General features: G+C 45.6%; 5 protein-coding genes across 5 annotated transcripts in view; 2 read left to right on the plus strand and 3 right to left on the minus strand.

The window, feature by feature from the left end:
• nrsn1l (neurensin 1-like) overlaps window positions 1–3,210 on the plus strand; it is a 6,519-nt gene extending 3,309 nt beyond the window's left edge. Inside the window, exons 2-3 of the mRNA XM_028964300.1 lie at window positions 600–807; window positions 1,518–3,210. Coding sequence (XP_028820133.1) covers window positions 610–807; window positions 1,518–1,961 — 642 coding nt within the window. The 5' untranslated portion in view covers window positions 600–609 and the 3' untranslated portion in view covers window positions 1,962–3,210. The remainder of the gene's footprint in view (window positions 1–599; window positions 808–1,517) is intronic.
• Window positions 3,211–9,910: 6,700 nt separating this feature from the next.
• Window positions 9,911–39,546, minus strand: lpcat1 (lysophosphatidylcholine acyltransferase 1). Its single transcript, XM_028964193.1, has 14 exons — window positions 39,281–39,546; window positions 27,646–27,785; window positions 26,890–27,104; window positions 23,320–23,432; window positions 21,430–21,490; window positions 17,029–17,087; window positions 15,909–15,943; window positions 15,764–15,818; window positions 15,233–15,315; window positions 14,598–14,723; window positions 12,583–12,736; window positions 12,309–12,407; window positions 12,095–12,233; window positions 9,911–11,490 (listed from the first exon to the last, which is right to left on the minus strand). Exons 1-14 carry the CDS (start codon window positions 39,395–39,397, stop codon window positions 11,303–11,305), a joined length of 1,584 nt encoding a protein of 527 aa, XP_028820026.1. The 5' UTR covers window positions 39,398–39,546; the 3' UTR covers window positions 9,911–11,302.
• Window positions 39,547–43,285: 3,739 nt separating this feature from the next.
• mrpl36 (mitochondrial ribosomal protein L36) lies at window positions 43,286–46,433 on the minus strand. The gene is made up of 3 exons (XM_028964629.1): window positions 46,419–46,433; window positions 46,303–46,366; window positions 43,286–43,721 (listed from the first exon to the last, which is right to left on the minus strand). Exons 1-3 carry the CDS (start codon window positions 46,431–46,433, stop codon window positions 43,369–43,371), a joined length of 432 nt encoding a protein of 143 aa, XP_028820462.1. The 3' UTR covers window positions 43,286–43,368.
• On the plus strand, window positions 46,382–47,595 carry ndufs6 (NADH:ubiquinone oxidoreductase subunit S6). Its single transcript, XM_028964264.1, has 4 exons — window positions 46,382–46,572; window positions 46,828–46,881; window positions 47,131–47,253; window positions 47,396–47,595. Exons 1-4 carry the CDS (start codon window positions 46,432–46,434, stop codon window positions 47,462–47,464), a joined length of 387 nt encoding a protein of 128 aa, XP_028820097.1. The 5' UTR covers window positions 46,382–46,431; the 3' UTR covers window positions 47,465–47,595.
• A 7,067-nt stretch (window positions 47,596–54,662) lies between these two features.
• Window positions 54,663–56,617, minus strand: irx4b (iroquois homeobox 4b). The gene is made up of 5 exons (XM_028964502.1): window positions 56,457–56,617; window positions 55,982–56,242; window positions 55,637–55,743; window positions 55,222–55,541; window positions 54,663–55,129 (listed from the first exon to the last, which is right to left on the minus strand). The coding sequence occupies exons 1-5, from the start codon at window positions 56,487–56,489 to the stop codon at window positions 54,747–54,749; spliced, it is 1,104 nt and encodes a 367-aa protein (XP_028820335.1). The 5' UTR covers window positions 56,490–56,617; the 3' UTR covers window positions 54,663–54,746.
• Between the last annotated feature and the right edge of the window lie 14,544 nt (window positions 56,618–71,161).

Here is a 71,161-nt window from a genome sequence, read left to right on the forward strand (position 1 = left end):
CTAAAAGTCTGATCATTTATTCGTGATTCAGTCAGAATAATCCATAACTATTTTAGTCTAGTTTTAGCCAATGAGAACTGATGACATTTGTATTTTAGTCTCATTTTTTAGTAATGCAATTCTCTCCAACCCAGTCCATATGGTACAAGCATGGAGAAGAACAGACAAAAGCCACATTTTCATAATTAAAACAAGGTTATCTAATTATTATATTATAGACTCAAGAATACTCTAAATCCGTTCCAGACACACAAGACGCTCTGATTTTTTCCTTGTTTTTCGACACACATTCTGTTTTGCGGAAGTCATCTGTGCAACCGCATACAAGATACTGCATACAATTAATAACACAATTAAAGATAGGAAATAACGTCTCGTTTTCAACAAAAGTAAAGAGACATTTTTGCCTAGTTTTTATTTTGCAAACATTATTTAATCTCGTTTTTATTCTGCAACACTTTTACATGATATATTTCATTACAGTTATTGTCACATGACCAGCATTTATGTTGCATCTCGTCTTCCTCACGTCAGAAACGTTTGCTGAGGAAGATATTTCGTCATGAATTTTTTTTTTAAATCTGTGTGACCCTCCACAGGGCTGAAGGGATGGCCACTTGCTCAGAGATCTGTGGATCGGAGAACGCCGAGCGTGCCCAGAATGCCATGGAGTCTGGTTGCCATGGTTTCGGCGTACGCTCCTACCTGCACCACTTCTACGAGGAGTGCACCGCGTCAGTGTGGGAGCGCCACGAGGATTTTCAGACCCAGAGATCGCCTCATAGGTTGAGCTCGGGCCTTTGGAAGGTGTGTCTAGAAGGAATTTAATGCATTTTGTACCAGGATGAACGTAGTCCTACAATTCTCACTAATAAATAATCCCGATCCGCCAAGGTGCCCCTGAGCAAAGCCCCGTCCCCACACACTGCTCCCCGGGCGCCTGTCATGGCCGCCCACTGCTCACCAAGGGTGATGGGTTAAATGCAGAGGACACATTTCACCGTGTGCTGTGCTGCAGTGCATCACAATGACAATCACTTCACTTTGACACTTTGACTAAGAGGCATTTACATTTACAGCATTTATCAGACGCCCTTATCCAGAGCGACTTACAATCAGTAGTTACAGGGACAGTCCTCCCCTGGAGCAACTTAAGGTTAAGTGTCTTGCTCAGGGACACAATGGCAGTAAGTGGGATTTGAACCCGGGTCTTCTGGTTCACAGTCTTACCCACTAGGCTACTACCACCCATGCAGCTCTCCCTCATTTAGCTCAATTTGATCGACTTTACTTCATATTGTAATGATTGCAAAGTCCAAAATATGTCAATGAGAAAATACTAATGCTAATGTTCTCTACAAGAAGGTAAATAGATTTTTGCAGGTCATTTATTTGCTTTATTTAATTGAATTGCATGGTTACTAGGCTATTATAACAGACCTGTCTGAAAATAATTCTGAATTTAATACAATTCTTCGTGTATTGTTGTATTTCTTGTTCCTTGCTCGTCCTCCCAGGTCTCTCTTGCGTTCGGAACCCTTGTCATGGCCACGGGGTTGGTGGTGTTTGTAGCGGGCTTTTCCATCCCATCCCGTATCGAGGCCTTTGGCGAGGGAGAGCTGCTGTTCGTGGACCGCCAGGCGGTGCGCTTCAACCAGGGGCTCCACCTCAGCGTCCAGGTCGGGGCGGGGATGCTGTGCCTGGGGGGACTCCTGGTCGCCGGGGGCCTTCTCATGTCCGCGTTCTCCAAGACCCCTGACAAAGGTGACGAGCAGCACCCTCAGCCTCGAAAGAGAAGAAAAGAAAGGAAGAGAAGCCAGGCGGGGGTGAAGGTCCCCAGCGAGCCGGTCACCAAACCCCCAAGCCCCGTCAGCGGCGAGGCCGGGGTCCCCGTCACCCTCTCTAAAGTGGAGAATGTCCAGCCTGCTGCAGAAGACACCCCCTCTTCTCCGTGCCACTAAACCTTTCTCGTGCTTTTAAAGTGAATCGTCTATTAAAAAGTTGTGCTGTTGAGGATGGGCGGAAACTTTCGGACTTCATTCAGAGCCTTGTTCTGATGACCTCTGTTGGTTAATTACTTGATTTAATTTTCATCTAACGTGCATTCGCGTCACAATGCATTCGTGGAGACGTTTTAACAGCAGAGAACAAACCGAGGTCCACGTAACGCGCATGAGAGGAGTCTTTTATTCTACTTTCTAACAAGAAAGCACGCTTCTCACACTTCTTAGTTACCTGGCAACCGGCCTTCGTGTCACGCACACCTTATTCTACCGTCACCAGAACAAGCGTCTCTTCATGCACGCTCTCATTCCCATTGCCATCTGCATCAGGACGTGTTTTACTATTGAACTAGTTGTAGGCAAATAACGTAGAGCCAGTCAAATGAATAATGTACAATTGATTCGATTTACCAAACGGACACAAATAAATCAAATATATATCAATTCCACTCAACGCATGCTTACCTTTGAGGTATTCTAATGTCAGCATATCATATATGTAGCGAGTGCTGAGCTCAGATATGATGGCTCAGTAATGAAATCTCTTGGGTGTTATTGACATTCACCCTTCAATATTTGTTTTTATAGTTTAATTTCATATATACAGTATATAAAAGAACTGGAGAAACGCAACATTTCACCTGTCATTTCACCATTAAAGTAATGGACATGGACAAAAAAAAATGTTTTTTAAAAATCGTTCCGAATGTTAATTAACGTGAAATGTAAAGTGATTTTAGCTAACAAGACCATTTGTGTTGCAAAGATTTTCTTCTGCCATGTTTTCCAAACCTCTTCATTTTGATCGGATTTTCATCTTCCTGGTTATGTGACTGTGTGAATTGGAGTTGCCGTGGCAACTACTGTTACCAAAAGTGGGTTTCCACCAGATTTAACAAACGCATTACATTTTGCCAGTTTTTGGAAGATACGGTTGTGAGATGTGTCTTACGAAATCCAGTGTGGCATCTGTGTCACTATAAGAAAAATGGTTCCCTTCATTTTGTCTGTGTCCAGGTTTTTATGGGCTGAACTGCGAAATGTTATTACCCTACAACCAGTTCAGTAGTGTTCTGTAACCAGGAGGCCTTGGTAGCTGTCGCCGCGGCGCCACGGTGCCTTTCTGTGTCTTGTCGTTCGGTCATTCAGAGGAAGGCTTGAAATGGGACCATTCTTCTGGTGTGTAGTAAATTTACATGAGCATCCCCGCGCTGGTCTGTGGTGATTTATTTGTCCACCTGGCGTCCGGCGTCCTTGTCGTGTTTAGCGGATGATAAAAGCGGGTCGCGGGACGTAAGTAGTCTCGGCGAGGAGCTCCGCCCCTCCCCCCAGGAGGCCTGTTACCAAACGCCCCCACGGCCGAGATGTGGCTTCCAGGTCTCCTGACCTTTTGTTCCCCTTTCCAGTGAAATGTCTCTTGTCGGAACCGCCTACATTGAGGGAATGAGGGGAAAAACGGAACCCGGTTACTTTCCAACACACGTTATTCCACTGCAAGACATTTAACGTGAATGTAAATTCCAGATGTAAAACTGTGGCGATGTGCTGCACCACATTAACATTTATTGATTTTATTACATACATATTATTAACATTTATTGGCCCCGACTCCTGGAGCTTCACTGAAACAATGGCAAGGGCGGGGCTCGTCCCAGGAGCTCCTGACAAATAATTCCCAGTCCGAAACCCGGAAGAGAAGGCCAATTGTCAGCCGGTAGGTGTCTCTAATAAAGTGGCCTGCGCGAGTGCATTCCCTCAAAAACATAAAACACACGAACACACACATGAAGATAAAGAGAACGATCACACCGCCTCCTGTGAGACCGGGTAAATGAGTTGAGACCGATGCGCTGCACCGACCTTTCTGCTGAATACAAGTCGGCCATTGCTGTGGGAATAGAGCGGAGACTAATTTTGCTCTCGCTCTCTCTCTCTCTCTCTCTTTTATAGGCCCTACCTCTATATTACATGACATCACCCATTAAATTCTGCACTGTGCAAATTCCCATTATACAGCAACGTTCCACCCGCTGTTTAAAATTTCTGCGTCACGTGATGCATGTTGATGCGTCCTACACACACTGACTCCAATACCATGGCAAACAGTGGGATTTACAGAAATAAAACGGGCCGTATCTGTCTGCGTCTTGGAGAAGTGGTGCAGCACTGCCATGTAGTTATTTCTGACACCCATGATGTTCGTATAAAGGAAGTTAAAGACTTGGCGAGAATTGGGGGCTCTACTTACTGGGAAGTTACATTTAAATCGTAAAAAATAAACTATATTTTTTACGTAACATCACAAGTGATCAAGTGACGCCATTTGGTTGCTAAATTCAAGCCAACTGAAATGCATTGTGACTATCCGGTCAGATTGCAGAAAATAACGTGCATGCGCTGAATGTGATTATTGAACTGAGTGTAATGCGCATGTGACCCGCTCACGGCGCCTTGTAACACGCTTTATTAGACTGTCATTAACAAAATGCAATCACACCCCGCTGGCTGATTAAACTCAAATATCGAACCTAATATCAAGGCTGGGATACTGGACTCTGGCCTTCATGAGGGATTTATGTGTTGTAAAAGAAAATGTTCAAATAACAGCCTGCTTGCCCATATTGTATTTAAAGATATATTTATTGAGAGTAAGGCATCTGTCACGATGGCTGGACATGGCGAGGAAGATGGACGCATACGCAAGGGGAACAGACACAAACGGGGCAGCTTTATAACACTCATACACAGCTGAACATGATTAGGAAACATTAACACAGGACCAACGCGAAACTCCGGTCCGAACTCCGGACCCGGAGTTACCCCTGCCGGAGCGGATCATGACAGCATTTCCTACTTTATGGATCCAAGATTCCAAGTATTCGGTGAGGTTACACCGTAGCCCTCAGGAATATTCGCAAGATCATCATTAATATGAGAACACTCATATTAATTTTCACCCTAATTTAGTTTAGTTAGTAAAATAACAAGGCCTCCCGCTTGTCGCGCAGCGTTGCGTTCAGCGTGGGTGTGAGAAGCGTGCCCACATTTGCATGGGATCAGAATGCTTGTAAATTTAAAGGATGCTATACGTTGCAGCAGTCTGTATATCGGATCTCAACCAACGGCACAAATCCAAACTGCACGCGTCTGATCTAATCAGAATAACCTCGGCATAATGATTGTGAGTAAAATACAAAACCTGCGTTCATCTGCGTAATTGCACGCTTTGCTTTGATGTTAAGTACAGCCACGAAACGAGACCGTAATATGGCAGAATTACATGCCGCTTTCCGCCATTAACAAACTCGAGCACAGCCGCAATCTTCTCCCTTTGCGACGTCTTAACCAAGAGCATCTGCTTTCAGCACGTATTAGATTTAATAGCTGTTACAGATGATGAAAACAGACCAACAGAAATAAATGCTGTGATGGTGCATGTTGAAAAGATGCTGATGGGCTTCAGAGGTTCGCATTAGAGCATTTCGTTTGGCGCCTCAAGTACCGGCGTGTTCGCAGAAGAAAAAAAGCCATTTTTTACTTGTTTTGGTGCATTGGTGAGCAGTGGCCTCCATCATTCATAACTGGAAGAAGTTCAAAACCATCAGGACTCTTCCCAGAGCTGGCTGGCCATGACTGCAGCAATGTAAGAAGACATCTTGGACTCTTGAACTCAGACTGGGGTGACGGCCCTAAACACACCTCCAAGATATGAAAGTGTGTGTGTGTGTGTGTGTGTGTGTGTGTGTGTGAAATGGAACATTTCTGCAGAGATCTTAAAATGATCTTAAAAACCATCTCACGTGATGGAGCAGAGAGGAACGGGTGAAACTGGCGAAACTGGTCAAGATTGGTGTGCCAAGCTTGTGGCATCTTATTCAAAAAGACTCGAGGCTGTAATTGCCGCCAAACTGCTGCATCAACAAATTATTGAGCAAAAGCTGTAAATAGTTATGTACACATGATTTCTCAGTTTTTTATATTTAATAAATTTCCTAAAACCTCAAAAAAAACATTTTTTCACGTTGTCATAATGGGCCGTTGTGTGTAGAATCCTGAGGGTAAAAATGCATTTAATCCATTTTGGAATAAGGCTGTAACTTAACAAAATGTGGAAAAAATGATGTATATGAGGATCTTTTTAATATTGGTTTTATTTGCATTTATTTGACTTCATTTACTTCAAGTTTAGATGAGATGCTTTAATGTGTTAAACGCTGCTAGATGCAGGAGTCCAATAATCCTGCTGAGATTCAGCTACACTGCTTCAGTTTTGTGCGACACGGAGTCTTTAATTGGACAGGAAATATCACGTTCAATGGCGTCCATCTGCATTGGAAGAATATGGGGGGGGGGAAGCAATAATCCAAATGTGATCTTCATTTGGATAATCTTTTGAACTTTAATGGAGGCCCAGCCAGTGGGCATATTGCCATTACTACATACTTATTAAACAAAAAAAAAAAAAGAAAGCATCATTTCGGGGGGCCTGTGACAGATGAATTTGAAAAGAAAATGTCTCAGCGCCACAAATAATATTAGTTCTGCCTTGTGACGCCAGCCCTTATCTCTTCCACGCTTTATTGGGTTTGCGCTGCTGGCAGGTGCCGGGAGATTTGATAGGACAGTTTGGATATACCGAACGTCACATATACACCGAGCACATATATATGCAAAGTCCCTCACTTAGGGCCCGAGGCGTCGGAAACGAGACAAGTTCATATCAGCGGCTTAATGAAATTTGCCTCGGCGTTCAAACGCATGGAACGGGGTAATTATGCACCGGGCAGGACGGCGCGGAGGGATGAAAGATGCCAAAACCCGCCTCTTATTTTCTCATTTCTGCATTAATGATCTGCCCGGCCCGACGATCAGAATTTGGAATGATTCGTGCCAGAACTGATCTACCGTCGGCAAAATAGGTTTCTTGACATCAGACCACATTTGACAGAACCCCTCCACACGCAGGGAACCTTAGAAATACAGTCCAAGAGTGAAACATTCTGGGATACACATGCAAACATTTACCGTAAAACGGGGACGCCATGGTATGTTGTATAAATGAATATTACTTTAAATTAATATTAAGAATGAAACTCGATGCCGCGTAGCAGTGCTTGTCTCTAAAATAAGTGTGGTGGAAATGCAGGGTTCTATACCAATGGGATATTTACGGCATTTTGGGTAATGGGATGTTTACGGATATAATTTAACCGCCCCGACATTTCGTTGGTGTTTCATTTTGGTGTTTGTCAGAGTTCAAAAATCAGTTCACGCTTGAAGCGTTAGATTGATGTTCATGATGTTCAACTCTTTTTCATAAACTCATGTTGATTTGCGGCAACGATGTTGGACTATAGCTATATTTACATTTACATTTACAGAATTTACCAGACGCCCTTATCCAGAGCGACTTACAATCAGTAGTTACAGGGACAGTCCCCCCCTGGAGACACTCAGGGTTAAGCGTCTTGCTCAGGGACACAATGGTAGCGGGACTTGAACCTGGGTCTTCTGGTTCATAGGCGAGTGTGTTACCCCTAGGATACTACCACCCGCTCTATACCTTCTATTGGATCTATATGTAACCACGGGAAGCCATGAAATAAAGATTCCTCAGAATTGTGACTAATAGTAAACGTGTTTCCACGACCCCGTCCAGCCAGACATGAAAAAAAAGCTTTTCCACGAAAGTGCCTGTAAAGCCAGGTTTTTTAATACAGGCAGTAAGCTGTTTATTTCACGGTGACGGCTCTCCATCGCCTGATGAGTTTCTGCCTGTGTGGATCACCATGAGCTCCAGCACCCTGGGGGGGACAAGAGAGAGCATTTCACGCCCTCCATATCTTAATTGCCCTGAAGAAATAATGATGATGATAATAATAATAATAATAATACCTTTTATCATTATTATTTTAAAAGTCAACAACTTCCTGGTGCAAATTCCTTTATTTAGACATGCGTGTAAGCCCTGATGATGATGATGATGATGAAGGGGAGGAGATCATGTGACTCGTTCGGAAATGTCCTTAAGGCCTGAGAATGCGCACTGGGAGTGTAAACAGGTGGCCGCGCTTTAACAGCCACGCGCAGCAGCACTTAACGCAGCAAACGGGGGTGATGTCACCACTCATTAACAGCACACACACGTGCACACACACACACACACACACACACACAGGTGGCAACATGTTCCACTTTCAAGATGTCCAGAAATCAATTCCTGCTCTATTTTTATGTGCGGGAGGGAGCAAGATGGGGGGTGATGTCATGCATTTCCTGCCAGCTTGCGGGGGGCGGCACAACTGCAAGCTGCTACTGCCCCCCACTGGCGAGAGAGGAACTTATTACATAAGGCTCGGTCCTAAAGAGATGACATCATGTGTTTACATGGAAAGGAAGGGCTCAAGGTGAAGCAATGGCATGTAGTGGCGATGAAGGAAGAGCGCAGTGTGGTTACATCACAGCTTAAACTCACAGTTAACAGCGGGGATGTGAGAAGGAGGTCGTGGCACGTCGGTCAGTTCGCAGAAGGAAGGTCTGCATGACTGCATGATGAAATAAGAAAGCCCTGTTCAGAAGACAAAAAAACACACACACACAGGCCACTCGGTTCTTTGTCAAGAACACGACGTTCCTCCGAGTTCATCTAGAGGAGAACCTCTCCTGGGCTCTCAACACCCGCAGCATCTTTACTTCCTGCGGCACCACCCATCCAGTGGTGGCCTAGCGGTTAAGGAAGCGGCCCCGTAATCAGAAGGTTGCCGGTTCGAATCCCGGTCCACCAAGGTGCCACTGAGCAAAGCACCGTCCCCACACGCCTGTCATGGCTGCCCACTGCTCACTCCGGGTGGTGGGCTAAATGCAGAGGACAAATTTCACTATTTCCACCGTGTGCTGTGCTGTTGTGCATCACATGTGACAATCATGGGAACTGCACCGAATCGGACCGCATGACCCTACAGTGGATAGTGAGGACAGCTGAGAACATCAACGGAATCTCTCTTCCCTCCATGGCAGAAATTGACCACACCCTCCTGGAAAGGAAGAAGGTACCAAAGCATCCGGGCCCTCACTGCCGGACTCTGCAACAGCTTCATCCCACGGGCCATCAGACACCACAAACACACACTCTACCTCTGTATCTCTGTTACATTTCTGTTATTGCAGTATTATTTTCCTTTTTTAGAGAAGATGATTCTTTGCACATAACTTTGCACATTTTTTTACTGAGCACCTTCATTAATAATTTTGTTTTTGTTAGACTTATACATTATTCTTGCACTGCCTGTGATGTACTTGATTTTTGTTATGTCATGTGTTAACGTGAATGTCCCCTCAACTTCTATTGGCCGCTCTCCTCCTCGTCCCGCCTCTCTCGTCCTCATTAGCATTTAAAGCTACAGACACTGAAATCTCATTGTGGGACTGGATCAAAGTGGCTTTAATTTTGGAAAGAGTTACAGTATTAGGGGACCAACAAGACCGATATATAAGCAAAACAAAAATAAAATTTAAAGAAAAATACTACATTTTACTTTATAATTAAAGTCATTATTACTATATATTACAACTAGTATGAACTCAGAAATTTGTCAGGTATGACAATTTAGATTTTCTAAAGATTGGTTTCTGACATTAAATTGGTCCACTTTTGAATTAAATTAAATTAAAAAGAAAATAAGGGTCAATATAAGGGTCAATTTGTGGCTTGACATATCCATCCTTTTTTAATTTAAACAAAATATCAAAGACAATTCTTACAGTACTTTATGGAGGCCCAAAATCAAGGATTCCGAATGAATAATCTGAAATCCTCAAAAATGATATTAAAAAAAGTTCCAAAATGTTTCCATAAAAAAATTCAAAAATAATTTTTGGTTGAAATGACAAACTTGTCCAGAAAGAAATAAACCCAAGATGATATATTTTTATTTTCGTCAAGACATTTCATCAGTTTCATCCCCCAAAGATAAATATTGAAATTATACCAAAACTCCTCCAATCACACAAACACAGGATTCCTCAATTAATCTGAAAATTCACCTGAATGTGACACTTCATGTCAGGAATCACCACCGGTGTTGGTTAAATATTGATTCAGGAAAAAAAAAATTTATTAAGACATTTCTTTATTAGCAATTATAGGCCAGGGTCTGGTAGATTTTGGTGGATCCCGAGATTAATTCAGCCAGGGGGATTCATTAATGACATTTTGACATGGACAACAGCTGACCCAGGTGCAGGTTCAGACAAAATCCAAAAGGTGGAGGTAAAGAGCAAAGATGGAAAAAGATGGAAGATGTTTGTGCTTTTTTATGATGATTATGATTATTTTAAAAATAAAAGGCTGAAAGAATATGAAAGTGAGCAAATAATCCAAAAACATTCCACGCTGGCTTAGAATTTAATTGGTTCATTCCTATTATCATTCCTACTACCAGTCAAAAGTCTGGACACTCCCACTAATTTCTGACCCACTCAATCTGACTATATTTACACTGCAGAACAAAACGGAACCGCAAAACTATCAAAAAACACATGTGAGCCTATGTGGAAAACAAGAAAATTTTTCATGCTCCTCAGAGCAGTGAACTTCAATTCAAACTTTTGGCTGCAATAAGGAGGGTTTTCCGACAGTCCTGTGATGAGTACCCACTGGCTGCTATTCAGTCTGATCCGTTATAGTCTCCAAAGCCTACATGCAGCAGATGTGTCTGAACTCGACGATGGAACTTTGGTCTCCCTTATGTCTTCCATTCAACAGCATTTCCAGCATGGTCCACTGCTTCCTCCGCTGAAGTTGATGCTCTACACAACCCCACAGTAACACTCCCCTGAATCTAAAGCGAGCGCAAGGAATGGCTGGTTTTATCCCAGGTGTTCCGCCAGGATTCAGAAAAATAGCCCTATTATTGAGAGCACCTCAATGAAACGTCAAATTAAGGTGCACTTGAACTGTGAGAACGTGAGAGCTTGAGTTGGAAATCCCACTAAATCCCAAGTTACAATATCACCTCAGACCCCAAGGAAAGTTTTTTCTTTTCCCTGTTGTAATAAAATCTGGATTTCTTACAGAATACAGAGGGATATATGAAAAGTAAAATCTTTTTTTTTTTTTCAAATGTGCATGGCTGAAATTCGGTCCTTTCATGGATAAGAATAAAGGAGAAAACAGCATTTTAAAAAAAAAAAAGGTAATAAATAAAACAAGTTCTCAATGGCTTAGGGAAGGGTCGAATATAGAATGTCCATTGGCAGTCCATGTCTTCTGTACTTCGTACCAGCGATGTGTGTGGAGGTCAGTTCAGCTTCTTGCTCTCTGCGGTGCCGTGGCAGTGCTGCTCGTGGGGGCTGAAGTCGCTGCAGAAGCCGTTGCTGGAGGCTGGAGGCGCTGGGATCTCTGTGCAGCTGGGAGAGCTCATCCCGGAACGGAACAGGCACTGGTCCACTAAGTCTGGACTCTGCTCTACTAATGTTCTGAACTGGTCTGCCACAGAGGAAGAAATCGCAAAAAGTCATAAGTTACCATCTATACAGCAATATATCGTGACATTTTACATGGTGGTACTGTATCGATTAAATATCAATATTCTGTATCCAAATTTAGTCCAAATTCAGTTCAGTTGTTTTGGCTGAATTATTAATGTAATGTGTTCCACACAGATCGTACACAGTTAAAACAGTATCTGTACTGGCCATTGTACTGGTTCAATTGCACTTATTACACCTCGCACTGCACCTCGTATACTCCGAGCCTCCAGCACTGCTCGCCTGGTCCCTCCATCTCTGAAGGTAAAAGGAACACATTCGTCTAGACTCAGCTCAGTCACTGAGCGCCTTCACACGGCAGCTCAAGACCTTCCTCTTTAGAGAATATTTAGATGAACTTGTAACCTTCTTCTTGTCTGACTTCTGTATAGAAACTAGAACAGAGTGAATAAAAAGGTTGTATTCATAGTTGGGGGTCCTAGTGAACCAGAACTGACCACTTCATCCATGGTGACATGGAAGCACGTTGTAAGTCGCTCTGGATAAGGGCGTCTGCCAAATGTCTTAAATGTAAATGGTAGTTCATGAATAATCTGACGTACCAAACGTGATCTTTCCTTTATTTGTGACATCAACGACTCTGAAAACCTCTGCGACATCCAGGTCAGCCACTCCTAAAGTGCTTCTCAAAATAGCTGCCAGATCTTCCTCTGTAATTGATTCGTCTTCTTCCTCAAACATCTGTATAAAACATAGAAAATTATGATTTTATATATATTATATATTTGAATGAATGTGTGTACAGAACTCACTCACCGTGAAGGCCAATTTTATGGTTTTCAGGCTTTTGAAGGGTCTGTGGACCACTGATAGGGCGATGACGTACTCTCTGAGGTCCACTGTACCGGTGCTGTGCTATAAGGAGAACATATTCGTAATCACTCACTATTAAAAAACCAATCCCTTCATTGTTGTCATTATCCTCACCAACATCACCATCGGCATTTCAGTGGAAAGCTCCCCTAGCTCCTTATGAATGCCATAAAGTGTATTTTACATCCGAAACACTTATCACCAGCGATATACTCACATCATCAAAAAGGGCAAATATGTCCTGCAGCTGCTCTGAAACAGGGAGGTTTAAGTGCTGGGCGAAGTCTTCCAGTCCCAGACGGTCCCCCCAGAGTTTTTGGGCCCTGCTGGCCAGATCCTGCAGAACTTCTTCTGTGACCCCTGTTTTCAGCCTGGAACAGAGTGACAGAAGAACTACAGAACCCATAATGCACTGTGCTCTGGCATTCAGTGGTCATTTGTGGTTCAGGGTGAAATCATAATATAAATTGTGCTACTGTATTCATTATAAAATCAGTTCTAATACTATAAAAATTATGAAGTGCAACAAAAACCGTCTGACCCTCTCTCTGGTTTCTTACTTTTTTTCCCATGTTCCCATAAATAGAAATAATAATAATAAATATTTGTCAAACACTTAAACTCAAATCACTTAGAAGAGACCTCCTTGACAGTCATGTAGACCCAAATTTCCTCAAAAGCTAGACTATTTGCAAGTCTAGGGTGATAGTAGCCTAGTGGGTAACACGTTCGCCTTTGAACCAGAAGACCCAGGTTCAAACCCCACTTACTACCATCATGTCCCTGAGCAAGACACTTAACCCTGAGTGTCTCTGGGGTGGGACTGTCCCTGTAACTACTGATTGTAAGATGCTCAGGTAAATGCTGTAAATGTAAATGTAAATTGCAAGTTATCGCAAACGCTTGATTGAAGTTGTTGCTAATAAGGGTGGCACCGGGTCCTTATAAGAATTTTCTCCATTAATTATAAAATTCTTTACTTAACCGCATTTTGTGTTTATTTGTAATAAATAATATTTATTAATATTATTTGATGATCTGAAACATTAAATGTGAGTACATGGAAAAAAAGTAAGAAATAAGAGAGGGGCAAACGTCACTGTATTGTCAAACTGCGGTGTTTTGAAGTATAAAATTGTGGATTTTGTTATGTAAGTCTCATTTAGTTAAGCATTTTGGTCTGACACTCAGGTACCTGGCGTCGGTGCTACCGAAGACCGGAGGGCCAGCATTTCTCTCTACAGCCACTAGGGGGCGAAGGTGGTCTGCCTACTGTGACCCAGTACAGCCACATCCACATCCGAGATCCATTCCTCAACTTTTCAATGCAGTCCAAACCAAACAAAGTTTTTTTTTTTTTTTTTTACGATGCTATTCAAATTAAGAGCTGCGCCTGTAGAAGTCATGAGGCGGAGGGAGCAGGGTTTGATTTTCCATTACTCAGCACAGAGCCGGGCCGGGCCCGCTCACATCTATTGAATATTTCATTCTCGTTTATGGGCTGGCTCAGCGGCAGATTAGAAGAGAATCAATAAAGGAACACAGAGGTTTGGGCTTGGTGGCAGGACGACTCCCTTAGGTCACTCGTGCTGCTGCCAGACTCTTTCCCGAGTCCATCTCGGGCTGCTTAAAAGGTGCTATTTACATTAGAGAAGCTGTTAGCATCCAATACGTCTTAATGACATTCCTGATGCAAATTTCATGATGCAATAATTGTGGCAATATAACCGTGTCTGTGACTAGGCTATGAAATACAGATTATTTAAGATTATGGTTTTCTATGGTCTGAATTTTTAAAAAAATCTGACTCATGATTATGATATATTAATAATTACTGTACATGTGTAATAACTATAGAATAATAAATGAGTCAAATCTGCTTTTAGTACAATACATTCTACATTCTTCAAAAAGTGTTAATTTAGCAGTCATTTCGGTCCAAGACCCTTCAGTGGTTACAGGTACACTCCCCCCGGGGACACAATTGAACCTGTGACTTCTGTGGCCATCTGGTCCCCAGGATAATGAGCTACTTCAGGGCACTTCCTGACAATCTACCTCGGAGAACATGTCAGTCTAAGATCTGTCACATTAATGGACATGAACACACAAGCCTTACATTTTCATACAGCCTATGAAATTCAGCATAAATCGGCGCTGTCAAGGTGAAGCTCCACGGCGTGATGTGGAGAGCAGTATCAGACCGGCAGGGACCCCGCTGGCTCAACTCACCCCAGCAGGCGTAGCAGCCTGGAGAACTCCAGCAGGCAGGAGTTTCCGGGGGGACGCAGTGGGCCCTGGACCATGGAGAGCTGGCAGTCCTCGAACGAGTAGTCGGTGATCGGCACGTTGAGGGCTCTGTCGAGGAAGACAAACTATTCATTAAAACATTTTTACATTTAACCCTCCAATTAGGGTCTAGGTCAATTTAACCCATTTCCATTATTTGGGTTCGTGAACATGTTTTTTGAGTTTTTTTTATTATTATGAACAAAAGCGGTCTAAGATCATATTATGGACATTTACATTTACAGCATTTATCAGACGCCCTTATCCACAGCGACTTACAATAAAAATTGGGACAGTCCCCCCCAGGAGACACTGACATTTGGGTGGTAGTAGCCTAGTGGGTAACACACTCGCCTATGAACCAGAAGGTTCAAATCCTGCTTACTACCATTGTGTCCCTGAGCAGGACACTTAACCCTGAGTTTCTCCAGGGGGGGGACTGTCCCTGTAACTACTGACTGTAAGTCGCTCTGGATAAGGGCGTCTGGTAAATGCTGTAAATGTAAATTTGACCCCCGTAACAACCCATTTTCATGTAATATGAGGGTTAGAATATGGTACTGAGACGTGAAGCTTACTTGGCCATCACCCGCCTCACATTGTTGGCGAACAGGGCCGGGTTCCTCCTCTCCTGCTCTGAAGGTGTGTAGGTTGGGAGGTACTGCGGAGAAACCAGACGCGGAGTGTTTACAGCGACGGCATTTCCAGCCGGAATCTGCCTGCCTTGGTAGTCCGGCTTTTCTGGGATTACAGAGCGAGATGAGTTGATGATGAAATAAAAAGTGTCTGGGGAAGCGGAACGGGGGTCTGGAAAGAGAAAATGTGTCCCAGGATTTTTGAATGAGGGCAGGGACACAAGATGACAAACCAAACAATTGCCTCGCTCACTCCATCTCAGCCATGTTGGTAATGAGACCCGCAGGACCGACAGTGTCCATAAAACAGATCGATGTGACCGAGGTGGACCTGCAGAGTCGGTAGCCGCCAGGAGCTTGTTAAAATAGGTTTTTCCAGCTTGTTGGAGAGAACCTGAACATTCGTTGCACTGAACCTGCACCACACTGCATGTACCTGGCGTTCTTTAAAAAAAAAAAAAAAAAACCTCTCACCTCAATCTCCATGCTGTTGTGCAACTGACACAGCGTGAGCCACAAGATTTTAAATCTGCATGGGAGAAACAATAAAAGGGGGTTCAGTGGCAGAGCGGCCAGCCACACGCACAAACGCAGGTGCAAACACAGAGCCGGCACTCACGCTCCGGGGCCCTGCCACGTCCACGTGATCGTGTCCTGCCAGGAGAGAAGGAACGCGGTGAGTGGACAGAGTGGACAGTGCAACATGGTGGGAAAATGACATGTGTTGTCTGTTATAATATTTGCTGAAATAATGTCACCAGAGACAAATTAAACAGCTGCAGTGCATTTTATGCAGTTTTGTGTAAAGGTTTGATTTTTCTATATATTTTATAAATTTTAGTATTTCTACCCTCATCAGTTAATGTTTGCACTCTCAGTGTTTTAAAAAGATACATTTATCTTTTGTGATTTAAATGACTATAGGAGAACCTTCTTTTGATTAAGACACATTTTTGAGAAAACAGATCAATGTGACCATGGTATATGAAGATCATGTAAGAAGGTAGGGTGTTGTTTTTAAGATAGTTAAATAAAAAATAGATCATTGTCACATTTAAAGAAGCTAAGACATATAAATTAACTCGCATCCACTGTTACGGTGCATTTATTAAATAAAAAGATGCTATCAAGTGCACATAAACAGTGTGGTTTCAACCAATCTGGCAACACAGGCTTGCTTGAAACACAAACGTTGCATTTGAGGCCATCTAGCTGTATTCTCTGTTTCATCAAGATTCTGAATGTGAGACAACACAACACTTTCAGATGTATCATGACAAAAAAAAAAGTCATGTTCAGGCTAATATAAATACTAATGCTGCAAAGTGCATTATTCATTTTTTAACATTTAGTTCACACTTTAACTCTGGACTCAAAAGCCTGAGAGACAAAAAGAGCGGAGGAGGGTGGAGAGGGTCCGTGTGCAGCGTCCCCACCTGTGTGGAGCCCAACTGTAACCTGACCTGGAGTGCATTATTAATGGAGATAAAGAAAGTGAGGGAGGGGCAGAGAAAGGCAGGAAATAAAAGAGAGAATGACCTGGAGCAAGATATTATTGGAGGATAAAAACAGGAAATATCAAAGGAAGGTTAAGTGATTGCGCTAGAGGGAATGAGGGATATGAAATGGAGAGAAAGGGGCGGGCTGGTAGAAAAAGTCGGCTGTGCTGACAGGATGTATAGCCAAATCATGATGAGCAATGGCAAATGTAATCAAAAAAGGTTTTGTGTGCGTCTCACCATGTCATTCAGATAACGGAGCACCACTGGCTGCACTGGGACTGCTGGGATGAAGGCACCTGGGCAGATCAGGTCAGAGAGAGAACTCGTCTAACATAAAATTCCATGTACAGTACTTCCATGTCAAAAAGTGGGTAAGGGGAGGAGCTGAGGAGAAGTGGGCGTGGTTGTATCAGTTTAGTAAGTATTAGAGAGCATTTACAATTTATTTGATTTTTAAATACAATATGTACACCAAACTATCACTTTAATGAGTTCAAACCATAAACAGAAATTTTGCAAAAATACGAACACCATAAGTACCCAAAGTTTATTGCCGATTACAGAAAATTCTGATGTGCAATTCTGCACATTGAAACCACCTTCTACAGTATCAGCACAACAAATACGGATCTTCAATTGTTGCCATGGCTTTTGCCTCAAATGGCAGCTTAAAGACAATATTTGCTTATATCTCATTAAACTCTAAAGCCAACATCATCAGAAACATAGTCAGTAACACTATTGCTGAACGTGCAACAATCCCATGCCTCCCGACTACAAATTTACCCTGACAACTGCATCCCAAGAAGTATAGCTACGCACACATAGATGACATGACATAACGGTCCCATATGCACTTTACAGCAACACATTAGACAAAAGTCAACTAATCTGATTTCAGCAAGGTCCCCTGCAACGATTCCGAGCCAGAATCAGAGCACAGATCCTGCCAGGCTCATTAAATGCAAGGTCTCCATCAAAGCCAGAAACCCTCTGAAATGTAGCCTTGAGAAGTTACAAGAAGTCTTCCGCAGAGTTATTGTGGCCGGGAGCCATAAGATCTCTGCGAACGGTGTTTTGCGTCGGATTTTAGGTGGTTGATCAAATCAGTTTTTGATCGAATTTATCCCATGAACGACGACTAACAAACAGTAAACCGCAGTCATCTACAGTTACAGGACTCCTTTCTGGTGATGTCTGCAAGCTTTCACGAACAGGCGCGAGACAACAGCCCCTGTGAACTCCAATGACCCTCTCTGTGCTGCAGCCGGTATGCAAACGTGCGGTGAAGAGCCAAAAAACGAAAAACTCCAGCCACATCCAGCCCTCTCCCATGCCTCTGGAGGGTGTAGAAAACGCTCTGGAATGTAGATTTACATCATAATAATCTGGTGTAAAGGTCACCAGGACCCAGGATGACTCTGAGGAAAAATGTGCTTCGTCCCACACTGATGAATTCCTCCGTAATCATGCAATGAGTTCTTCACTCAGAGACATTCCCTCTCAGGTCATAACACCAGCAAAACATGTTCAGCTTACTTAACCCTGCAAGTAAGCTAGATGTGGTAAGTGCATGTTTGCATTCATAGACGTGAACCATATATTTAAATATTTAGGTAAACCATAAAAGTTTACTTAAATACTTAAAGTTTACTTTAGAAACTTTCCTTCAATCATTTGGCATACAGTACAGGCCAAAAGTTTGGACACCTTCTCATTCAACGTGTTTTCTTTATCTTCATGACCATTTACGTTGGTAGATTCTCACTGAAGGCATCAAAACTATGAATGAACACATGTGGAGTTCTGTACTTAACAAAAAAAGGTGAAATAAGTGAAAACATGTTTTATATTCTAGTTTCTTTGCTCTGGTTACTGCTTAACACACTCTTGGCATTCTCTCCATGAGCTTCAAGAGGTCATCACCTGAAATGCTTCTCCAACAGTCTTGAAGGAGTTCCCAGAGGTGTTTAGCACTTGTTGGTCCAGCTCACCCCAAACCATCTGGATTGGGTTCAGGTCCGGTGACTGTGGGGGCCAGGTCTCCACTTTTTGTTAAGTACATAAGTCAAAGTCAGCTTTATTGTCAATTCTGCCACATGTACAGGACATGCAGAGAATTGAAATTACGTTACTCTCAGACCCATACAAGTAACATTAAATACAAAACAGTAACATTGAATACAAAGGTATAAATACAATTTAACAAAAACACAATATACAATTTTTAAAAACACCATATACAAATAAGGGCACATGGTGGAGAGTGCAAAACCATGTAGTGCAACAGAGGTAAGTTTAAAGTAACAAAGTGACAAGTGAGGTTGTTGGCAGACCAAAGCTGCACAGAGTGACTGGTGCATGGTCAGTTTGTGTGTGTGTGTGTGTGTGTGTGTGTGTGTGTGTGTGTGTGTGTGTGTGTGTGTGTGTTTGTGTGTGTGTTAGGGTTCAGAAAGTTTGTGGGGCAGAAGAGGGGAGTGAGGGGAGTGGGGGCAGAGCCGGGAGGGAGTTGAGTGTGCTGGTCCTGGCCTGGAGACTCCGCAGTCTCCTCCCTGATGGCAGCAGGCTGAAGAAGGTTTGCATTGGGTGGGTGGGATCAGCTGCTATGCCGAGGGCTTTCTTGGTGAGGCGTGTACTGTAGATGTCTTGGAGGGAGGGGAGAGGGACACCGATGATTCTCTCAGCTGCTCTGACTATGCGTTGGAGAGTTTTTTGGCAGGACGCATTGCAGGCTCCAAACCACACAGTGATGCAGCTAGACAGGATGCTCTCGATGGTTCCTCGGTAGAATGTGTGCATGATGGGGGCTGGTGCTCTTGCTCTTCTAAGTTTGCGGAGGAAGTAGAGACGCTGTTGTGCTTTCTTGGCCAGTGCAGTGGTGTTATTTTTCCAGGAGAGATCCTCAGTGATGTGCACACCCAGGAACTTGGTGCTGCTCACTCTCTCCACGGATGCACCGTTGATGGTCAGAGGAGCATGCTGAGTGTTTCCTCTCCTGAAGTCAACAACAATCTCTTTCGTCTTCTCCACATTCAGGGAGAGATTGTTGCTTCTGTAGTTGGACTCATCCCTGTTATTAATGAGTCCCACCACAGTCGTGTCATCCGCAAACTTGATGAAGAGGTTGGAGCAGTGTGACGGAGTGCAGTCATGGGTCAGCAGAGTGAAAAGAAGGGGGCTCAGCACACATCCCTGAGGATGTGTGCCCCCGTGTTTAGAAAGATGGTGCTGGATGTGCTACTGCCAACCTGTGAGGAAGTCCAACAGCCAGTTACACAGTGAGGAGTTGAGCCCCAGCTGGATCAGTTTTTGTGTGAGCTGTTGTGGGATTATAGTGTTAAATGCTGAACTGAAGTCTATGAACAACATTTCGGACATATGAGTCTTTTTTGTCCAGATGTGTGAGTGCTGAGTGGAGTGCAGTGGAGATGGCATCATCGGTCGAGCGGTTGGGCCGATATGCAAACTGGAAGAGGTCCAGTGAGATGGGAAGGACAGACTTAATGTGCTTCATGACTAACTCCACATGTGTTCATTCATAGTTTTGATGCCTTCAGTGAGAATCTACCAACGTAAATGGTCATGAAGATAAAGAAAACACATTGAATGAGACTTTTGGCCTGGACTGTAGTTTTTGCACATTCACAACCAGACAGCTCTATCTAGTGGTGATTCCTTATATGACAGAAATATTCATAAATGTAAAAAATATCTGACTGAAGTTAATGCATCGAAAATAGAATAAATAGTAGACAAGATATATGTATGCATGTGTATTTGTACGCAAGTGTTAGTCCATTCAAACTGTTGGCAAAAACCTACGACATCAGGTTTATTAAAATTCATGACCAGGAGCTGCTCCTAGTGTCAGGTGGGATGTTGGGGTATTTCCAATGTACCGATGTCCTCCAGAAGACAAGGGCCCTGATTCAGGGCTAAATTACCTGCTGTTAATGGACAAGTTCTGGGCCTCGGCCATCAATCTGTGACGCTACCACTGACATGTTCAATAGGAACGGATTAGCCAGTTTCAGAACCAGAATTTTAAGAAGCTATAAAGAAAAGGCAGCCGGTTGGTGTTATGTGGTGATAAAATAGCATGCTGGGAAACTAATGGACGTTCCACTGAATACAGCGACTTATTTCGAAAGCGTACACTGAACAATAACAGCATCCAGACGTGGACGCCAGCGCTGAACTGCGTACAGCAGCTCACAGGCTGGGAAACGGCAGGCAGCGAGCGGGAAAACCGAGCAGGACAGGCGGTTGCAGCACTCGCACCGAGCGGGACATGCCTGGCACAGGGCTGAGCGGACAGGGATTAGGCAGACAAAGCTGTGGCGGAAAAATGAAGGGAGGACGCAGGATTAGCCGGTGCTAGCAACTGCAGAAAGCGGCGGCCGGGCGTCGCCCCAAGGGGGGGGGTGTCGTGGCTGACGGACGTGTGGGGACGAGGAGTGGAGACGGGCCACAAAACAATCAGCCTCCCCACCCCATCACCGCAACAAGAAAGCAGCGTGTCACTTCCGTTCAGATATGCGTACCATCATGTGTCGGCAAAGCGGACTCGTCGCTTGTCACAGTGTCACGAACCGGGGTGTCTGTTAGTCAGAGGTCGGCGTGCGGACGGACACATACCGGGCTTAAATGTGATGAGACAGGATCTATTTGTGCACGTCCCCTCTGGGAAGATCATGATCTGAAATTGACAGCCAGCAGAGGGAAAATATTAATAACAAAGAAGAGCATCAGAGGAGGGAAAAACAGTACAAAACAGTAGAATGTACAGGGGGCGACCATTTATATGGATCCACCTTAATAAAATGGGAATGGTTGGTGATATTAACGTCGTGTTTGTGGCACATTAGTATATGTGAGGGGGCAAACTTTTCAAGATGGGTGGTGACCATAGTGGCCATTTTGAAGTCGGACATCTTGGATCCATCTTTTGTTCTTTTTCAATAGGAAGAGGGTCATGTGACACATCAAATTTATTGGTAATTTCATAAGAAAAACAATGGTGTGCTTGGTTTTGACGTAAATGTATTCTTTCATGAGTTATTTACAAGTTTCTGACCACTTATAAAATGTGTTCAATGTCACCAACCATTCCCATTTTATTAAGGTGCATCCATATAAATGGCCCACCCTGTACATACGCTGCATTACAAATACTCCATTTTATCTGTAAATGACTTTTATCATATCATGCAATATATTTTAAACCTTATTTCTGAAAACGTTAAATGAAACATATGAAACGGTTTGCTTTTGGATGAATAATTTAAAGAATTTGCACATTTTTACATTTAAAAAAGATTTCCCTGACGTGTGCATTCCCGAGCCCGTGGAATAAATGTTATATTTGCCCATGCAGTTCTTCATCTGCATTGTGCAATTGTGTGCTGCGTGCACTAGGCAGCGTTCACCAGTTCACGTCACGGGAACATGCAGGCGGCTCAAATCCAGGCCCGTGTGCTGACAGCACAAGAGAGGAGGTCAAAGGCCTCACGACTCCTGTTCAGATTCTAGACTTTGACAGAGACTTTCTTGCTCATGGGAAAATTTTTGTAGTCAGCCGTGGCGACGATAGCAACTCTGTGCTTCTTTATATCAGCAATGAAAAAACCTTTCAGGACGACAACAATCACAAGTATTTTTCAAACAGTTCAGGGACATTAAGACGAACGCTGTCAATGGGCCCGAGGGTAGGAGGCACATTTAAATTATCTTCGCACAAGACTTGTGTGTGCTAAGTCTTACTAACAGGTTAATTAGTCTGTCTTCTCCCGGTTACAGCTACCTGGAAACCTTGGTATTTTATAGTGTATTTTATAAGGTATTTCATATATTTCATAATATATATGTTATTATGCAATATCATTTTTTTTTTGGTTGACTAGGACCATCTACACTATCTGCACTTATCTACACTTGCAGTTTGATTTTTACTAATGCATGGAATAAAAAGAATGGCAAAAGAAACCAAAAACCAAGAAGAAAACTAAACCAAAAATGGCATACATTAACCGGACAGCTAGCATTACTTGATTTCAGTTTGGAAAATTTTAACATTTTAACATTGTGTCTGTACACTGTAAGGCCAAAAAAAAAAAACCTCAAATGGCAAGATGGAATCATGTTAATGTAGAAAATAAAAGTCTTTAAAGGGACATTTTGATAACTGTACTGAAGGACAGCGAATGCTCTTTTACTGACACATTACTGTTATGCTCAGCCTCTGGTAGCTTGTAACTTGTGCTTAAGGAACATTGAACCTTCATAATCGGCATTAATTTTGGCCATTTCTTTTTTTTTAAGAAACCAGAATGGACCAGTAGTGCTGATATCGTGAGCGCAGAATAGTCAGTCGTTCAAGAGAGTCAAGAAATGGCTGGACTCTCTGTAGAGAGCTAATGCACGATTGTGAAATGTAATAACCTCTCTGCAAACCAAATCTATTAACACCTCCTCCGCTATAGTGAGCTGGAAGGTTTGCTTCTGTCAAAAGCCTGGTCAGAGCTGCACCTGGGGCCACACTCCTCCAGAACACGCCCGCCGCTTGATCTCCTCCACCGTCTTCCTGCGGGAGTCCTGGTCAGACCGGGACACGAACACTGGCCGGATGAACTTAATGAGGGCTGCAAGAGTCAGAAGGGGAGATCAGAGAGGTTACTCAAGCCCCAAAGCTCAAGCCGGAGTACAGGGCTTTGGCTAAAGGAAGCGGTTATGAGTTCTTTTTCCTTCACTACGTGATCTCCATCTAAAGAGTCACTGCTGTGGGCTCGATAGTATCAGGTTGGAATGCTGTTAGTTCAGATGGATCTCCACAAGCGAGAGACGTATTTCCGGAGATTTATCGCCCAGCCACCCCTGCACTAGAGAGACAATGAGTCGGTTCTGCACACGGTAGCAGCTGTAGCTGGGCTTTATACTAATGGCTTCAAGCGTAAAAAAGAGCCACATGAAATCACAAGAACTCAGTTCAAATGTATCTGCCAAAGGTTCTGTAGACTCCTGTGTGAAGATGCAATTGTGGTCACGTTAGCCAAATGTCATGAGGTCATAATGAGTAACAGGAATGAGGGCTTGACTTTGTTTTCAGAACTTTAAATTAGGAATCAAATTACATTTCTCAATATCAATTATTTCTACATACAATATCTTGATAATTGATGAGAAGTTTTGAGAATGACACAAATATTTCTCCCCAAATTTTGCTGCATCAGTGTTTTTAGATATTTTTGTCAGTTGCTTCTTTGGTGTGTTGAAGTATAACTACATGCTTTTTATATGTTTCAAAGGCTTTCATTGACTATCACACCAAGCTTATGCAAAGTTTGGAGTGTTGGAGGTCTTTTTTTTAAGACCTCTGCGATTCGCCCTGGCATGCCATCAACCAACTTCTGGCCCAAATCCTGGCTGATGGCGACCCATTCCTTCATAATCAGTGCTTGGAGTTTGTCAGCATTTCTTGGGTTTTTGTATTGAAATACTGTTTCACACAGACCCCCCCATAGTGTGATCGTAAAAGAAAGAAAAATATATTGTGCACAAACACACACTAAACTAAACTATACTAAAACTCAAATACTCTACAGCATCTCTATAAAAGAAAAGTAAAACTTTTCTGCACAATGAACAGTGAAAGTGAAGTGGTTATCACATGTGATACACTGCAGCACAGCACACGGTGCACACAGTGAAATTTGTCCTCTGCATTTAACCATCACCCTTGGTGAGCAGTGGGCTCCATGACAGGCGCCCGGGGAGCAGTGTGTGGGGCAACCTTTTGATTACGGGGCCGCTTCCTTAACCGCTAGGCCACCACTGCCCCAGAGCATGGCTTCCCCGTCGAGGAATCGAAACCCGGTCTCCCACGTGACAGGCGGGGATACTCACCACTATACTAACAGGAGACAAACATGGCTCTTGAGGATTGACCACAAGTTCTCAATTGGATTAAAGTCCGGGGACTTTCAATCTTTTGTTCACCGAGCCACTTAGTTATCACTCTGGCCTTATGGCACGGTTCTTCACCAAACTGGTCTTGGATGGTTGGGAGAAGTCTCTGTCGGTTGAAGTTTTGGGACCACTCTTTATTCATGGCTGATGTCCTGGGGCAAATTTGTGAGTGAGACCACTCCCCCGGATGAAAAGCAGCCCCACACATGAATGGTCTCTTTACTGTTGGCACGAGACAAGACTGATGGTAGCGGAATGGGGCTTCATCAGAGAAAATGTCTTTACCCCAGTCCTCAGCAGTCCAATCCCTGAACTTTTTTGCAGAATATCAGTGAGTCCTTGATGTTTTTCTTGGAGAGAAGCGGCTTCTTTGCTGCCTTTCTTGACACCAGGCCGTCCTCCAAAAGTCTTCTCCTCACTGTGCAGATGCACTCAAACCTTCCTTCTGCCATTCCTCTGCACTGGTGGCACCCCGATCCTGCAGATAAATCATCTTTAGAGGACGGTCCTTGCCCTTCCTGGACTTTCTTGGGCGCCCTGAAGCCGTCTTCACAACACTTGAACTTCTCTCCTTGAAGTTTATGATGATCTGCTAAACGGATGATTTAGGTGCAATCTTAACGTAATGAAGACTGCACGTGTTTCCCTGCAGGTAACCATGGTTAACAGAGGAAGAACAATGATTTCAATCATCACCCTCCTTTTAAAGCATCCAGCCTGCTATTCTGACTCAATCAGCACGACAGAATGATCTCCAGCCTTGTGTTGGTCATCACTTTAGCTTGTGTTAACCATCAGCTGCATTTAACCCATCACCCTTGGTGAGCCGTACCAGGACAAGCGCCCGGGGAGCAGTGTGTGGGGACGGTGCTTTGCTCAGTGGCACCTCGGTGGCACCTATGCAAATCGGGATTCGAACCGGCAACCTTCTGATTACGTGGCTGCTTCCTTATTCGCCAGGCCGTGATCACTTCCCATTACATTCTTGAGTTTATGCGAATTGCTGTAAAATAAAAAAGGAAGGAGATTTTCTCCATTTTTTATATGAAGTAACACTGGCAAAATGAATGGTTATTAGCCATTGCTAACATGATGGGGGGGGGGGGGGGGGGGTAAACATCTTAATGATCAATAGTATTGATTTCAGGCCAACCCTGGCATTAGCTACAACACAGTAAATAGAGAAGGGCTGTGCACACCTTCAGGCGAATCTCTTCCGGCTGCAGCGTTAAGAGTTTATTGGCCTACTTATGTGCATGCACATCAAGGAGGAACATTAAAATGTTTTACAGCTCCAATAAATACGTGCACCAACAGAAACTTTTAAAAGTGCGGCGCAACGAGCACGCTCACGAGTGGAGATTAATATTGCCTGAAAAGATTTAAGATTTATTATCGATATTACAATTAAGTGGACGCTCAGAAATACATTTTTAAAAAGCACTAGAAAGAACAAATAATTATTTCATGAAACGGTTTGAGCTTTTAATCATCTGTCGATGTGACGTGGAAGGCGGACTGTACCTTTCACACGCCTGTCTGGAGGACAGTGTCCCTTAACAGCACGGCGACAATTAGCGCCCTGTCTCCTAGCTCCCATTTCCCACCTCGCTCGCTAACAAACAGACGAAAAGGGAATACGACAGCGTGCCGGGACAGGCAGCGTGGCTCTCAGAGCTGAAGAAAAGCGATGTAAACGGTTTAAAGTGCCTAAACAGACAATGAGGCGGCGCCACTGGACACCCCCTCCTTCTTTCGTTCCGCTTGCAGCATATGGGTGGCTGGTTGACAGGCCCGAAGCCCCTATGGAACTGGGTTACGCTGGGTATCCTCCAGAGACCTCTTCCTCCGCCTCTCTCCCGGAATATTTAAAAGCAGCACTGGTATAGCAGTAAGAAACCACGTTTTCCATTTCCTGTCCGTCAGGTGAATTTCCACACCAGCTCATCTTATTCAACTTGACGGGCTGCTGAGTAGAACCAGAACAAGGTTTAAAAAACCACCGCTTAACCCTCATTCTGTTTTGTGTACTGAATGGTTTGTGGAGGTTCTGTTCATTAATCGCACACATTAACACAAGTTATCAATGTAATTTGGTCACTTGACATGACTGAACCGATTGCGATGACTTACTGCCCCAGACCGGAATGTCCCTGTTCTCTGCCTTCATCACTATGGAGGCCATCGTCATGGTGACCGGGATGGCATCGAAGTAGGAGGAGTGGGGAGCCAGGGTGAGGATGGGCGCTTTGCTGGGCAGAGCAGGCCTGCCCTTCACCCTCACCCAGTGGAAGCCTCCGGAAAACCACATGGCCCTCATAATGGCCTTCAGGACCAGGTCCACCAGCCTACAGAGAGAAGATCAGAACGTAAAAATATAAAATCAAACACTGAACACATATTTGAAACAGATTTTTATTCTGGTACTTTGAATGAAAAAAAGAACATTAATGTAAAGGCACTACTCCACATAAACCTGCATTTTAAACAGCGATGCAGCTATTTGAACACTTCTCTGGCAGGGTGTTACTGACGTTAGCGGCTTTTCATGGCTGCATAATGTGGCTTTTTGGTGTTAGTGAAAATGCTCTAATAGTGAAGCTGAACCTGGTCGAAGGTAAATGCCCATGTTTTTCACATTTATTTATTTATTTGTTTGTTTGTTTGTTTGTTTATTTATTTATTTAGGGGGGGGCAGATAAGAGTGACAGTATCGCAACAACTGAAAGATTTTAACATATGTGAGTGCACTTTAGCAGGTGTATACCGGTCTCATGTACAGACACACACACACACACACACACACACACACACACACACACACAGCCCACATGTGAAGAAAATCATGCAGAGCTGCATTCCGTGCAATCACCGTCTCGTCACACTCACCACCTCCACCAGCACAGAGGCTCCACGGCGTCGTCCGAACGTCCCACCGTGGCCACGAACGCGAACGGCCAGGCCAGCAGCATCATGAAGGCGGCGAAGAACAAGCGGACGGGAAACAGCGTCAGTGTCATCACTGTGATCTGAAAAAAAGGTGAATTCTCTGTACAAAAAGTTGCCAGTCAGCATTAGAGTATCATTTATGGTCTGGTGTTCCGTGGGGGGACTGATACACATCCGGTGTTCTTTTTTTATGGCTTCCGTCTACTTCCGTCTGCTCTGCGGTGAGGTCTGAATTGGCACGGAAAAATCCACTAGGCCACCTCTGTCCAGGCCAGGATTCGAATTCACGACATTTACATTTAGAGCATTTATCAGACGTCCTTATCCAGAGCGACTTACAATCAGTAGTTACAGGGACAGTCCCCCCCTGGAGACACTCAGGGTTAAGTGTCTTGCTCAGGGACACGATGGTAGTAAGTGGGGTTTGAACCTGGGTCTTCTGGTTCATAGAAGAGTGTGTTACCCACTAGGCTACTACATTTACATTTTACATTTACAGCATTTATCAGACGCCCTTATCCAGAGCGACTTACAATCAGTATTACAGGGACAGTCTCCCTGGAGCAATTAAGGGTTAAGTGTCTTGCTCAGGGACACGATGGTAGTAAGTGGGATTCGAACCCGGGTCTTCTGGTTCATAGGCGAGTGTGTTACCCACTAGGCTACTACCATACCCTACTACCTACTAGGCTACTACCACCCTCAGAGGCCACAGCCATGACCTTGGAGGCCACAGCCATGACTAGAATCTGACTTCGATAAGTTTATTCACTGCCCACATACCTGCTTATTTCCAAATAAGCAGGTAAATGGATGTTCATCTTTCATATTAAATATAAAAAAATTAAGTATTTTCATAGTGACCTGCCTTTGGTCATCTCTTTTTTCACCATAATCTGAAAGCCTTGTTCACTTACGGTTTGTTTTAAAATAGAAAGTGCAATAAAAATGTGTTTTACGTGAAAAGAATGAATAATCGTGATTATAAATTATAAATATTGATCAAAATAGTCGGGATTTTAATTTTGGCCAAAATCGTGCAGCTTTTTTCAGTTGAGCCAGAATGACCTCGTCTGATAAAGGTTTGATTGGACATTTTGCTGAAAAAGACAGCATTTCACATATAATTCCAGGTAGCGTTGTATTCGTTCAAAAGAACTCATCTTTCAATGGAACGCATGCAACTGAATCACTTCCTCAAGTGATTCATTCGTTCCTCAGCTCGGTCGAGCTTTCGGCAGCACCGCTGGAGGGAGGACGGGACCAGGACCTGAATGAACGAATTACTCGGTGAACTACACCCTCCCCAACCACTTTCCTCCGCTGTTTTAAGACATTTCGCTTCCAAAGGTTCCGACTGGCAGTAGTGCGAGAGCAGTGAGACTCACCAGCCGTATCAGGCACTAGGCAGGAGCAACGAACGGAAATAGGGGTTCAAGAGTCAAGATTTTTATTTCAAACAAGCAAATTGCTCATTATAAAACCAAAAGACGAATTGACCAATAACATGCTTGAATTCACTATTACAGTGATACACTCTCAATATGAAAGTATATTCTACTTTGTCTTCGTAAAAATAGCTGTAGTTTAAACTATTCAAGTATTCCAATTTCTTATAAAAAAAAAAAGTTGATTGCATTTCACACCAAATTAACTGACAACTGCAATCAGCATGACAAATAATGTCCAAATACAATGAAAATCATTTGTTCAGCCCGACTTATGAAAGCTAATTACAACAGTTAGCGCAGCCCCAAGCAGTAACATAACTTCACATATCTACTTTACCTGAAATACATCCTGAACCACTCTGGTTTTACTGTGCATAGTTATAGTTATAAAAAATAAATAACCCAAATAAAATAGAATTAAAGAGCAATAAGGCCAGTAAAAAATGCAGCCTAACTACAGATCCCATAATGCAGTTGTTGGTGTGTTGTGTTGACATTTACGGCATTTACCAGACGCTCTTACCCAGAGCGCCTTACAATGAGTAGTAACAGGGACAGTCCCCCCCGGAGACACTCGGGGACACTCAAGTGTCTTGCTCAACTGAGCCCAATTTGGCGAGTAGACCAGTTAAACCTCTCGTTAGTATAGTGGTGAGTTGAATTTGATTTGATTTAAACGGCATACCATTGGTACCAATTTAAAACAACAATTTATTCTTCCAAAGCTGTTTCTCAAAGGAACAGTTCAGGAAGTCGGCGTCTCGGGCTCCTCCCACCGAACGCTGAATGACTTGGTGATTCGATCATCAACTCTTCGGAAGGAACCTTTTTAGTGAACTGAAAACTATTTCAAGGTAAACATGGTAATTTGACTTTGGTTCAGGCTACTTGACGTTCTGGTGTCATTTTCTACCAAAGGTTTTGGTCTAAAATTGGGCCATTTTAATTAGGACAATTTAAAATGATTTTCATTACCGATTCATTATATCCTGTATGATTAAACAAAACAAAACTTGTTTTTTTACTATTGCTCTTATGCCTTCAGTTTCTAAAGTTCGGAAGCATTGCAAATGTCTGACATTCATGCTTAATGACCCGTTTGAGTTTGATCAGCTCCTGTAAACACGTGATTTTTCTCGTTCTAATTTGCGTCGCCTTATTGAATTAAACAAATCCGAATTTGGAGCTCCTGCGCCGTACAGTTGAATCATTGTTCACCCGTCGGCGAGGCCCAACGACCGGGGATCCAGCGTTCACGCAGGCTGCTGAATATTTAACAGGCCTCAGAGCGTTCACCTTGCGAATTCCCAGAAATATTTTCCCCGACTCGCGGCAAGCTGACACGCTGGACTCACGGCAAGCTGAGTCGCGCCGACGCATGGTTTGGGCGACAGGCTGCCGCATGGAACAAGGTTCGTTCTTGCTATTAACAATTATGGGGGAATGGAAACACGTTCAAGAAGCGGTCAGTAGGAGAGTATGTTTTTTAGGTTTTTTTTATCTTTAGCATCAGCGAACCTCTCAACAGAATAATCTGTTTTATCGATATTCAACAGTACAAAGTTCAGTCCCGTTGACAGTAAATCTGTACATCATCTGCATATAGAAGGTTGCCGGTTCGAATCCCGATCCGCCAAGGTGCCACTGAGCTGAGCACCGTCCCCACACACTGCTCCCCGGACGCCTGTCATGGCTGCCCACTGCTCACCAAGTGTGGTGGTTTAATACAGAGGACACGTTTCGTAGTGCTGCAGTGTTTCACAATGACAATCACTTCACTTTCACTTTCATATAGCAGCCGTGGTAATTTTATCTCGTCTAGAAGGTTTCGGGCCAAAGGGAAGCATATGTAAATTTAAAAAAAAAAGTGACCCAAGAGTTGAACCCTGAGGCACTTTCTCAAAAATATGTCTTCCCTTTTTGACAAAGTAGTGTCCAACCCAGTTTGTAGGCCTGTGGGTCAATGATGTCCAAAGCAGCTCTGAGATTGAGAATTAATTTCAGTGTCCGAATTAAAAATAACCTTTTTTGACGGGACCCAGTTTAACACACATCCCACATGAAAAAAACCCATACATCTGAAGCCAGATGTGCACAGGCCTTGTAATATAAGATTTATCATACAGCTTTAATGCTAGCTATCTGGCATCAATTTAATGGCAGACAGCTGCACTTTAGCTGTTTATTTCGCCAACTCACGCGGGAAAAGCACTTTTCAAAAGCAAACACACACAGATCAAAAGCATCAGTGTAAATCTGGGGGGGGACACATCACACAGAGTAGCCATTAAGGTCGGATATGTCTCTAACATGCATGTGATTGGTCCATTAGGCCAAGGGCGGGGGAGAAGGAGGGCGTCAGGCTGCCGGCTGTTTATAATGTTCATTCATTTATCTGCATCAGCTGTCAACCACTGCGGTCCACTGCCATCAAGGCTGCAGTGACAACGGGTCGGGCCTCCCTGAACATGGACCTCAATTAAATAGGCAAAGAGACAAATGTCGTATGATGCTTCAAGTCATTTTAATTCCCTCAGAACTTGAATTATTTTAAGAAATTATTTGAGCATTTTCAGGAAAAAACACCTCAAGATAAATGGCCCACAGCAGATTAAAGAGATCAGGGTCCTCTTCTTCCTCCATCACACGAATCCCGAGGGTCTGGTGATTGTGGAGTGGGGGGATGGTCTCACTTGGAGACGGCAGCCTGTGGTATACAGCTCCAGACCCACAGTAAATCAACACCCCCACCAACACCCCTATTCCCCATCTGTTCTCATCCCCAACATGCTCCCTTCTTCCATCTCGGCAGCTATTAAGCAAAACCCCCGTTCAGAACCCAGTAAATCTTAGATAAAGGCCATCTCTGCTGCAACAAGATTTCAGCGAATGCTTTTTACCCTGAAAGGTGCAAAATCAGCACATCAGAAGAAGAGTCAACAGAACAACACTGATGTATGAAAGCTTCTACGTTGGACATGTCAACTCAAAATTATATTACATTTAAACGTAACACCTTATTCTGCTCAAAATCACCCATGGATGCCAAGTTTGGTTGCAATCTGGTAACAAAAGGTTTTACTGCACACTCATCAACTATTAATGGATGCTCAGAATCTCTGGATGGGGAGATTTTTAGTGCAATGGTGCACTAAATAGGACTGCCCTATTTAGGGGTGAGACGTTCGAAGGTCACCACTGTCCTTGTCTTTCTGAAAAATTTCTCGCAATGTGACTGCAGCTTGGTCCTTCGTCTAATGACCATCTAGGGCTCTTGATCGATGATCACGATAAAAGTTAGTCTAGTGGGTAATACACTCGCCTATGAACCAGAAGACCCAGGGTCAAATCCCGCTTACTATCATTGTAAGAGGGATATCAAATGTAAAATTCAACTCAATCTCTGTGATCAGTTTTGGGCATTTTTTTTCAAAATCACAATAAAAATGGCCCAAATTTTTATATTTTGCGTGAGTATGTACATTGCCAGGAGACTAGGGGGGTCTGGCAGGTAGTTCTCGTGAGTCTCTTGCATATTGATAGAAGCTCCTTGTTGTCCTCAAATTGACTATAACATCCTAGAAACTAGAGGAAGCAACGAGAGACAGCTTGAGAGAAGTGCGAACGCATACGGTTACGAATACGGTAATAACAGGTGCATTACAACGTGACAGTGTTCACTGTGGAAATGGCTGAAAACAGAGCGGAGGAGGGCAGCGATGGTCATACTTTTTTATGATATTGCCAGACCGAAACCGAAGACACCTGAGATAAACAAATTGCTAGAAAAAATAGAATTGTTCAAAACGTGATAGTGTATCGTGAACTTTTTTTTTTTGCCATATCGCCCTGCCAATGCCGTTAGATGCAGTAAATAGTCAAATAACAAATGCAGCAAATTGTAGAAACGAGCAGGAAAAAAGGAGCTAGCTGTAATCTTTTTTTTTACTACTCTAATCAATAAGAGGCACCTCGTCCAACAGAATAATGAGGGCTGTTGGCTTGATTAAAGACAAAAAGCCTCGGAGTGCACATGCGAGTGGGGTTTAGATGTGGAATCTTCATGAAAAATTGAAGTCAATTAGCAGCGTGACCCATTACCATGTCTTGCAACAGAGAGAGAGAAAGATAAAAACAGAGAGATAGAGAGATAAATATATATATGTATGTATGTGTGTGTCTCTCTCTCTCTCTCTCTCTCTCTCTCTCTCTATATATATATATATATATATATATATATATATATATATATATATGTGTGTGTGTGTGTGTGTGGATAGTAAATTCAACCTGAAACCATATCCATGGTTAGAAACATTGCATAATTGACATTTTGCTATATTAAACATTTCAATAGGACTAAAGTCTGTGTGATGTGTGTATCTGGTTATGGGAGGTAAGCTTATCAGCATTTGATTTATTTAAAATCTAATTTGCTATTCCACATACTACGGCGTGATCTTTCATGATACACAGTGCAGCGGAGTCCTGCCCTGGTTATTAAATGGGTGAAAAATGTTGTTCTGTGTCGTATGCAGGTTGGGGTTGGATCGAACGCAGATCTAAATTGCAGTTTTCCAACAAAAAAAATACCTTACAGGCATATTTTGTTTGTCCAAAAAAAATGTGTCTGCATTTCAAACATTTAAAATCCACTCTGTGCAAGTTCTCTTGCGGAACGGAAAAAAAAACGCAGGCGCGACCTCCAGCAGACATTTAAAAAACTTCACCTGAGGAGCTGAAATAAAAAGGTGGAGGTGGCAGAGAAACTGAACTTGCAGGTGTTCATGGTCATTCGACCCGGCAATAAACTTTTTTTGTTGGTATTAAAAGGTAGACAGGTTTCCGTTCCGGCACGGGACGGGTGTCCATATTTATCTATGGCAGGATTGTATTAGCGTTACTGTCATGGCGAGTGCAGGTTGACAAAATTGGGACCGGTGCAAGACCCTCTGCAGTGCAGTGTTTTTAAAGGAAAGATGTGGCCTTTTTAATGACACAGTGACAGCCACCTTACAAAACATGCCAGATGAGGGGACCCTTTAACAAAGAGCCATGGGGAGACACCAATGTTCAGTATTTGTCACATAGTTTACAGCATGGTCTTCTAAATGCAGATACGGTTTAAGCTCTAACTTGGGGCAGTGGTGGCCTAGAGGTTAAGGAGGCGCCCCCCCCACAGTAATAAGAAGGTCGCCAGTTTGAATCTCACCGTCCCCACACACTGCTCCCCGGGCACCTGTCATGGCTGCCCACTGCTCACCAAGGGTGATGGGTTAAATGCAAAGGACATATTTCACTATGTGCACCGTGTGCTGTGCTGCTGTGTATCACAAGTGACAATCACTTCACTTCACTTTACTTTAATGTGCCTAATAAGGATATCGTGAAGCAAAATAACAAATACTGCGTGGAAACATCGCTCTCGTCTGCTTTATGAGGTTGTACCGGACAAAATCTTGATCCCAAATCCCACTAGCTGGAATATTTCTTTAATTAAGTTGCACATTCCTTTATATTAGATGGCATCCCATCAGCAGTCCAGTTCCCCTGACAGCCCGGCTGGAATGAGCCGAAGAAGCCCAGCTGCCCACCACCATGTTGGGCTCTGAAGGATCACGTGGCTCTAATTCCACGTGGCCAGGAATTTATGATAAAAAAAGTGCTCTTTTCGCCCGGCCCGCAGGCCCTGTTCCCGACGTTCCCGACAAGTGAAGATGGAGCGCCCCGCGACCCACGGCGTCGACCTCCAGCCTTTCCGCCCAGGATGAATCGAGGGAGCGGTCGGTGCGGCCGCCTCCGCTCGTGCCGCACATCAGCGCTGTGGCGTGTTTTTTGAAGAATGCCGGAAAAAAAATAATAAAAAAAAGGGCTGCCGTGACAAGAGCCCCTTGCTCGTCTTCCCGCGGGCCACTTTCTCCACGCTCATTCACGCTGGGCCGTGATCAGGCCGGTTGAAAAGGATCATGATATCAGGCATGTGACTTACGAGTCGCAGATCTTAAATCTGGCCACGCGGCGCCATGATTTCACCACCACATTCGAATGGAGTAATAACACGCAACTTCACACTGCAGACGCATTCGTTTCCAGGGACGAAGGTTCACACCTGCCTGAGTCTGCAGGAAGCGCTGTCACACCAGTCAAGCTGGAATGTTACCTTCATGGAGAGGGTTCGGATTATGTAAGGAATCCACTCATTATTTCAACAGCGTGCCAATCCTGGGGAAGGCGCTTTCTTGCTGATTCCAGCAAGAAAATTGTGTAACGAGTGCCAAATAAATGGTCCTTGGCATAAGATTACAAAAATATATAACAGTGACGGAGCCAGTCAGTTCCTGTTTAAATTATTAGGCCGTGGCTCACTAATGCAATGTAAAATGTGCATAATAAAATTATTAAGACCATTAAAAAAAAAAATCACTAATTGCTATCATTAGCAAGAGACCAGACGAGTGCCAATTTCGAGACGATCGACGCTCACAGTCAGAAATCTGAGACGATCAGATGTGACTGAGAGACTTCCTCCCTGACTGTCTTACACGGCCAACAGGAAGAGAAGGACAGAGGTGGGTGTGGACTGAGAAAGCGCAAGTGACAGATGAGCATCCGGACTCCCAAGCATTCCTGGTGCGAGTGGGAAAAACAGACTTTAAGCTCGAGATCCATAAATCTTTTCATGCAGTGATTAATGGAAACTTTTCACAAGTATATAATGTGTGCATATATTTGAGACACCAATTTAGACCCATATAGTGGTTTGCATCAACATTAATCAAGATGTTGATTGCAGAATGTCCTCCTTTACATTTATTTGTAATGAGAGACAAATCCTATTTTTCCATCTGCAAACTTTTCTTCTAGCATATATATCTAAATGTCATCAGTGTTTTCAAATTAAATTATGTTTGTATTATTAATGAATTTGCTTTGTACTGTGATAAAGTTCCGAGTTACTTTAACTTTAAACAATTATAGTGTTAATAATCTTTTTGACATTCAACGACATGTAAGGAAGAGCCACTAGATGGCACTCACACAGTGTGGAGATGCAAACGCGTTGTCGGGTAAGTAAAGGAATTTTGAAAACAACGTTTATGGATTCTGGATGAGTCCCAGCCCATCGCATAAATGAGATTTAGATTGTAGATTTAATAGCGCCCCCTAGTGGTCTCCAAAGCAGTTATTCCAGACTAGCCTTCGATTAAAAAAATGTGCCAAACATTGTTTTGTATACAATAATCGCCACAATGTTTCTGGATGAAATGCATTTCAATCAAATCCTGGCATTCTGTGTTCAGGCAAGCCAAAGTAAATATTAAAAAAAGTGATATTAAACTCTGCATAATATAAATACTATGATAATATATAATACTATGAATCTAAATATCTACCACACAGTGAAGCAGTTAACAAGTAAAATTGCATTTTAAAATACGCATTTTTTTTTTACTGTGGCGATTGTAGCTTTTACTCGTTAGAAAGAAATCTGCCGTGTATGTCTTAAAATGGCAGGTTGCGACCTCAGAATAATTCTCACATGGTTAGATGAATGTACATCTACTAAAACGCTCACAGCATAAAGGGTGTCTGAAAAAAAAAAAAAACACAGGAAGTATACGGTGCACATAGGTACAGCGTGGCCTGCTCAAGGGCATGAACTCGCTGAACTCGAACTCGTGTTGCCGTTGCGATGTCACCAGCCTACCGCACTCGGATTTCAGACACGCCCAGACGGTCTGGTGCAGAGACAGGACAGCAGCGTCATGGGCGATCCCCTCACCCGCACAACAAACGGCGCTGCCTGCAGGTGATCTCCGTGCAAGGTGGATGGGCCAGATTATTGGCTGAACGGTGAATTGGGACGAGCAATGACCTGATATCCGTTGATGCCTGTCGATTTTCATATACGAGCGTCCTAAACCGTTTTTCTTTCTTTTTCTTTTACAAAATGTGTATTTTTCTACCCGTGGACTTATTTAAAAAGACATTTTGCTGTCTGTAATGGCAGGCTGCATTACAGACTATAAAACCAGCAGGCCAACGTATACATGACAAATTATTAAAACATTATTGTAATAATGTGTTATATATACGATTAGCTGTGTAAATCCTTTTAAACAATCGGCTCCTTCACACAATGCAAAAAAAATAATTATTCAATCGTTACAATGCGCCCCACTCTCACACTTAAAACCCCACGTTGTCCGAAATAATTACACTGTACGTGAAAAAGAAGTATTAATACCAGGGTCTGATATCAAGACGCTTATACACAGCGCTTGCTAACAGAAACCAAAGTTCCCCAAAGCAAAAGAGGACACACACACACTCACACGAACATGAGTAAACAGTGTAAGTCGTTTTTAATATTATTGCCTCATTTTATACTCATTATGCTATTAGCACGCTGTTTCGGCTCCAAATAAAAGAGTGCAATCACGCGTTTGTGTGTAGAGTTTTGGTGAAATATGGTGAAAAAGTGCAGTGATTGTCATTGTGAAAGACTGCAGCGCAGCACACGGTGACACAACAAAACGTGTCCTCTGTATTTAACCATCACCCTTGGCGAGCAGTGGGCAGTGTGTGGGGACGGTACCTTCATCAAAGGAACCTCAGTGGCACCTCGGCGGGCCGGGATTCGAACCGGCAACCTTCTGACTACGGGGGCCGCTTCCTTAACCGCTAGGCCACCACTGGCCCAGAACAGACACCCAGCGTGGGCGCGAACCCACCACCCTGAGATTAAGAGTCTCATGCTGTACCGAGCCGGGTAGCTCAGTCAGGTAATTGTAGTAGACTTAGCTGAAAAAAAACGATCTATCATGAAAGTGCATTGTTGGGAGAATCAGATCAGTCTCCTGTCCCTGCTTACCAAAAATATATAATTATTCAGTGACAAAAAAAATGTCGCATTTGATTACATTTTTTTTTGTCATTGTTATACTACAGACAGCCTCGTAAACAGTACAATAAAGAGTATAAGTATGTGCATGATACGTATGTGTCAGAAAGGATACATATGGTTATGGGACAACAGTGTTGTCTTAAGTGTAACGCAATTGTATTGCAACTCAAAATCTATAGAAACCGAATGAGAATTGCTGGTGTCTTCCTCTTGTAATGGATAAAAGCGTCTGCCAAGTAAAGTAATGTAAGTGCAATGGAGTGAAAGTGAAGTGATTGTGAGACACTGCAGCACAGCACATGGTGCACACAATGAAACGTGTCCTCTGCTTTTAACCACGACCCTTGGTGAGCAGTGGGCAGGATCGGGATTCGAACTGGCAACCTTCCGATTACGGGGCTCGGCCACCACTGGCCACCAACTACTTCTACTATTACCCACTCTGTACATATGTAAAATCTTTCAAATATATATTTTACGTAAATACAGATATACAACTCACATTCACTGTTTTATTTTGCTTTTCTGGAACTATTTATTTGATAATTTGTACAGTGAACTTGTATATTATACAGTCGACATGGTGTCTGTACTATTGTCTTTTTGCTGCTCTTATCTTGTACCGCCCACTTCCTGCCGTGACAATGTAAATTTCCCACTTGTGGGACTATCTTGTCTTATCTCATCTTATCTTAACAGGAGAAGCGCAGACGGGTGGGTGGGTGCGTTTGGTGGGCGTGGCCTCGGCACGGACCCGCCCCCCACGGACCCGCCCACCCCCCGGACGGTTCAGGAAGGAATCGATGCTTCGACACCGCAGCGCAGCGGCACCAACGCTGTCAAACGCAGACACGCGAAGCGTCCAGGGCGTCGCCGGTCCGCGATGACTCGTTACGCCCGCCATTACAAAGCCGCGGGAAGATATTATATATCAAATTCCGGACGGAAACGCTCCTCTCGTGGCGTATCAATTATTAAACGCGTCCGTTTTACCGCACAGGAAAGGGCGAAGCGATTTTTTGTCCTTTTTTTCTTGTGTGTGTCACAAAAAGTTCCCGCTAATAACAAACGAGGACACGTGGTTAATTTAGAAACGGACGGAACACGTGACCCGATCCTGGTCGCCACACGCTGCCAGCACAGCGGAAAACGGGAGCGTCGTGTGTGTGTGTGTGTGTGTGTGTTTGTGTGTGTGTGAGAGTGTGTGCTCACCAACCTTGACTTTCTGCAACAGCGTCAGTTTCAACTCGTGCGAAAACGGGTTCCTGAAGTGGGGCGACACCTCCGCCACATCTTCATCCACCGGGGCGACCCTCCTCCTCGGAAGCCTCATTTTCACAGGTCAAGGATGGAAACCTTACAACTTTTACGTCTTGCCGGCTCTCTGCTCTCCCGTCGCAAGAAGTAAGATGCAAAAAATAATAAAATAAAAAAAACGGAAAACGGCGGCCGACCGCAGAACCGGTCCGCGATTCTACTGATGAGACACAAAAAAAAAAAAGCCTCCTGGAAACTATGCGAGCCGTCGCCACTGCGCATGCGTGATGAGCTCCGCGCTCTGACGTCACCGGAGGGGTGTGTCGCGCCGCGCAAGTCGGCGTCGGACCAACAGGTTCGTACCGCGCCACGGCGTCATATAATCGCGTAATAACCGCGCAACGTAACCCTCACCGCCGTTCAAAAGCCGTGGACGGATGTTCTCGTGTTTTTTAAAACGGGTGAGATGTCCGGTAATTGACTCTGGTGGCTGGAAAGTGTCTGTTAATGATGGAATACCGGCGTGCACAGAGAGAGAACGTTTATTAGCCATTATTAGAAAACTGGAAACAGCTCTACTGACTAAAGAAGCAATAAGCCGATGTGGGGTTTTTCTATTCAAACCCATTTAATGATATTTTCTTATGACCTTTTATCTCCCAGTAGCTGCACGCATCAGGTTCAAAATACTGATGCTGGCCTACAAAGCCAGACATGGAGTAGCACCATCCTACCTCACAGCCCTTATTAAACCTCGCACTGCACCTCGTATACTCCCAGCCTCCAGTACTGCTCGCCTGGTCCCTCCATCTCTGAAGGTAAAAGGAAGACGCTCATCTAGACTCTTCTCCGTCTTGGACCCTCGTGGTGGAATGAACTTCCAGCTCAGTCACTGAGCACCTTCACACGGCAGCTCAACACCTTCCTCTTTAGAGAAGATTTAGATGAACTTGTGACCTTCTTCTTGTCTGACTTCTGTATAGAAACTAGAACAGAGTGAATAAAAAGATTGTATTCATAGTTGGGGGTCCTAGTGAACCAGAACTGATCACTTCATCCATGGTGACATGGAAGCACATTGTAAGTCACTCTGGATCAGGGCGTCTGCCGAATGCCTTAAATGTAAATGTAAATATATTATTTCATACTTGAATAAAGGTAAAAATTGGTTTAATAAAAAAAAACTGTAACAGCTTTGTCATTACTGTATGAAAGGGATAGCGAGGTTTAAAATAAATACAGGATGTCGGCCGCGCCCGCTGGAGCATAAATGGTCACAGGTGAAATGATCATTTTTCTGACAAAGCACATCTGCTGCCAGTAATGTTTTTTGCCCGGGCCTGTTGGTTACGGACGCCACGCCCTTTTTCATTTAAAAAAAAATTCAGCTTCAAAATGCTGCTGAGCAAAAATGTGCAGCAGAACGACTTTTGGCAGCTATGTTACGTTTCTAGAATGTTTATTATGCAATGTTTGTATATTTGCAGTGTTCTTGTGTACATATTCCTCCCATTGAAGTGAGCCTAGGTGGCTGTGGGTGTGACTGTGAGCACCCTCATTTTACATTTACAGCATTTACCAGACGCCCTTATCCAGAGCGACTTACAGTCAGTAGTTACAGGGACAGTCCCCCCCCCTGGAGACACTCAGGGTTAAGTGTCTTGCTCAGGGACACAATGGTAGTGAGTGGGATTTGAACCTGGGACTTCTGGTTCATAGGCGAGTGTGTTACCCACTAGGCTACCACCCCATACATTTTCATCATTTTATGGATCATAACATAGTAATTCAACTTACTGGATCTGTTCTTTACATGCTCTGTGTTTATGCAAAGAATATGATGGTTTAACAAAAAAAAAAAGACTATGTAATAAGAAATGAAAATGTGTTTTTTTTTTTATCGTTCAAGCATATTTAAGAAGCAGTGATTACAATTTATAATGGCTACACCACTGGGACGACAACCCCCTGTGCTAAATTACATTTTTAGCTATAAAATACTTTTAACGTGGAATGCTGCTTGGTTCCTGCGGGAAGCGTAGACTCCTCTGACGATTCCTCATATTCCTCCTTAAAAAGAAGCCCTGCAGCACAGCACACACAACAAATTGTGTCCTCTGCATTAAACCATCTCCCTCGGTGAGCGGTGTGCAGCCTGGGCGGTTCGGGACTCGATCATGGGCCCGTTTCCTCACCCGCTAGGCCACCACTGGCCCTGAGGATAATCAAACCAGCCGCAGGTGTCATTTATTACAATAAAAGAATCGAGAGCCTGCGATGCCATGCATTGCCGAACCAGAGACGCGATCACTTCTCTACACAAAAGCTGAGCAGTCGGGGCGATTCCAGCATGCACACTTCCTCTAACGCAACACGATGAACCCGGACATTTTATTATGGTGATTGATTGAAGAAATTCTATACGTCTACCAACAAAGCACCAACATCCCACTAATCCTAAATCCCAACCAGTCATCAGTGGGCCCATTGGCTGAAATGTGGCTATGTTGGTGTATTGATAGTATAGTAGTGTAGGTACAAAGCCGGTGTTCCTAATGAAGTGGCCTGTTACATCAACATTAACCCATACGTTCACGGCTCTGCGGTCCGTATCTGACCTTCATACTTGAATGCGAAGACTTAAATCAACACCTGCTGTTTAACAGAAGACCACAAACTACACGCCACCACGAGTCCGGTTCACATGCAAAGAACATTACCTGTAAAAACCAGAAGTACAGGGAGGAGAGTAAACAGAAGTATATAGTCTAGTAGATGCTCTTTGGAAGCTGGTTCCACAACTCAGGAGCCAGGGCGGAAAAAAGTCTGGATGCACGGCTTGATAAATGGTACATAATCAACTTTAAAAGCCATTAAAAGTTGGAGTTTTTGTAGCAGGCTTCATGAAGTGCGTGAGAACTTCGGAACTTGCACCAGTACCATAATGGTTCTGTGAAATGTGTGTAACGGCAGAGTATGACATTTACATTTACAGCATTTATCAGACGCCCTTATCCAGAGGGACTTACAATCAGTAGTTACAGGGACAGTCCCCCCCTGGAGACACTCAGGGTTAAGTATCTTGCTCAGGGACACTATGGTAGTAAGTGGGGTTTGAACCTGGGTCTTCTGGTTCATAGGCGAGTGTGTTACCCACTAGGCTACTACCACCCTGTGGTATTAGTCTATGGGGCATGTGTGTGTAACCATGACCCGTATGCTTTTTCATCTTCTTGATTTCTTTATAAATATTTTCTATATTTAATAAAAAATTATCCCATCTTTCCAGAAATAGAACCTACCGAATTCCAGGACGAACCAGAAACAGATCCATCTTTCTACCTCTTCTGTGCAGCCATGGCAACGGAAGCCCCTCCCACCTCCCCCAGGGGTACAGTTACAGTACGGCTTGTTTACATGCACCCGCTGGTGCTTCTGGGGCAGTTTTATGAGCAACACCCCACCCTCGTCCTGCGGGTCTCTCACCCGGACGTGCTCACGTCCTCGTTTTTACATCGACTGGGGTGTTAGTGGGCCATGCCGCGCGCAGAGCCTACAAAATAGATCCGGGCCGAGTGACCACCCACCCCAAGGCGCCCTACACCCGTCATTATGAGCAAACGAGCCACTAAATGTCAGGATGTCACACGTCCATGAAGTGACCCTACAAGTCAAAACTGGTGCTCTGGCGCCACCCCGTGGCCACTCGACAAGACTGTTAAATTCTGTCCCTCAAGACTGTCCCTGTAACTACTGATTGTAAGGCGCTCTGGATAAGGGCGTCTGGTAAACGCTGTAAATGTAAATGAATTAAGTCTAGTCCTACACTAGTCCTACAAATGCTTTTAGTCTAGGACTAGAACTAATCCACGTGTTTATACTGTGTTGACGTTAATAGGACAAAACTGATGTGTCCTGCAAAACGTCCCATGATCTCTAATATGTAATAATCTGAGAACAGAGCTGAACAGATCCAAGCACTTTATTGTTCTGCCATCAGCAAAGGGACAAAGACGAAACCTCCCGGCCGCTGGACTCGTCTCGGATTCATCCCTGGCGCTGTTTGTGTCTGGGGTGGGTTTTGCAGAAAACGAACAAGCGTCCCCGACGTCGGACAAAGAAGCAGTCCTTACACCGCCTCTTCAGGGCGGACTTCGTCTTCATCCCCGCGAGGGACGGCGCGCAGGTCAGCCGCTGACACTGTCCAAGCAGGGCGGGCCGGATCGGAGCCGGCGTCCCAAACGCGGGAATCCGGCCCGTCCCGGCCGCGAGGGCGGACACGCACCGCCACGCCCCCGCGCCAGACGGGGAACACAGAGCGGCGAAGCCGGACACCTGGGCCAGACGCCGAGACAGGCAGCCAATCACAGCAGGGAGCAGCAGGGGGGCCATGACGTGTCAGCCCTAAAACGGAAAAGAAACAACATAAATAATGCATATTCCATGCATAATAATGCATATAATAATGCGTAATTAGCATATTTCATACACACACACACAATGACTGAGTTCAGATGTTTAAAAATGTCAATGTTTCTCACCACCTTCCCGCTACGTTTATTACTGCATAGTGAAATAATAATGAATCCGCTTGTTTATTTCGATCGGCTATATGAATTTGGCAGCAGGTGTGTTCGAAAATATCGATAAAGCAATACGGGTGGTAGTAGCCTAGCGGGTAACACACTTGCCTATGAACCAGAAGACCCAGGTTCAAACCCCACTTACTACCATCGTGTCCCTGAGCAAGACACTTAACCCTGGGTGTCTCCAGGGGGGGACTGTCCCTGTAACTACTGATTGTAAGTCGCTCTGGATAAGGGCGTCTGGTAAATGCTGTAAATGTAAATGTATTTGACAAGGTGATATTGTATCGATACAAGGACGTCAAATATCAATGTTTTTATACACACTAAGTCCACCGGGTGGCGCTGTCGAGTGCTTTCTTTTTTCTTTTTTTTTTTACATTTTCAGTGAACTGTTTTGTTCTGCTATTCGCTACTTCTGAATGGGAATGTAGAATATTGCTTGTTGAATATCACTTGGTGAGGTCATTTCCTCACATGGACTATCCTACCACAGCTATGCCGACGACACACAACTTCTCTTTTCCTCCCTCAGATCTACATGCTGCTTCCAAAATCTCTGCATGTCCAACTCAACTGACATCTCATCTTGGATTGCAGCCCATCACCTCAAACTTCCACCGAAACCGAACTAATATTAATTCCAGCAGATTCTTCACCACATCAGGATCTTGCGATTTACCTGGACAACGTCCGAGTAACAATAGACAACCAACTCTTCTTCTCGTCTCACATCAGCAATCTTTCCCGCTCATGTAGATTCCTTTTCTACAACATCAGATGAATCCATCATTATCAACACAGGCCTGGTTCAGTCCTTAGTAATCTCATGACTGGACTACTGTACCTCCCTTCTAGCTGGTCTACCTCTATGTTCCATCTGACCTCTACAACTCATACAAAATGATCTTCAACCTTCCCAAGTTCTCCCACACCGCCCCTCTGCTACGTTCCCTCCACTGGCTCCCAGTAGCTGCACGCATCAGGTTCAAAATACTGATGCTGGCCTACAAAGCCAAACATGGAGTAGCACCATCCTACCTCACAGCCCTTATTACACCTCGCACTGCACCTGGTATACTCCGAGCCTCCAGTACTGCTCGCCTGGTCCCTCCATCTCTGAAGGTAAAAGGAAGACGCTCATCTAGACTCTTCTCCGTCTTGGCCCCTCGGTGGTGGAATGAACTTCCAGCTCAGTCACTGAGCACCTTCACACGGCAGCTAAAGACCTTCCTCTTTAGAGAATATTTGTAACCTTCTTCTTGTCTGATTTCTGTATGGAAAGTACAACAGAGTGAATAAAAAGATTGTATTCATAGTTGGGGGTCCAAGTGAACCAGAACTGACCACTTCATCCATGGTAACATGGAAGCACGTTGTAAGTCGCTCTGGATCAGGGCGTCTGGTAAATGCTGTAAATGTAAATATCGCGGTATAGTCGTATCGTATCTTGAGATCCTTGCCGACACACGCGCCTGCTTTTTTTAATGTACACGTTTGCACCGTCCGGAGAATAAGTGTTAATGCAGGTTATAACGTGCGCCCGAAAACCTCCGCAAACACCTGGGTCGCGGCAGCTTTGGAAAAAGAAGCAGGGAAAAGTAAAGCAGGCTTCTGTCGCCTGAACCGGTGCCTGGCGTGGCCCAGTCGTGGCCCAGTCGTGGCCTCGTTTTTTTTTATCCATTTTCTAACACTCACGTACCTTTTTTTCCGCCGAACGCTTGTATTTCCAAACGCGAGTTCGACGTAATAAGCGGTTATAGCGCAAGTCCGGGGTGGTTTGGAGGAGAAGGCGTGCGGCTCCGGCTCACGTCTTCCGGTCCAGGCCGGAAGTCTCCGCGCCGGGCAGCTCGGTGCGAGTTACGCTCCTCTTTAAAGTGTGCTTTTAATTCGTACGACGGGGAAATACCTGATCCAAAAGTCGAAACGGTGCGTTTATAGCATTTTCAGAATTAAAAAGGGCGTCGTTAGGACCGAACAGAATCGAGCTTTAAAGAACATCTACACAGGAAAGAATGTGTACTCTTCGTGCTGTTTGCGTGATTGTGATATAAAATTGTGAAAATTGTCCATACGCAAGTGCACTTTTTTGTTTGTTTTGTCGTTATCTCGACTTAATATGAGCATGATCCAGAGAAAGCAAAAGTTGTTACCTTAATTGATTTGGTTAAAATTGATTTGGACAGTTTGAACTAATCCGTCGTATGCTAGATAGAGCATCATGAATAAACACAGTCATTATTAATTTAATCAGGGGGCGACAAAGGCAGAAGTAGCATTGTGTCTGTACGTGGAAGACCATTTTCATACCAGTGGTGAGAAAATTACGTGTAAAATGGATAATTGAATAAGTTCTCATATATTAAATTATTTTACGCTGATTATAAAACTTTGCTTGTGTATTTCGAAATTAAATATATATGACGATCTAACATCTTTTTGATGTGGCAGTCGCTGAGCTTGTCAACACAACGTCTTTGGCCGACGCGCTGAGTGGGAACTCTGGGTAACGCGACCTGGAAACATGGCGTCCGCTGTCAGGACTCTGTCCTTCAGCAGGAACGTAAAGGTCTTGCTTTCCCCCGCGAAGCTGTCGGCGTGTCCTGCTCGCCACCGCGGCGTCGCCGTTTCGGACCACGGGGAGCAGATAACTCACACGGGGCAGGTACGGCCCGCTCGCGTCCTCAGTCTCCCGTCTCTCCGGGCGATGTTGCTACGCTAAGCTAATTAGCCGCCACAGTTGGCCATAAATCGAGCTACTTCGTTGCAAGATATTTTAAAAAGTGCAATTTCGAGGCTCGCTCACCTTATTTTGATCGCCTGGCCGACGTACAATGCTTAATCGGACAACGTTGCACCGAGAGCTTTAATTTGGCCGCTCTGACCTTCTTCTCTTTATAAATTGTGGGTTTTTTTCTAGGTTTATGATGCAAATGACGTTCGAAGGGCCAGGTTTGCTAGCAGGCAGAAGGAGGTAAGACGATTCTGACGCGGAACAATTTCTAATTTCAGGGTGGTAGTAGCCTCGTGGGTAAAACCAGAAGACCCGGGTTCAAATCCCACTTACTACCATTGTGTCCCTGAGCAAGACACTTAACCCTGAGTGTCTCCAGGGGGGGACTGTCCCTGTAACTACTGACTGTAAGGCGCTCTGGATAAGGGTGTCTGATATATGTACTATACCACACGAGGAGTACTGACCCCTGCGTGATTTGTGTTCTAGGTCAACAAGAATTTCGCCATCAACCTGGTGGCAGAAGAGCCCGTGAGTGACGTGGGTGCCAGAGTGGCATCCTGTGATGGCGGCGGAGGCGCCCTTGGACACCCCAAAGTCTACATCAATCTGGTAATCACTTGTGGAGAACCGTCGAGCGTTTTTTCCTTCGATAATACACTTATTTGAACATCTCATTCATATACTGCGTCTATCACGTTGTGTTTTGTAACGAGTAATCATCAATATTCCCCTCTTCTTTTTTTATTATTAGGATAAAGAGACCAAAGTGGGTACGTGCGGTTACTGCGGCCTGCAGTTCAAACAGGGGCATCATCACTGAAGCATCGCCACGTGTTTTCCTCTGTGCAACTCCTGCCTCTGATTTATAATTTATTCGTCTGTTTAAATTAAACAGGCCACGCCCGTGTTTCAGTTATTGTACCACGACAATAAACTCGCACATGTCTGAAATGTGTGTCTCGACCTCCTTCCCTGGACGTGAGCGCGTTTCTCCCTCCTGCCGCTGGAGGGCGGCGTTTACTTATAACCTCACCCAACTCCACCCGTTCTGTTCAGTCCATGTGCTGAGGAGGTGTGGTGCTGTTATCTATCTATCTATCTATCTATCTATCTATCTATCTATATCTATTTATTTATTAATTACTTTTTATGGTCATTTAGAAAAAAAAAAAAAAAACAGGTCACAATCCTGTAGTGAAAGTGACATGAAAGTCATTGTGAAGCACTGCAGCACACGGTGCACACAGTGAAATGTGTCCTCTGTATTTAACCATCACCCTTGGTGAGCAGTGGGCACCATAACAGGCGCCCGGGGAGCAGTGTGTGGGGACGGTACTTTGCTCAGTGGCACCTCGGTGGATCAGGATGCCAACCGGCAGGCTTCCGATTATGGGGCCGCTTCCTTAACCGCCAGGCCAGATTCTGGTTGCTGGGGGTAAATGTCTGTTGATGGTGGAATATCTGTAGGCAGGAAGTTAGTCTGGAGTTCCAGTGGAACGTGGTAATAATTTTAGCCGAGCCGAAGCCTGTTTAAAACCGCGATCGGTTTCATTTACATTTCCAGCATTTACCAGACGCCCTTATCCAGAGCGACTTACAATCAGTAGTTACAGGGACAGTCCCCCCCTGGAGACACTCAGGGTTAAGTGTCTTGCTCAGGGTCACGATGGTAGTAAGTGGGGTTTGAACCTGGCTCTTCTGGTCCATAGGCGAGTGTGTTACCCGCTAGGCTACTAGCAGCCTTTCAGGTACATAAAGACGGCGGTAACGTGGATTTGAAGGATAAGTGCGGCCTTGTCCGCGCTCCCGTTCCGCCAACTTGAGAAAACGTCGGGGGGAATTTAGTCTGATACGGAAGGGCAGGGCGGAACAATACATGTTTGAGGAAGATGATATATAAATATATATATATATATTTCATTGGTGGGGGATTCTCTGCGGGGGCCGGCCAGGCCAAATTGGCCGGTGCTCTCCGCCGGTGCGTGGCGGCGGAACCTGCTCTTCCGGCCGGGGGGTTTCAGGTCGAGGGAAATAATTGGGAGCGGTGACAGGGGGCGAGAGAGACAGGCCGGCGCTCATTAACCCCCGTCTGCCGCGTGTTCTGTCCGGAGAGGAGGAGCGGGGGGGGGTTCTAACATCGCCCGGAGCGGAAACCGAGACAAGTTATTCGCCGGGCTAAAAACCACGGCGAAAGTGAAAGTGAAGTGATTGTCACTTGTGATGCACACAGTGAAATGTGTCCTCTGCATTTAACCTGCATCACCCTTGGTGAGCAGTGGGCGGCCATGACAGGCGCCCGGGGAGCAGTGTGTGGGGACGGTGCTTTGCTCGGTGGCACCTTGGCGGATCGGGATTCGAACCTGCAACCTTCTGATTATATACATTTAATATACATCAAACGCTGTGCAAGCATCTCAGGCTCATTTTTGAATTTTTAATTCGTGCATTTTGGCGCTCGCCGGCCTTCGTTCCGACTAACCTGCTAATGAGCCTCACCTTTCGGAGGAAAACTTTCAGACGGAAGTGACAAGTGACTGTACGGCCACTCACGTTACACCCCCCCCCCCCCCCGTCCATAATTACCCATCCGGCCTGTCACGTCGCGCCGCCGCGCAGGGGAACTAATTACCGGCGGCGGCCCGTGTAGCAGTCATGACCTTTACTTGGAGGCGGGAGAACAGACACCCTTACTGACAGGTGGCCGTGAGACTTCCTGCACCTACATGAAGGCAGATGAGACGTGTGTGTGTGTGTTAGAACTGAGAGAAAAGCTCAGTCATTTATGTTTGTTCTGATTGATTTCTTTCCTAGAGGACCACGAAATTGTGAACTTGGAAGTATCACAGTATCGCCAGCTGATGTGGCTGCCAGTTCATAAAAAAAAAACTCTTAATATTTTGTTGGACCACCTTTAGACTTGCTGTGGCAATGTTTCGGTGAGCATTTGCAACATCAAAATATGTTTTTTTTTTTCACCCAGACCTACAGTCCAGGCCAAAAGTTTGGACACCTTCTCATTCAACGTGTTTCCTTTATCTTCATGACCATTTACGTTGGTAGATTCTCACTGAAGGCATCAAAACTATGAATGAACACATGTGGAGTTCTGTACTTAACAAAAAGTGGAGACCTGGCCTCCACAGTCACCGGACCTGAACCCAATCCAGATGGTTTGGGGTGAGCTGGACCAACAAGTGCTAAACACCTCTGGGATCTCCTTCAAGACTGTTGGAGAAGCATTTCAGGTGACGACCTCTTGAAGCTCATCGAGAGAATGCCAAGAGGGTGAAAAGCAGTAATCAGAGCAAAGAAACTAGTATATAAAACATGTTTTCACTTATTTCACCTTTTTTTGTTAAGTACTGAACTCCACATGTGTTCATTCATAGTTTTGATGCCTTCAGTGAGAATCTACCAACGTAAATGGTCATAAAAATAAAGAAAACACATTGAATGAGAAGGTGTGTCAGAACATTTGGCCGGTACTGTACATTCAGAAGATTGGGGCAGTGGTGGCCTAGCGTTTAAGGAAGTGGCCCCGTAATCAGAAGGTTGCCGGTTCGAATCCCGATCCGCCAAGGTGCCACTGAGGTGCCACCGTCCCCACACGCTGCTCCCCGGGCGCCTCTCATGGTGCCCACTGCTCATTAAGGGTGATGGTTAAAAGCAGAGGACACATTTCACTGTGTCACTGTGTGCTGCGCTGCAGTGTTCCACAGTGACAGTCACTTCATTTTTCGCCAACATCATGTAGAGAGGATAATGATAATGAGATGATGAGATAATTATAAAGAGATAATGAGATGATCTGATGCCCTCTACAGGAAAAGGCACAGCAGGCTGTACCTGCTTTGGAGACTAAGGTCTTTTGGGGTGAAGGGTCCATTTTTGAAGACCTTTTATTACTCTGTGGTGGCCTCAGCCATCTTTTATGGTGTGGTCTGCTGGGGCAGCAGCATCTCTGCTGAGGAGAGAAAGAGACTGAACAGGCTGGATCCGGAGGACCCTGGATGCCCTCTGGACCCAGTGGAGGAGGTGAGTGACAGGAGAATGTCGTATACTCCGAGCCTCCAGTACTGCTCGCCTGGCCCCTCCATCTCTGAAGGTAAAAGGAAGACGCTCATCTAGACTCTTCTCCGTCTTGGTCCCTCGGTGGTGGAATGAACTTCCAGCTCAGTCACTGAGCACCTTCACACGGCAGCTCAAGACCTTCCTCTTTAGAGAAGATTTAGATTAAATTGTAATTTTCTTGTTGTCAAACTTTGTGTACAGAATCTACAACAGAGTGAATAAAATAGATGTATTCATAGTTGGGGTCCTAGTGAACCGGAATTGATCTCTTCATTGATGGTAACTTAAGCACGTTGTAAGTCGCTCTGGATAAGGGCGTCTGCCAAATGCCGTAAATGTAAATGTAGAATGGTGGACAACATCTCCCACCCCATGCAGGAGACCCTGACAGCACCGAGCAGCTGCTTCAGTGGCCCCACGATGTGGGACGGAGGTTCAGAAGGTCTTTCCTGCCAACCGCTGTCAGGCTCTACAACCGCTGACCACACAAGCACAGTACACCATCTCCCCACTCTGTAATATGTAAAATCTTAAAAAATATATATTTTATGTAAATACCGACATACAACTCACATTCACTGTTTTATTTTGCTTTTCTGGGACAATTTATTTGCTAATTTGTACATTAAGCTTGTATATTATACAGTCGACGTGGTGTCTGTACTATTGTCTTTTTACATTTACATTTACAGCATTTACCAGACGGCCTTATCCAGAGCAACTTACAGTCAGTAGTTACAGGGACAGTCCCCCCCTGGAGACACTCAGGGTTAAGTGTCTTGCTCAGGGACACGATGGTAGTAAGTGGGGTTTGAACCTGGGTCTTCTGGTTCATAGGCGAGTGTGTTACCCGCTAGGCTACTACCAGCCTGCTGCTCTTATCTTGTACCGTCCACTTCCTGCCGTGATTATGTAAATTTCCCACTCGTGGGACTAATAAAGGACCCTCTCGTCTTGTCTTACCTTATCTAGAGATGATGGGACACTCAGACCCTTGCGCGAGTTCTTCTCCAGCACATCCCAAAGGTGTTTCGGTCTGAGCCGCTCTTTAACACACTTTGAACCGATGAATCCTGCCACTGTCACTGTGAAATATGCCCGTCCTACCGGGTGAAGAAGAAATTTGCGGACGGAATGACCAGTCACGTCTGTTTGGGTTGAAGCATAATCGTCCATGCAGGACTTATCCAATTGCATGTTTTTTGGCGAGGCCGTGTGTTTGATAAAAGATATTCGTATAAAGTGAGTGGTAGCGATGGGCATGTTTGGTTCTTTGGAGCTGGAATTTTTACCAAAGTGAAGTGATTGTCAAATTATGATACACTGCAGCACAGGACACACAGTGAAATTTGTCCTCTGCATTTAACCCATCACCCTGAGTGAGCAGTGGGCACCATGACAGGCGCCCGGGGAGCAGTGTGTGGGGACGGTGCTTTGCTCAGTGGCACCTCAGTGGCACCTCGGCGGGTCGGGATTCAAACCGGCAACCTTCTGATTATGGGGCCGCTTGCTTAACTGCTGGGACACCACTGCCCCGCCGGTCAGTAGGTCTCAGTTTGTTCCTCGATGTGATTCGTTGCGGCGCTTTCATCATATCTGTGCATCTCCTGAGCTGCTGCGGCTGACGAGACCTTTAGCACCACAGGCCATGTTCTCGGCACCGCCGCTTCGTGACCGTGTGAAACACGACAACACGACAGATCCCGACTGTGTATTCCGGGCCTGGACTAACAAACTGGACATAATGGCATCACATGGCTGGTGGAACAAGCTGCCTGCAGGCCAGACAGTCAGAGGGAGGAGGCGAGTGTCCATCGCAGGACGCGCTCGCTCCAGATTGGAATCATTTGGATGAAGAAGGTCGAACGGAGCCGGCTAAGATGCCTCGGATGCGGCTTGAATGGCCGATCAGGGGAGCGGTGTAAGTCACTGGCAGCCGATCGGAGGCGCGGAGTAAATGGAATTTTTTGCCAATCAGGTTCAGGCCTGGAAGAGTCTGTCGTCATGGCAATTAAATGGGTTAATTAGCAGGTTAGATTTAACATTTAACATTTAATGCATTCGGCAGACGCCCTGATCCAGAGCGACTTACAACGCGCTTCCATGTCACCATGGATGAAGTGGTCAGTTCTGGTTCACTAGGACCCCCAACTATGAATACAACCTTTTTATTCACTCTGTTCTAGTTTCTATACAGAAGTCAGACAAGAAGAAGGTTACAAGTTCGTCTAAATATTCTTTAAGAAGAAAAAGAAATCAAATTCGCCATAAAACAGACGTTTTTAAATAACGATGATGTCCATGGCGTCGGCTGCGGTCGCATGAATCGATGTTTTTTTTTTTTACTTGATTTCGTTTGCAGAGACGGCAAAATCATTCAAATCGAGCAGCATTTTAAAATCATTTAAAAAAAATAGTTTTGGTTGTTTGTTTCTCACCTCGTTTTACCGAAGAAAGTCAACTTTAAGGGGGGGGGGGGCAGAGCAGGATGTCATTTTTTATTATCTCGCACGTAACTTATTCATAAAGATGAAAAAAGAATGTAATTCTCGGATGAATTCGCCCTGAATTATTTAGCCCGAAATAGTTAATTCCATACAAGGGCTGTGGCGGATTCATCCTCTGTTCCAATAAATACTTTATCATCCCGAGCTTCAGACTAGAAAGAAAGAACAAATAAACGAAAGATGTCAGATGCACCATTTTCTCCTGTGTGAGGTCTAAATTTTCGATTTAATTTGGATTCAAATTGGTTTCTAACGTTAATGTTTTGCACGCATCCATCACAGTAGAAGAAATAAAGTTTTTTTTTGTCGTCTCGTCAGCCAGAATAATAGACCGAATTCTCGCGAGACTTCCCGGCCCGTCCTCGGAAACGTGTCGCGTCAGAATATATTACTTCTACTGGACTCTCCCCGGGGTCCCGGGGGAACGGGGTCGATAAACCCCCATTACGTTCGGAGATCTTACTTTTGCACTTTTAATGGACCTCCTCCTCGGCGCATTTCCCCAGTCAGGAGTCACTTAATGAAAGCGCAGCGCACTTTTAATTCAACAATTTCCCCTCGGTGCATTTACATTTAACACGTGGCTGAACTGGCCCAGAACCCCGATAAAAAACTCGCGAGTCTCGAATTGGACACGCAGAAAAAGATGTGCTGATCACAACGGGATCTGATTTAAAAAAAAGTAAAAGGGGGATAAATATTTATGTGTCTATTTTAATAATACGATTACGCGTAAACCGTCTTATCACAGAAGACTTTAGAGAAGCCAGAAAAGTTCAGAGAATTTAGTAAATGTAAATATATCCGTGGTTGCCAGATCCAAGGTTGCCAGATCATGTCACCCTTTGACTGAACTGTTTTAATACACATTTATAAAGGACGCAATAGAAGGATTTTTAACATGCTTTATATATGCTTTATATATTATTCTGAAATTTTTGGAAATGCATGTTTTCATAAATAGTTCAACTGCCTAAAAAGTCAGGTTCTCACGGTCTTTCTCCCTGTGTCGTCACGTGTCCGTCCAACTCGAACAACGGAAAACGCGGCAAACATCGCGAAAAAAGTCCACAACTAAAGGCTCTTCCACAAAGTGGCCCTTTATTTTCACGCCCAAGCCCCTGTGAACAAGACGCATCGTTTTATTTTAATTTCGTTTGTGCAACGGTGATCTATCATACAGACGTGTCCACTGGAAAGAAAGCAGGATTTTATATATATATATATATTTCTATATTTCTATTAAGTGGGCTCAGCGGCCTCATGTCTGTTTTCTCAGTGAGAAAACGTTATTTTCTGTATCGTGCTACACAGCTTTTCACTTTTCTTTTCTTTTTTTTTTTTTTTACAAAATGCTTTAAAAAACAAAAATAATAATCAAGTGGAGAACATCATACCAACACCGATAATCGGATCAATATCTTTTAAAACCAGAACACGTGTCGCTTCGTCCTTTTTTTTTTTAAAAAGAGCTTTAAAATATTCCTCTTTTATTCAAGTTTTTGCGTCCTTTTTTGATATAAGTTAGGGGGTCTCCGAGTCCGGGTCGGGACCGGGTCCGGTCCAGAACACGCCCTGGTGCAAAGTGCTCTGTCGGAATAAGGGCTCGGGGAAGACCCCGTCCACCCAGTTCCTGAGGACGGAGACCGGGGAGTCCCGGTGCCGGTGCATGCAGGACGGGTACTCGGCGGCGGTCTGGGCCAGGGACCAGATTTTGGGTTTGGTCCCCGACCTGGGCTGCTCCGCCTGGTAGAATTCCTTGGTGGCCTCCGGGACGGGCGGTTCCTCCAGGCGGCGCTCGTCCCTCGGACGCCGCTTCGGGTCGCACTCGGACCCGTCCGAGTCCATCAGGTCGAAGTCCTCCAGGTCGCTGTGCGCCAGGTCCGCGTCGACCGCGACCCGACTGTCTGGAAGCACAATTTGGGGGATAAGAAGGTCACCCAGATGCAGCTCCTCCATCAATTATTACAACGATTAATAAAGCACCGATTTCACCAACCGTGGAAGTCCTTGTCGGACTTGGTGTTCTCCTCTTCAGCAGCCCCTGCGTCGTCGCTGTCGCCGTCGCAGCCCTTGTCCTCCGAGCTCTTGGTGCGCGGCGACCACGTCATCTTGTTCTCCTTCTTGAGCCTCCGGCGCGCGTTGGCGAACCAGGTGGACACCTGCGTGAGGGTCATCTTGGTGATGATGGCCAGCATGATCTTCTCGCCCTTGGTGGGGTACGGGTTCTTCTTGTGCTCCTGCAGCCAGGCCTTCAGGGTGCTGGTGGTCTCCCGCGTGGCGTTTTTCCTTCTCGTCCCGACGTCCACCGATCCGTATCTGGGTTAAAACCGAGAAGGACCATTAGTTCACCTACCGACCTTCTAAACATCTAACTCAGCAGCACAGTAAAGCTCCTCTAAACGCAGTGTTACCCGAATCGGTCGTACTGGTATTGTCCAAAGGCGTGGTCGTAGGGGTAGTAGGTGGGGGTCTGGGGAACCGCAGGCGTCGCCGCTCCGTCCTTCTCGTCCAGCCTTCCCTGCAGGAGACATGTCGCCTGGTTGAGAGGTCTGGAGAACCAGCCGCGCGTCTGAACGGAGGACGGGAGCTGTCCGTGGTGCTGATCTCCAACACACTGCCGCACACGTCGCGGAAAGTGACACGTAGGCGTCGCACTCGGTTTCTTTATGAACCACGTGATGTCTACACATTCTGCTCGCCCCGCAAAGTCCTGTTTTAATGCGTTTTAGTGAAAAGAAGAAGGAAGACGTCCTCACCAGCGAGTACAGCGCGCCGGGATCGGCTCCGTACGAGCTGTACGCCCCGCAGCCCTGCGCCCTGGAGTACGGGCCGCCGTACACGGCCGCGGCGTGGAGGTCGTACACCGGGCAGTAGAGCGAGGTCTGCGGCGAGGAGGACTCGGCCAGGGCCCTGCTGCTGCTGCTGCTGCTGGTGGTGGTGGAGGAGCTGCTGGTGGAGCTGCTGGTGGAGCTGCTGGTCTCACAGTAGCCGCCCAGACCGTTGGCGGCCATCAGAAACTGGGAGGAGGAGGAGGAGGAGAACATTCCTCTACGGTGGTCCAGAATATGAAGACTACATCTCACACTCTGGTGCCATCCTTACCAGACCAACTTTTTCAGCACTTTTTTTCAGCCTGGAAGCCCGTGCAGAACCCAGACTGGAGACTTTTTTCCCCAAGTGAAGTTGAGTTCGGAAGAAGGAGGAGATGAAGAAGGAGAAGAAGGCGCTTACCTGCGGCGTGGCGGGGTAGGAGTAGTAAGACATGGTCCAGCTCCGTCCCGACTGGATTTAGATGGATCCTCTTCCACGCATGACAAGAGAAAGTTCCTCCGCCGGACCGTGGAAGTGTCCTCTGAAGGAGGAGAGAAGCTGCGAGAAGGTCCGAGCCGCTTCACGTCTGGTCTGCAACGCGCATCCCTAAAAAAAAAAAAAAAAAGTATAAAACCGTCAGGAGATCGTTGTTTTTTAAACGCCGACGCGGGTGACGTCACGCCGCGTCACGTTTAAAGGGCCAGAAGCCGCGGAGAAGTTCTCGGCAACTTCTCGCCTCCTCGCCGAGTGAGCGGCGCTCCGGCTTCTCCGCGGCTCCGATCGCGACACCTGCCCGCGGGAACCAATCAGCATCGCGGGATTCTGACAGCGTGGCTGCCGATGATTGATGAGCGCCGAGGGCTCATTAGCATAATTGCTTCTCTCTCTCTCTCTCTCTCTCATTCTCTCTGTATGTACTTTTAAGCTCTGGCCCGCGATTGAATAACGTTTTACGGGGTTGCGCGTCTCCGTCCGAAAACGATCACATAACGATCACCGAGCAGGATCCCCGTAAATCACACGGACGGGACGCCTAATGAGACTTTTCCCGCGTTATTCTCCATCATCCCGGATATCACCCACCTGCTGTCCCCCCCACTAGACAGGTTTGCGTTGGTAGAGTTTTTATTCATACCTTTAATATAATATATACCTCTGAGTGAGCTCTCAGGCAGGTGTAAGAAATTGATTTATGGACGAAATTAGTCTAATTTGGCCAACGAACTGCTTTCATTCACATTACAATCTGTTTAATTGATATATATGGATATATATTGATATATATATCTGTTTAATTGATATATATGGATATATATTGATATACATATCTGTTTAATTGATATAACCAGACACCTGGACCCACCCTGGGTGTGTAGAGCATCCTTTGAATAAAAATGTGAAACCTTGACAGCCATCGAGCAGCATCTGCTGCGGAGTGGGTGAAGGAGTGGGATGGAAAATGTGTGCAAACGCTCACCTGTATATGAACCATATAAATATAGCACCATATGTAGCACTCATTTTTATTCATTTTTATTTGTGTCTTTGCTGTGCACTGTGGAAAAAAAAACAGATTTTCCAATATTAATAGAAATATTGGGCCTGGTAACCCAATCGTCTCTGAACCAGAAAACCACAAAGTCCCATTGTGTCTCTGGGAGGACCGTCTCGCTCTAATTAAGGTTGTCTGATCAGTGTGTGAATGTGAACACTTCACATTTCAATTAAACCGATTGTAATGCGATTGAAAGCAGTTCATTGGCCAAATTAGACTTATCGGAAGAGCACTTTGCCATATTTTGGGCATAAATCAACTTCTTACACCTGCCTGAGGGCTCAGTCACCTAGATAAAGACACTTTAAGAGGCTAACTGACGTTTTCCTGATATGCGGGCCGTCTCCATGCGTTTCGGCAGGGCTAAGAGGTTTAGCGTGTTACGGATCACTTAATATGCATTATGGATGAGGACGTTTCAGCGCATTTACCGAACACTTACTCCACCGGGTCCAGGTCCCCCCAACCGAACCCCTGGTTTATGGGCCAAAACAGCGGCGGCCGTCCACCAAACAGAGGCAGGCGTGTCCTGCACCCGTGTTTGTCCGGTCGTCTACCTGTGTAATCTCAGGTAAGAGGGTAGGAGGACACCTCTAGGTGTCCACACAATCATCTTCCGGGTCCTTCATCGTGTAGCCCATTTATTAATAATCCAGCAGGACTACTAAAATAGATCCTTATATACGTTACCATTCAAAAGGCTCATTGGGATCACCTCGTGCGGTGCACCGAAAAGACCAGCAAACCGTCCGAAATTCCTGATCCTGGTGGCTGGAGATGTCCGTTAATGGTGGAACAGCTACATGCGCGTAGAGCGGAACCTCCAGGTCCGTCACCTTAAACGAATGAATGCAGCTGCGCTGGTTAAAGCAGCTACGCCACTGGCCAAATTCACAACTCCAAAAAAATTATTTCAAACACTTTTATTTTCTTGTCCAACCCATTTTACGTTTATTTTTCATGAATAAAAGAGCACATTTCTAATTGACCTCAAACTTTGGAATGGTAGTGTGTATATGTGTGTGTGTGTGTGTGTGTGTGTGTGTGTGTGTGTGTGTGTATATATATATATATATATATATGCATAAAAAGACGGGAAAATGGAGAAGAAAGGGTGATTATGAAAAGGCAGGAAACAGGCCCCAGATGTGGGGAGAAGCGGTCTTGATCCCGACCCGCATCATTCACGCAGCAGTGGCGCCGCGGGAACATCCGCCATTAAAATTGGAATAGTTGTCGTGCGTTTCAGGTACGAGAGGTATTCAAATGAGCCCCTTGTTTTCCTGGCCGGTGATTGAAGGAAGTTGTGATTGGGTCCGGGGGAAGCTGCCAGAACGGTTCCGCGGCGCGCCGAGATTAACACGGCTCTCTCATTACGCGGCCTTTACGCCGGCTTTATGGCCGAGACGGGGACGTTTTCAGGCACACTTGTGTTCTCGGGGTGCATTATGAATGAATGATTGATGCGGGCCGAGAGGGCTCAGGTCCGAACGCGAACCCTAGTCTGGTATAAATATATAAGTACGGCGCTGAATATTCCAGGTGGGTAAAAAATAATGCCGTTTGGTGCGGTTTTTTTTAAGAGCAAGAATAACGTCTGCGGTTGTAGGTTTTTGATGAACGTCCAGCTATGAAGAGACGCGAAGAAAAGGTGCGGAGGGGGGTCTGCACCCAGGTGGAACCCTCGCAGGGCCCGGAGACGGCGAGACTGACAGCTTTCCTATGGCAGGAGGTCCGCCCAATTGCGTTCCACGATGCCGCAATATGGTGAGGCCAAAAAATGTTTTCCCCCCGTTACAGGCCCGAAAACAAATTGCGGGGCCACCGTTGAGTGACACGCTCCTCTCTGTAAATTATTTATTCCTTTCTCTCCGTCGCCCCGGAGCAGGGCCACCTTGGATTGAAAGATTCATTTCCGTCCGAGCGCCAAGGCGCCGACAACGGGGCTTGTTCGATACGCGGGCACTCCCCTCACCGGGGCAAATTAAATGTCATTCATTTGAGAGTGTGCCACCCCCCATCCTCCCATCCCCCGGGAACGTGTGACAGTGTGTGTGGGGGGGGGGTGTCGTCCTTGATTCGCCGGAGTCCCACAACAAGGATGGCCAGGACTATGTCGATATCTCGCTCTTCCCCTAAAACTTTCACTTTTTTTAATTCCCCCTTTTCCCTCCCTGTCCTGGTCTTTCTTTTCGCCGCTCTGTCTGGGGCAGATGAGGGAAGCCCGCAGAGCCCTTCACCCAGGCAGAAAATGGATGGGGGGGGGGGCACGGAGAGTACTTTCTTAGCTTCCACGTCCCCGGGGGACCGGTGTCAAGTGATCTTTGACACCTTTTACCCCCCTTTACATAAAAATCCTCTCTGAGAGGAGGACAGGAGATGAGGGCGGGAATATGGAGAGCTCCTCGCTAGAGGGGTCTGCTGGTGGAGATCAGGGAAGTGAAACGTAGATAATACAGATAAAATGGAATATCTAGACAGTGGTGGTTGGCATATGGATATCGGTCCAGACCGCTGGCACAGTAGCGTTGACCCCATTTCGTATGAATATTATTATGAATGTTATCGAATGTCAGCCAAGCACAGGGTGGTAGTAGCCTAGTGGGGTAACACACTCGCCTATGATCCAGGAGACCCGGGTTCAAACCCCACTTACTACCATCGTGTCCCTGAGCAAGACACTTAACCCCGAGTGTCTCCAGGGGGGGACTGTCCCTGTAACTACTGATTGTAAGTCACTCTGGATGAGGACGTCTGGTAAATGCTGTAAATGTAAATGTAAATGTTGTGAGGTTGAACTCTCTCCCCGAGCTGGCCGGGGTTTTCTTCACCAGGTGGACCGGTAGCTCTAAATTCACCATCGGTGTGAGCCCAGTGATGACCTGGGTGAGCCTCAACCCCGAGTACAGCCCAGGTCCTTCACTGCTGTTATCAGCGTGACAGTTTCCGGCCAAATTAAACAATTAAAAATGGTTTTCTAACAATCAATGAAGCTTTTAACGTGACCGAATAACACGGCATTCAACTGGAACCTGAGACTCAATATGTTGCTGATATTGTTGCTGAGCCAATTACAACATGAGCAATGTTCTTTTCACCAATTCAGTGTCTTTTTAATGCAATTAAACAATAGTGTTCATAAAATTAACATGGAGAGGATTATTTATAAGTAGTTTACTTCACTATCACATCGTGACGTACAAACGTAACAGGGACCACTCGTCCGGTGACAGGATTAATGCAGACACGAGGACAAGACACAGTCAGACAGACACTCGAGAACATCCAGAAAACCTGGCCCAGAGTAGTCATGATAAATACATCATCAGCCTGTAATTTCAAAGGTAGATTTGTTTGAACAGTGAGAGACAGAAAATAATGCATTTCATAAGAGCTATAAATTAATTTGCATTTTCATGAATGAAATAAGTATTTGATGCCCTATCAACCGGCAAGAGTTCTGGCTCCCAGTTGTATTTAATACAGGGAACTTTGGGAGCTTCTCGTTACCTGTATAAATGATACCTGTCCATAAAAGCAATCGCTCTGTCCAGATTCCAAACTCTTGGTGTCTTGGTGACAAGGTGACAGCAGTTGGTGCGATTATGGAAAGACCCAAAATTACTGCCACACTCCCTCGGCCTGGAGCTCCATGCAAGATCTCAGCTCATGGAGTGTCAGTGGTAATGAGAACGGTGTGGAACCAGCCCAGAAGTAATCTTGAGGAGCTTGTCAATGATCTCAGGGCAGCTGGAACCACAGTCGGCAATAAAACAGTTGGTAACACACTACACCATGAAAGACTGAAATCCTGCAGCACCCACAAGGTCCCCTGCTCCTGAAAGCACATGAGTACATGTTCAGAAAAGGACTGGGTGAAAGTGTTGGGGTCAGATGAGATCTAGCTCCTCAGCATCAACTCAACTCACCATGTTTGATGGAGGAAGATTTCTGCCTACGACTCCAAGAACACCGTTCCCACCATCAAACATGAAGGGTGCTTTTCTGCCCAGGGGAACGGGCAATCGGGTCGCATCAAAGGGAGGATGGATGGGGCTGTGTACCATGAACTTCCTTCCCTCAGCCAGGGTATTCCAGCATGACAATGATCCAGAACCCTTGGCCAAGGCAACAAAGGATTGGCTCAAGAAGAAGCATATCTTGGAGTGGTCTAGTCAGTCTCAAGACCGTAATCCCATAGAACATCTGTGGAGGGAGCTGAACGTTGCCAAGCCAAAAAACGTTAATGGCCTGAAGAGGATCTACAAAGAGGAGTGGGAGAAAATGCCCCTGAGATACAGTGGGTTTGGAAAGTATTCAGACCCCCTGACATTTTTCTATATTGCAGCCATTGCAGCTAAAGTCATTTAGATTAATTTTTTCCCTCATTAATGTACACACAGCACCTCATATTGACAGAAAAACATAGAATTGTTGACATTTTTTCAGATTTATTAACAAAGAAAAGCTGAAATATCACATGGTCCTAAGTATTCAGACCCTTTGCTCAGTATTTAGTAGACGCTCCCTTTTCATATAATACAGCCATGAGGCTTTTTGGGAAAGATGCAACAGGTTTTTCACTCCTGGATTTGGGGATCCCCTGCCATTCCTCCTTGCAGATCCTCTCCAGTCCTGGCAGGTTGGAATGCTAGACGTTGGTGGACGGCCATTTTTAGTTCGCTCCAGAGAGGCTCAATTGGGTTTAAGTCAGGGCTCTGGCTGGGCTATTTAAAAACAGTCCCAGAGTTGTGGTGAAGCCACTCCATTTTAACTGCGTGCTCAGGGTCATTGTCTTGTTGGAAGACGAACCTTCGGCCCATTTCCCCACAGCATGATGCTGCCACCACCATGCATTTACAGCATTTATCAGACGCCCTTATCCAGAGCGACTTACAATCAGTAGTTACAGGGGCAGTCCCCCTGGAGCAATTTAGGGTTAAGTGTCTTGCTCAGGGACACAATGGTAGTAAGTGGGATTCGAACCCGGGTCTTCTGGTTCATAGGCGAGTGTCTAACCCACTAGGCCACTACCACCCCCTTCACTGTTGGGACCGTATCTAGTAGAAAAAAAAAATTAAACACACAGACACATTTTAGTATGCCGACGCCCCAAGATTTCTTCTGTGTACAAGTCCAAACGGTTTGAAAATGGTAGCATTCTAGTGGGTAAGACACTCGCCTATGAGCGAGAAGACCCAGTTTAAACCCCACTTACTAAAATTGTGTCTCTGAGCAAGACACTTAACCCTGAGTGTCCCCAGGAAGACTATTATTCCAGACTGCATTCAGTGGAAGGCCATTGAATTCATTGGAAATAGCCCGTTTTGCATCTCATTCAATAATTGTAAAATATGTAATTCCACGAACACACTGCTCAGCAGCCAGCAGTGTGATCTCACGGTTTTGTAATGGAGTTTAAACGAGCATGACCAAACCTGGTAAACTGGTAATGATGTTTCCGAGTCAATCAGCATGACATTAGCATTACATGCATGCAGAGTCATGCCGTCAATCTCGGCCCTACAAGGGCCCAGCCGTCCCAGATGTAGCTGCACCACCGCAGAAAGAAACAGCTGAATGGAATTGTCAGAAGTGATCAGTCACGGCTCCATCATTTATCGTAACATCATTCATTACATCATTCATCGTCTTTCACATTGCTGTTGAATCATAGTTTATTGAATCATACGAGACCTACAGAGATCCACCCGGCACTAATACAATAGTGAAAATTCTAAAAACAAATATATTCATTATAGTTTATTAGCTATTTTCTTTACCTGTGATTTAACATTGCGGTGTATTGAACAGATGTTTCTTTAACAGAAGTCCCACTCTGTGGCAAAATACATGTCCCAAATGGCTGCCTTTTTCCCCCAATAGGAAATTTACTGAAACTGGCACAACACGTAACTTTCTTTTCTGAATATATCCTCAGCTACTTTGAGTGGGACACGTTAAGTCGAATAAAGACTCAAGACCTTGCTATGCCTGCGAAAATGATCGTATTTTATCTACTCTTTTTATTCCATGGATCCTGTACATTTGGTTTTCATCAGTTATAAAGGGTGGAGGCCGTGCAAACATGACGCTCTCAAAGATAAAAAAGGGGTTGATTTTCGTGCAAAAATTTACCTTGGCCCGTGCCCCCCGGCCCCAAATTGGCATGGCACGTGCATAGAAGTTATTTTAGCTGCTTTACATTGTAGATCTGGTGTGTTGTGGGCATGAGCATGTGCTTGACTTGTTTTCCAGTCCAAAAAGCTGGATTTTGTGTGTGTGTATGCGAGAGAGGGAGAGGGAGAGAGAGCGAGAGAGAGAGAGAGAGAGAGAGAGAGAGCCCTTTAAAGTATGCATTTCCCAAACCCGCAGAGAGAAGCTGTATTCCTCCTCATTGCTTCCAGTTCATTACTCTCTCACCAGACATGCATTATTCACCCCCATTCAATGCAGCCTCCGCCGGGACCGATGCTGGCTGAAAAACGTTTTAGCCGTCTTTAATCTGCCACTCTCTCTCTCTCTCTATTCACGCCATCACCCTGCATCAGTGTGTTTTACTCCTTCTTGTAACAGTCTAGTATATAACATGGTAGGATAGATGGAGTGATGGCGTTACACCTATATTTTCTTCAGCATGCATGAAAAAAAAAAAAAAAACTACGTTGATGTGCGGTTTGTCACAATGCTTTTCACAAGATGACAACAGTCATTGGGTTTAATAAAGTTTATGAATAATTCAGTATTTCAGGGAACCGATTTGGGTCAATAGTGTTCTCACTTTGCCTTTGAGGAATTAGTTAGTGGACGGCCTAAAGGTTCTTGATCTTCTTCTTGTCGTTTTCTTTGCTTTTCAAAAAAATCAACAGGCAATCTAGACCCTTGCGGATCGGAAGCCGCCGCCCTCCAGCCAGGTTAACTGCTGAATGGTGTGTTTGAAGGGTCGAGCTGAGAACGTTTAGTACGGCTCTTGCTCAGAGTCGGCCTGTCCCCTGCTGTCCTCATCTCCACTCGATGCCGTACGATGTTCGGCTGCAGCACTTTTGGGGTTCAGGCGCCACCTTGTGGTCGACCTCATGTACTTAGGGCCCTGGAGGCATATCTGGGGGCTTAAGGGGAACCAGAGGAGCGTTACGGGACCTGCACTCCTCTGTCAAATTAACTCTATATGTTTTTTTCCCAGTTAAAAGCCAATTCCCCCCAGTCTTTGTGGCCAGAGGGTAATGATTACAGCAGAACATTACATTACATCGATCTCATCGCATCTCACCGGCATATTCTTTCTATATTCCGATGGTGAGTACGTTCATTTTTGAATACAGTGTCCATGTGTTCTGTTTTTGGTGATCTAATGCAAGGCAAAGGTGTGAATATCATTTTGTGGCCAAACCATTTTGAAGGCAGAAATATCATTTAATTATGTTCCATAACAACGTTTTTTCTTAAAAGCACGTAATTTTTCTGCTTCAAAATTGCAACGTCCCGCCAGTGCATCATAGCTATTTAGAAGACATCCGTAGCGCAGCATAAAAATGGAGAAAAATGAACAAAACCCCATGTGCCGCAGATCTCACAAAAAAAAAAAAAACAACATCCCGGTGGCCTGAAATGGCCGTTATTATACCGTTAAGGCAGACATGCGTGTTGGGTGGGTGATAAGCGGGGCTGATTGAGCTGTAAGTGCTGCAGAGGGCCAGCGGCGGTTGAAAGTGTTGCTCTGGGACAGGGATGGAGCGTAAACAGCCACTGCAGGGAGTGTGAGGATACCGCAGGGTCAAAGGGCGAGAGATAGCGTTTTTAATGGACAGGATGAAGAGACACACATAAACACACAGTCACAACGTATACGCAACACACACGCGCACACACACACACACACTGTTTTCCTCTGCGTATCCCCAGGTTTCTGGCACCGGAGTGAAACTTTCAAGGGTTTTCAGCGTTTCATCCTCCATCAGCCTTTCACGATACCATCTGTGACCCTGGCGACCTCCAACATCCATTTGCCTCCATGACGTCTCCTACATCCCACTCCTAAGGAGATGTCCTAAATCAAAACCTAAATTGTACAAAAACAAAAAGTCATACATTTACCTATTCGACATTTTTAATAATCATAACAGAAAAAATAAAAACTATTATCCCGGTACTATTTATATAGGATTGACAGCACGTAACGTACATTTAACATACTAAATATGATGTAGTACGTCAATATTTCAGCTTTAAATCTGTCCCACAATTAATTAATTTGAATTAATCAACTAAAATAACATCCCAAGGCCAGTTCTGTCACTACAGAGCAGTTTTTTTTAATAAATCTGACTTATTTGAAAAATGTATTTACTCCTTTTAAATGTTATTATTGAGTTTAATTTAGGTGGGTTATACATGCAAATTTTATTGCTGTGATTTTTATCCTTTTTTTAAAATAGATTTGGGCTTTAATAATATGACGGTTGCAGATGACAGCTACATCTGGACAGAATGTAAGGAACAAAGGGCCGCACTGTTTTACAAGCCATTTACCAGATCCGAACTCATCCCAAAATGACCACCCTGCACTCCAGACCACCAGAGCCAGGGATCACCGCGCACACACACACACACACACACACACACACACACACATGCTGTCTCGATGCTTCAGTTTCCCTCCAGACGCCGCGGCCTGTCCCGGGTGATGGCATATCCCATGACATTAATGACTCCAAAACGATTCTGGCACTCAGGAAACAGCTTGTCACCAGTTGTTCGCTGCAATTAGCTTTGTGTGCCCATCTCTATTACATGTCACTTCAAAATAAGAGCCACTTGCCCCCTCGCCGCGGCGGGCAGCCCGAAGAGCGGCTTAATTAAAGGACTTCCGTCGGCCCGGCAACTTTCTAAAGGGCTATTGATGATATCGAGTTAGGGACGCCCGGCGCTTGTCGCGAACTTTATTTTTTATTTCGGTCCCTTCGCCTTGACGCGACGGCCATCGACTTTCGGCCGACAGACGCTGACTTGATTGGACGTGACCGGAGAGCCGGCCGCTCCCCGAGGGGCCGCCACTCCATATTTCCAGTGCCTGTCACCAGGATTCAGTGTCCCCTTGATTCCGAGTGTGGACGGAAGGGGGGAGCTTGAGTGTCGTCGCCGTTGGGTAACTCGAGCCCCGCCAACTGTTTATGTGATCAATGGAGGGCCACTCTCAAGCTGGCTCGGGTTAATGTGGCCCATTTGACTCAATTACCCCTCACAAACGGGCCGAGAGGGACGGTGGGGGGATCGCGTGACTCCCCCGCTCACTGTCCTGCATTCCTTGCGCAGAGTTGAGCGCCGAGCGTCTCGTTTTGGTGCACAATAAGCAGGACGTTTCATTCGAATAAAATAAAAGCCTCTTATGGACGCACGTACACAGTGAGCGAGGCCGCCGGATTCAGTGTCAGACCCCCCCCCCCCCCCCCCCCCCCCCAACCGGCAGATGGATATATTGTCAGTCGGCCCAGATAATTCTCACTCTTACACCGTAATCACGGGAATAATGGCTCGTTCGGCCAATAAAGGGGAGCAGTTTATATTGAACACAATCCCATTAGTCAACCTGTAATGAACGACCTTTTCCTCTAAGAAAAAGAGGGGGAGGGCGAGTCAGGAGTGGATCTCTTCCCCGGCACTGATAGTGTTGGAGCTTAATGAAATGGGCTTTTGTCTGCTTGGTTGAACTCATTTGATTTTTTTTTTTTTTTTTTTTTTTTACCCCACAGGCCTCCTGTATCCTGTGATAAGTCCTCAAACCACTGAAGCTTATAATGACTCCATTACCGAGACCCCTGCCAGATGCGGAGAGAGAGAGAGGGAGAGGGAGAGAGAGTGTGTGTATATGTGTGTGTATGTGTGTGTGTGTGTGTGTGTGTGTCCATCCCATTATCAGCTGTAATCATTTTGCACTCAGGCTGATAATAAGGTCTAATACACCTCTGCGTATCCCACAAGAACTCTCTCTCTCTCTCTCTCTCTCTCTTACTCTCACTCCATGTCTCTCTCTCGCTCTCGCTCTCTGTCTCACACACACCCCCCAATATTAGCCTTGTAATTATACTGAACGGGAGTCATCATTAAACACTCAGGTGGAGACAGCGGGTCAATTGGAAGTTGATTTTCTTTGGGTCTCGGGGGAAAAAACATTCGCATTCCATATGTGCACACACACACACACACACACACACACACACACATGCTAATGATTTGTACGCGCTCATCTGTGTTTCACGACTGCGCAATTGAACTGTCAACCGCAGGAGCGCCCCGGCCCATCCCCATTATCTAATGTTGAAACAATTTTCTGCCTCATGGAGAAAAATCCATAGCGTCTTTTCCCGCGAGCGCGTAGCAGCTGTGTCGGACAAAAACAATTTACCCCGCCGGAAATTACCGTCCCCTAAACCGCGGCAACGTGGCGGCCGAGAGCAAAATGGCTGCCCGCGGCACCTCAGTGTTCCCACGAAGCACCCCGGCGGAAGAGGGTTAAAGTTGAACGCCGGGGGGAACATGGCTCCGGGGCGTCCCCGAAAGACCCCTGCGGAGATCTGGTTGGCGTCGTCGGCTTCTTCCGCGTGTCCCCCCGACGCCGCCTGTCCCTCAGGAGACCCCCCCCCCCCCCCCCCCCCCCCCCTCTTGGTTGATGGATGAAGCACCCGAGCGAGCGGCGCGGGGCGGGGACGAAAGCGGCAACAAACAAATAAATAAGCGGGGCCCCGAGCCGCGGCCGGAGCCGTCCCCTGGCCGCGTTGGGCCTGTCGGCCGAGATTTATGTCGGGGACGATGATGAATGCCGCGGCAGGCCGGGGACTTCGCCGGGCCGCCATTTCAGGAAGGCGGCGGAAATAACAAGCCGCACATTTAGGTAATTGTAGCGTCCCGGCGCGCCACTCGCCGGCGCATTATGGGGTCATAAATCACGGGCTACCGGGCCCGACTCTGACACCAATTTCTCGGGCCGCGTGTCCCCTTTTTTCCCGGCCTTCGTGCGGCCGGGGCTCCGGCCCTGGCGACGCTTGCTTGCCGCAGACATTGCGATGTTGGCTAATTGTACGATTAGCATGCTGCTTCGCTTCTGATTTAACAGAAAGATATTCGCGTTGCCACACTGACCACGGCGCTAAAAGCCGAGTCTGTCCAGAAGGCTCGAGCATTTGTATTTCATTTTGGGGTCAATCGGTCAAACGGGATTTTTAAATATATTTAAGAAACTTGCATTTGAGAACTATGCAGCAGCTGCAGGAAATGCTTTCGCTCAGCGGTAGTTGACAAAAACAACGTTCGGTTGAGGTGCAACCGCTGCTTCCTCTTAAATTGTTTTGTTCTTTTGTTGCATGAAACTTTTTCCCTGCAAACTTTTTTTTTGTTGGATATTTTCAGTTTTTTCTCCATGAAAAATTTTTACCTGCAAAACTTTCAGAGCTGCTTTTGCTTAATCGTCTCTTTTTTGCCTTACTTTTGTTTAGCAAATATTCATATGCATTAATGGACACTTCATATTGTATGTAGGCAAAAATCCGTTTTTTTTAATGTACTCAATTCTATGAGATAGAAGTATTGATTTCTCTCAGCCAATTCAAAACCACTGTTTTTACTAACTGGCAATTAATGGTCCCTCCTCTGGTGAGCACATGAGCCTCACAACAAAGGCCTTACACAGTGGCGAGTGAATAGAGGACTACCTGAGACTCATGGGTAAAATTCCCATAAGTCCATTTGGTTTTCGGACGCTTTTCGTGTCCCCTCACCCTCACAGCAGGACTATAGTATCCAAACGTGTCTTCATTTACTTTCAGTGTGTCGGGGTGACAGGGGACGCTCGAATACACCATTATTATCGCTTCGTCAGCCCTCATTCAACATTTCCGTGACCTCTGACCCCGGGGGCCTTGGCAACAGTGAGAAAAATGTCTGCCGTGATTGACAGGGTTGAAAAAAAAAAAACCCCGGCCCTCCCCTGTCCTCCGGTAGGCATTTCAAACACTCGGGGGCAACAATGGGAGCCCCGGCCGTAATGGGATCAGCGCGGAGCTGATGACTGTCAAAAGCGCACAAACTCCCCGCACAAACCTGATTATCTCAGCGTGTCAGGGAGCCGGGGGACGGGGGGACGGGGGGCGGCCGCGGGGAACCCCGGCCCCACGCTGGGCCCCTCCAGTGGGGCCGGCGTTGAGCACGAGGCCCAGGCTGTCGGGCCTTGCCCTCTCCCATCCGTCGGGGGGCCTTAAACAAATCCATTCAGACGAGCAAGGGGCCGATTCTCACAACCCGTCACCCCGGGAAGGCGGGGGGGCCCTATTGTTCGCGGCTGAGCCGAGGAGGAGACCCTCTCCTCCCCAGTCCGCGAGGGCCCTGCATCCTGCACCCTTCTAAAGCGGAGTGACACCCTGCTCCAAAAGCCCCAAATCTCCCCTTTTATGCCCCCTGGGAGAATGGGGGGCGGTCAGGAGGCCGGAGTAGAAAAGAGCAACAGGAAAGCCAAACCAGAGATAAATCCCGGCATAATCTCCTTTAATTGGGGATTATTAAGGCGCGAATGGACATCGGTTTTCCAAACCACTTCCAGCGTTGTTATTTTTTACGATTTCGGGATTTAGCCGACGTCATTTCGAATGTAAATTACTTTCGTGGGCCGAGACGGGACTGAAATTGATTTCTCCAAATTGGATCTCGGATTTTGAATTCCCAATTCTGCGTCTCCCGCGGATACCTGCTCGGCCCCGCCCTGCCCCGCCCCACCCCGCCGCCTCTGTTTAGGGAGATTACCCATGGGGCCTAGCAGCCCGAGGCTGCCGTTCAGAGACCCAAGACCAAAAGGCCCCAGCAATCTCTGCCTCCTGCTTTCCTGGCTTTTCCCATGACGCCTTTAACGTTTGTTTGAACTGGGGTGCGGACCCCCCCCCCCCCCCCCCACATGAAAACCGCCACCAAACGGGCCGACGCGGCCTGCGCCGTCCTTGCCGTCGCTGTTTTTGATTTGTGGCCCCGGCGGTGACTGACAGGTGACTGTCCCCTGGGGGCCGGACGAGGGAGGGGCCCGGCCCGGATTGGCTGATTCATCAGATGCGCTGGTGACTGACAGCCGAGCGGCTCGGGGCGGAATTAACATCGCTGTCGAATAATCAATCAACGCCAGCGCAGCGGAAACGGCAACCGCTTCGCCCCGCAGGTACGCGGCCCTCGTTTCTATTAAAACGTTGTAGAAATCGTACACAGTGGAGACAGTCGCAAACACGCACACACACACACACACACACAACTGTACGCATTCACGAACTGACATTAACACGACCGTCAATAACCTTTTCTTCCCCACGACGACAGCATCGGCATCACTTCCTTTGTCCGTACTGTACGCTCAAGTGTCATTAATTCCCAGGCAGACCCCCCCCCCCCTCACTGCTGTGCTGATCTGACGAATGTCGAGGTGAGATGCGAGCTGGCAGAGGATCATATTTCATGTAAATGATTACGGTAAATGATGGTCCCGAAAACCAGGAGCAGGTGCTGCCTTCACTCTGCCAACTTTGGCTGGGACCCAAGCGCC

The sequence above is a fragment of the Denticeps clupeoides genome, chromosome 20 (assembly GCF_900700375.1).
Source record: "Denticeps clupeoides chromosome 20, fDenClu1.1, whole genome shotgun sequence".
NCBI classification, from domain to species: Eukaryota; Metazoa; Chordata; class Actinopteri; order Clupeiformes; family Denticipitidae; genus Denticeps; species Denticeps clupeoides.

Excerpts from the sequence above, each read along its gene's own strand:
- lpcat1 (XM_028964193.1), bottom strand. The coding sequence starts at position 39,397 with ATGAGGCTTCCGAGGAGGAGGGTCGCCCCGGTGGATGAAGATGTGGCG. Across the intron at positions 21,491-23,319 it reads CTGGAGGAGTGTGGCCCCAG|ATCATGATCTTCCCAGAGGG; the intron begins GTGCAGCTCTGA and ends TGTCAATTTCAG. Across the intron at positions 15,316-15,763 it reads ACAACAGCATGGAGATTGAG|TACCTCCCAACCTACACACC; the intron begins GTGAGAGGTTTT and ends GTTTCTCCGCAG.
- ndufs6 (XM_028964264.1), top strand. The coding sequence starts at position 46,432 with ATGGCGTCCGCTGTCAGGACTCTGTCCTTCAGCAGGAACGTAAAGGTC. Across the intron at positions 46,882-47,130 it reads TTGCTAGCAGGCAGAAGGAG|GTCAACAAGAATTTCGCCAT; the intron begins GTAAGACGATTC and ends TTTGTGTTCTAG. Across the intron at positions 47,254-47,395 it reads CCAAAGTCTACATCAATCTG|GATAAAGAGACCAAAGTGGG; the intron begins GTAATCACTTGT and ends TTTTATTATTAG.
- mrpl36 (XM_028964629.1), bottom strand. Across the intron at positions 43,722-46,302 it reads TTTAATTTCGAAATACACAA|GACACGTCATGGCCCCCCTG; the intron begins GCAAAGTTTTAT and ends CGTTTTAGGGCT.
- irx4b (XM_028964502.1), bottom strand. The coding sequence starts at position 56,489 with ATGTCTTACTACTCCTACCCCGCCACGCCGCAG. Across the intron at positions 56,243-56,456 it reads CCTACCCCGCCACGCCGCAG|TTTCTGATGGCCGCCAACGG; the intron begins GTAAGCGCCTTC and ends TCCTCCTCCCAG. Across the intron at positions 55,130-55,221 it reads GTCCGACAAGGACTTCCACG|ACAGTCGGGTCGCGGTCGAC; the intron begins GTTGGTGAAATC and ends TTGTGCTTCCAG.